Source organism: Amblyomma mixtum, chromosome 8 (genome assembly GCF_055824585.1).
Source record: "Amblyomma mixtum isolate Tamu chromosome 8, ASM5582458v1, whole genome shotgun sequence".
NCBI classification, from domain to species: domain Eukaryota; kingdom Metazoa; phylum Arthropoda; class Arachnida; order Ixodida; family Ixodidae; genus Amblyomma; species Amblyomma mixtum.
In genome coordinates, this window is record NC_143019.1 from 74,836,875 (window position 1) to 74,908,963 (window position 72,089).

The 72,089-nt window shown below is 44.2% G+C and overlaps 2 protein-coding genes and 3 long non-coding RNA genes across 5 annotated transcripts; all 5 read right to left on the reverse strand.

Moving 5' to 3' along the window:
* Nucleotides 1–5,301: 5,301 nt before the first annotated feature.
* On the reverse strand, nucleotides 5,302–10,476 carry LOC149333033 (uncharacterized). The gene is made up of 4 exons (XR_016285183.1): nucleotides 10,235–10,476; nucleotides 8,225–8,314; nucleotides 5,736–5,837; nucleotides 5,302–5,312 (listed from the first exon to the last, which is right to left on the reverse strand). It is a non-coding gene; the product is annotated as an uncharacterized LOC149333033 (long non-coding RNA).
* A 20,068-nt stretch (nucleotides 10,477–30,544) lies between these two features.
* LOC149333034 (uncharacterized) lies at nucleotides 30,545–33,455 on the reverse strand. Its single transcript, XR_016284924.1, has 3 exons — nucleotides 33,371–33,455; nucleotides 31,184–31,273; nucleotides 30,545–30,838 (listed from the first exon to the last, which is right to left on the reverse strand). It is a non-coding gene; the product is annotated as an uncharacterized LOC149333034 (long non-coding RNA).
* A 13,600-nt stretch (nucleotides 33,456–47,055) lies between these two features.
* On the reverse strand, nucleotides 47,056–48,955 carry LOC149333035 (uncharacterized). Its single transcript, XM_089557617.1, has 4 exons — nucleotides 48,899–48,955; nucleotides 48,331–48,420; nucleotides 47,699–47,800; nucleotides 47,056–47,255 (listed from the first exon to the last, which is right to left on the reverse strand). The coding sequence occupies exons 1-4, from the start codon at nucleotides 48,953–48,955 to the stop codon at nucleotides 47,130–47,132; spliced, it is 375 nt and encodes a 124-aa protein (XP_089413743.1). The 3' UTR covers nucleotides 47,056–47,129.
* A 2,392-nt stretch (nucleotides 48,956–51,347) lies between these two features.
* Nucleotides 51,348–59,471, reverse strand: LOC149333036 (uncharacterized). Its single transcript, XM_089555964.1, has 4 exons — nucleotides 59,167–59,471; nucleotides 56,956–57,021; nucleotides 52,654–52,797; nucleotides 51,348–51,991 (listed from the first exon to the last, which is right to left on the reverse strand). The coding sequence occupies exons 1-4, from the start codon at nucleotides 59,237–59,239 to the stop codon at nucleotides 51,477–51,479; spliced, it is 798 nt and encodes a 265-aa protein (XP_089412090.1). The 5' UTR covers nucleotides 59,240–59,471; the 3' UTR covers nucleotides 51,348–51,476.
* Nucleotides 59,472–66,817: 7,346 nt separating this feature from the next.
* Nucleotides 66,818–72,022, reverse strand: LOC149333037 (uncharacterized). The gene is made up of 5 exons (XR_016285285.1): nucleotides 71,866–72,022; nucleotides 69,865–69,934; nucleotides 68,117–68,206; nucleotides 67,675–67,776; nucleotides 66,818–66,963 (listed from the first exon to the last, which is right to left on the reverse strand). It is a non-coding gene; the product is annotated as an uncharacterized LOC149333037 (long non-coding RNA).
* Nucleotides 72,023–72,089: the final 67 nt, after the last annotated feature.

Consider the following 72,089-nt stretch of genomic DNA (forward strand, 5'->3'; position numbering starts at 1 on the left):
TATGTTGCTCGGGAAGAGCACTCTACATCGCAGCGCTGTCATGCATCAGCCGCTGCATCAGAGCGCCACGAGTGGTATGGTTACTCCCAGAGAACTATGAATACCAAGAGTGACCAACTATGCATATATGAACCTACTAACACTATCGCATCTTACCATAAAGATAGTGCTTAATTGTCCCCTTCAATTTCTTTGTATATCGAAATCTATAGTTAACACGCGGCTTGAAATTGCCAGCATTTAACTGAGACCATCACAGTCACGTATGTTCACCTAATGACTAGCTGTCAGACATAATGTACTGTCTCCGTCAGGGTGAACTCGTCAAAAGCCGACTCTGCGAAGTACAGTTCTGAGTCTTATTTTTGCTGATGGACTTCTGGGGGGTGAGGGAAGGCGGGATTATTACCCGTAACATTCGATCTTTCTTAACAAAAATTAAGTTTCTTCATTTGAGATAACGAAGCTTTGAACCACAGAAGGAAACCTTGTCACGGATTCCAAATAGGGACTACAGCAGAGCTGGTGATGTCAGAGTGCTATATGGCTTAAATGAATATTTTCAAACCACGTTACTGCGTGAATTCGGTGGCGCGTGCCAACGTTTCGTCACACACTTCAGTTTTGTGTTTTAAATTTCGTCACGACTGAAAAAAAAAGAGGAAATCCAATCTTCACCCCAAGATTCCCCGATGATTTATTTAGGCTAAACGCAAATTAAGCGGCTCAGAGAGCAGAAAATACCTTGCACATATGGATTTATGGGACTAAATGAAAAGCTATCAACAAAATTTACCAAGCTAGGAATACTTATGCTGTTTGAGGAAGACCTCACTGAATTCAGCACGTCGAATTCAGCCACATATTTTTTTACCTCTCTCATAGTAAAGCACAAAATTTGAAGATAAAAGTAAAAATTAAGAAAGGATTGAGTGGAACTGAGAGTGGTAGCCACTTGAAAAAATACTTCCAAAGCGCTTATTCTAAGGTTGGGGAGTGCCAAAATTCGGCATCAGCTCTTAATGACCCCAGCGAGTTATGAATAACACGGTAGGGAGTTCTGGCTATCCTAAAAACCAACGAGGAACACTTTCGACGCTAGGAAAACCAGTAAAATAAAAAAAAATATTCAGGACTGCCGTAAGGTGAGCTGCCCCTGTATTGATTGTTATAATGAAATATTCCGTTATATGAAAAAAAATTCGTTGGGTGCACTTTGATATTTCTTATGTGCGGGAAGGTGCAAGCCGTTTGCGACTGATTGCACTGATTTGAATTTGCCGCGCTTGAATTCATTTCACGCCAGAGGAGGAGAGCGTGGCGAGAGAAAGCGGTGACGTCACGCTGTGCATGCGCCGCTCGTCGGCAGTGGTTGTTTGGCGGCGGACCACACTGCTTCGACGTCATTTCGTTTGATTTGACTTGTACTTTTCCTCGTTTTTGATCAATTTTTTTCCGAATCTACAGACCTTTCGGTGATCTTAAGTACAAATTACGCTTAATTACACTATTTTCAATCTAATTTGACACAAAGAGGGTGTTTTTTACGTCCATTATGTGATAATTTTCACTATGCTGTGACGACTTCCGGTAGATACGACGTCACACCATTGCAGTCGCTATATCGATGTTGGCGCTATATGAACGCATTTCTTTGTTTCCTTTGTTTTTTATAGATCTTCCCGTGATCTTAAGTACAAATTGCGCCTAATTACAAATTGTTAATGAAATTTCACCCAAACCCGGCGTTTCTCCGCCCATTCTGTGATAATTTTCAATATGCTGTAATGATTTCCGGGGGATGTGACGTCGCACAGTTCCCGTAACTATATCAGCGCATTTCGTTGTTTTTGGGTTTTCGCTATATTTGGCTATAATTAATTAAATGATCAATCTACAGTCAACAAACTTGCCGTCGGGGTAACGTTTTGTCCCCTCTATGTGATGCTACCATTGGTTTTCGCCTATGCTGATTAGTTGCCGCGTTATTAATGGAAGACAGCGTTACACCGGACGTGACCTTGGCCACGAGCGTGAGCAATATACATACATACATACATCTTTATTAACTCTTACCAGGTTACATCAGCAACAGAGGAGAGAGGACGCAAGGCAAAAAGCTGCGTTGGTGCAGCTTGAGGGCCACCCTGCGCCCCCTGCCGGCGGTATCGCCTGGCAGCTAATCACAACAGCAGTGGAAGAGCGCACTCACAAGCACAAAAGAAAATACAGCCACAAAATATATACATCAACATTTGCATGACGTTATGCCTCTGTTATCACTCTGTGAAGAGCTTTCGCCTCAAAATTGTGTTCGTAAATAGTTTTTTACTAAGAAATGCTTTTTTCCAGAATTGATCGGTATGTACGTGTCATAAAAGCTGGACGCCTTATGCGCTCGCTGAGGGTAGGAATGAAGGAAAGAAGGGAGGGTAGAACGTTAAGTGTAAGTACGTGCTTGACAATTGGCAAATGATAGTGGACGAAGAGTTAGGGAGAAAAAAAGCTGACTGTTAAAGTTTATTGATTGGTCCTGACGCGCAGGGACCGTACAGAAGACCACAGCCGCCAGTCAGGATAAGTGATGACGTGAAAACCTTGGCGAATCCTCTGGAAAAGGCCGTCATCACTTGCGAACTTTCAAATAAAGAAAAAACGTAACATGACATAGTGAAATGAAGATCTTTGGCCGCAGATGCCCTTGCGGCATAAAAATTCACTATCATCATCATCATGACATGGTGAATGCAGAAAAGTTGGGACAGCCAGACAGCAAGATGTTTATGCAAGCATGGATATCAAATCAACAACAAAATGAGCAGTATATTTCCTATCCTTGAAATATAACAAAAAATGGCGTGAAATTCGCGAGCGAAACACCGCATCCTGGGATATATGTGACGCCGAGTACACAATAAACCTTAAAACATTTCGTTCTTGTACGGAGATGCGATCAGTCTAGCTCCAAAATGGTGATCCTATACAATAAATTTATTTTCCCAATATGCTCGCAGTCCATGCTTTATAAATCAGTGGACTTTGTGGCATTAAGTACAGACGTAGTGTTTTATAAGTGACTTTTGCCATAGGAGAATTAACAGTACGCACCGCATCGGCATCTGCATTCGGAGCCATTCCTGTTGCAGCTGAGAGATCGGCCAGGGGGGCATGAGCGGTGCAACAAGGACGTACAGGGGTCCCGGTATCCCACTGGAAAATAAAAGCAAATTAGAAAGAAAAGAACAAATATTCCATCGAAAAAACGATTTGTGTCAATATGCGCAGCATGCTTTTCAAGGAACGGCCTCTTTCTTTACCAATATGGCCTCGCTCTCCAACCTTCCCCTTCAGTCTATCAACAGTTAAGTGCTTGATGAATGAAATAGGTATAATGTTTCTTGGGAAATGGATTCTTAATAAAACTGTGCAGATTTCCAATACTCCGGTGCGGTCAAAAGCCGCGACAAGCGCGAATAGTGTCATATGCAAGTCGGCTAGCAAGAAACTTCCTACCGGACTCTTGATATTCAGGAACGTCGCAATGCTTACCGCATCTGCACTGACACCTCCGATCCCCGATGAAGCAAGCGACGTTAAGGTTCGGGGCAGCGCATCTCAGCTGGGGGCAAGCGGGCTCCGCTGAAAAAAAATAAATAAACTTGATATATCAAACTCTCGGAAGCAAAGACTCAACACGGCTCTCGCTGAGGCAAAGCTATTCAAAATATTATTTTATATTCTCATCTACTCAGGAAAACGCTTTATAATGCATAACTAAAAGAAAATCACATGACCGCTGTGCCCCATTCACATGCAGGGGAGAAGCACTTGGTTCAAGTAAAATTCTTGATCTGAGACAAAGGACAATGGGCCTAAATAGGAAGAGGGAAAATAAGTGGTCAAATTAAAAGAAAGAACAGCTATGATTAGAAACTGGAAGAAGATTTTATCAATGCTGAAATCGAAAAGTACTTGACAAGAAATCTTAATAAAAATGGCTGGTTTTTCTAAGGCTAAAAGAGTAGGCCCCAAGGAAGACAAAATATGAGGAAAGGTTGCAGAATATAAATCTGGAACGGGACATTGAGAAATTCTTGGGAATAATATATAGCCGCATCTGGCACCGAAGAAGGTCATAAAGAGAAGAGGCATTTGAGCGTCGGCGGATTTTATATAGCGGAGGCAGAATAATGAGGTAAAGATACCGTGAGAGTGAATTGAGATTCGTGCACGTGACACAATTTTTGGCAGCAGCTTAAGAAGGATAGAACGGCGTACCTTACCTTGCAGAGAGCAATGAGGAAGGTCTAGCTGCCAAAGGCCCGATTTCATGAGTTTCCTTATATTGCGCAAACAAGAAACGCGTCGGAATAAGGACAAAGACCCTTGAATGCGCTACTGAAGCATAGATAATGAGAAGGTGGGGCGGCGTTTTTTGCACCTATTTTTTATTTTCTATATTGATTTAATTCAGTTTCTTCGCCTCCCTACTGTCACAGTCGTTACCACCACTCTTCGGGGAGGAGGGAGGAAACCGAGGAATCTTTGTATTTTAGAGAAATAATTCTTTATCGGTTTCTCATTGCTAGTCTTTGTAAGTGCCCCAGCCGTCACATGCACTGAACACTGATTGCATCTATTAGCCGCGGCCATGCAAATACTTCCTTCTCGTTTTTAATCATGTAAAGAAGGTTCTCACTCTTTTTGTTTAATCAATGTAATTACAATTGGATGTTCTTTGCGGCAATCCAAACAGCAGAGGACACAAATATTTCTTCTTTCACTCCCACCTTCTTCCCTTCCCTTACGGCGCAGTTCAGGTATCCGCCGAGATATGTGAGACAGATACTGCGCCATTTCCTTTCCTCAAAAACCAATTTACCAATTTACCAATTTTTTGCACGAATCAGGACTAAGTGGTAAGATGTTTGATCTCGTAGTTTAGTAACACTGGAAACGAACTTTTTATTATTTTTTATTGATGGTATATCCAATGCCTTAGGAAGCCGACTTTTTGTTCTTTTCATACGCAGAGTTTACCTATTTAACATTCGGACGCGCACAAGAGATATTCCACGTGTTTCACCAATAGATGTTTTTCATTTAAAAAAAACAGGTTTTTCATAAATTCACTTCATAATTCGCTAGTAATAGAGAAGAAAGAATTAAGGAATAGAAAGTGTTGACGACTGAAGCTTTATTGATTTGTCTTGACGCGCAGAGAGGTCCAAAGACCACCACCGCCATCATCAAAAATGATGAAGTGAACGTCTTGATGAATCATTTCAAAACGTCTGCCGCTCACTTGCGAACTGTTGAATAAAAAAAGTAATATGAGACGCTAAATACGCAATCATTTGGATGATCACATAGCAACATATCCTTTACGAGCGAGAACAAGAAAACAGCCGAAAAATAAACAGCAGTTACAATCCTTCAGATACAAAAAAAAAAATGGCGCAAGAATCACACAGGCAAGCCAATTTCCTGCGGTATTTGCGACTGTGATCGAGTGCACCAGTGAACCTGTAAACACACCTCTCTCGTCAGAATGACTGCACCAAAAAGGGCAAAGTTGCAAGGATGTTTGAGGGGGTCTGCACGCTGCATTCATAGATTAGGTTTCCGTTGTGCTCCAAAAAATATGGCTTTCAAATCAGTTGCGATGCAGGCAGTACCTGTGGGGCCAGTAATCTGCGAGTGGCTTTTGTTACACGAGAACAGACAGTACGCACCGCATCGGCACCTGCATTGGTAGCCATTCCTGTGGCAGCTAAGAGCTTGACCTGGAGGGCAAGAGCGGTTCTGCAAGGAAGTACAGGGGTCCCGTGCGGCCACTGGAAGGTATAAACGTGTTAGAAATGAAACATCGAACAATTCGTCCCTCAAAACACATCTTCGCAAAATACGTGCAGCGTTCTTTCCCACAAACAGTCTTTCTCAAGAAAAATATAATCGTCCGAAACTTTTTCACTTGGTCCAGCAATAGTTCGCGCTTTAAAGAAACAATTATATCTCAGTGTTTTCAACTGAGGAGCGTTCAAAAAGCTATGTAGATGTACTGTTATAAGTAGAGGCCGGATTTTTAGGCACTAAAAAGCACGTTTTAGGCGTCATAAATAGGCGGCTAAAATTGCATTTTAGGCACCTAACGGAGAAAAAAAGGCACTATAAACTTTATCAAAAGTGCACACTTCGGCGCACAATATCTGCCGTAAAATAAAACAAAAACACAGCAGGAATGATTTGGGACCTTAAGCAAGGTGCAAACATGGAAACCGTTTTTTTTTTAAGCCTGTCGCGCAACTTTTCGTACCATACACATGCTTCAGCAGAGCAAAAGGGACGGTTACCAAACCTTTTAAAACACTTTGGTATACCTCGAAAGAAACAATTCGCTTGTCGTGTACAAAAGTAGAAACAATGAACACCTTAACAGGAGGACATGTATTTAGAAATTGATAGAAACATTGTCAATTCAATGCATCTGACAAATGAGTTCAGTCTTCGCTCACACAGGAATTTAACTTAATTATTGGAGGCATACACGAATGCCTTCAATAAATGCGAATAAATGCGAATAAAGTGTGTGCATACGAATGTGTTTTCGTATGCACGCACGACTGCCAGCTGTCTAGTGTGACCTTCTCCAAGAAGATTACCGCCAAATGCCATTTGATGAGGATGGCATGCAGCTGGGGCACAAGGAACGAAAATCAGGTAGGTTACCCAGGGGGAAATTTTAATCACTTAAACTGTTTCCAGCAGGTTTATGGAACATTTTACAGTTGGTTTTAATTGGAGCCAACAAGGAATAATTTGGACGAACCTATAACTAACTCCGTATACTTTCCGAAATGTGGTGCCATTTGGCCAACTACCACTCTAACAGCCAAAGTCATCAACAAGCTGCCACGATAAAATGGCAGAAAATAGGAAAAAGGTTGCTTCGATATTTTCGGCTGACGTGGTTGGTATTGTGTACACAGCCGGCGTAGGTGCACTGTTCACCACAGCCAACTGACGATTTCATCTAATGTTGTCACGTGTGTGTTCTACTCAAAACCGAAATGGATTCGAAAGCAAACAGAATCTGAAAGCAAAACCACAGCGTAATTCAGGCCTCTTTTCTGTAAAATAGGGCATTTTTAGGCACCGACGTCGGAAATAGGCACTTATAGGCACTGACACCCAAAATAGGCATTTATAGGCACTATAAAAAGAGTATTAAATATATTGTCAACACCTAATTAGTGCTCATATGTAAAAATGGTGCGCCTAAGAAGCGTTCAAAAAAATAGGCATTTGCCTAAAATCCGGTCTCTAGTTATAAGGATCGGATCGGCTTCTGCTCGAGGAGCGAAGGGCTACGCCCTCATATTAGATCCACTTCTTCCTCTCTCGGCAATTTGCTGCATCCTAGAGTACTTTTCAAAGCATATTCTGAAACCGTAAAGCTTTAATGGGTTATATTGAAAACGTAGCAGAACGAAAAAACGGGGACAAAATAGGCACAGGTACGACAGGACATATGCTGCACTTCCAACTGAATTTTATTTCGGAAACCAAAGCTTAGGTACAGCTCTACTATCGTCTCGTGGCAATCAACCGCAATGGTCCAAAAAAGCCAGTTCATTATCAAGAAGAGACAAAGAAGCGGTGCTAGCACAATGACCACCTGCTTTTCTAATGTGATATGCCTCAACAATCTCTCTTTCCATCCGATCCTTTCCATGCCCAAGAAACATAGTTTTCCGAAAATTGGGTTTACACTTGCAGTCAGGGATAAAAGTCTCCGGACCACGTGTTCCTCTAACGAAGCCGATAGCTCTGCTATTACTCGGCGGCTGGAGACCACACTTGTGGAGGTAAAAGTTAAATTTTTGTTCTTTCATCTCCACAAGTTCGGTTTGCAGCCGCTGTCTGATAGTAGAGCTATAAGCTTCGTTTGAGGAACACGTGGTCCGGAGACTTTTGTCCCCGACTGTACAGTCCCGGCAAGGTTAACATGGGTTAGCATGTTAATGTTAACCCATGTTAATGGGTTAGCATCGAGCTCTTGCGTAGAACACTATGGGCCGCGGGCACCATTGTTTGGGGCTCCATGTCAAAACTTATATCAGAAGCCGCTACAATAGTTAGATGATTAATCGGGACACAGCAGCAGTTCGCTAAGCAAGGAACTTCTTTCGGGTTCTTGATGCTGGACACTGGCAGTACTTACCGCATCCGCACTGACACTCCCTGACGCCAATGAAGCAAGCGACGTTAACGTGTGGTGGAATACATAACACCTGTGGGCATGGAGGCTCAGCTGAAAATAAAAAAAAAACGAACGAATGCAATATATACTTGGCTACAAACATTCGTCACTGCTATATGCCGCGACTGAAATGTTATAAAGATTATTTTAGGTTTTGGTCTTGCGAGGCGAAGGCTTTGAAACGCATCGCGTTAATAAAGGCAGCGTAGCTCGGAGAACACAGGAGCTTATGACCGCTGTGCCCCATTCACATACTGTAGAAAAACACCGCATCCAGGGAAAAGTATTGAAGGATGTCTGGAGAGAGTGTTGCTAAATTTTAAAAGGAGAATAAAAAGAGAGATTGAGAATAACAGAAAAAGCACCGATGATTAGAACATTAGCTTGAGGTAATTACATAGATATCGAAATGAGAATGAAAAGGCATTGGACGAAGATTTCTCCAGGCAAACTGATTTCCTACTGGAATAAAATAGTAGGCTCCAAGACAGAGTCGATGGAGCCAAGGGCGACAGAGAGTTAGATCATAAGAAGACCTTAAAAATTTTGCTGGAATGAGCAAACGTGAGGCTGGCGCCGAATAGCACTGGAAACAAATATGCGACGCCTTTACCCTGCAGTGTATTTCATCTAGCTCAGGAAACGCCAAACTGGCCGGGAATGATAGCACGGGATTCGCCCTTATAAAACAAGTCAATAGACAGTCTATAGACCTCATAGGCTCCATTGCTTTCCTATAGATATTTCTTTTGTCTATTCATAGTCTATAGAGAAAAGTATACTCAAAGTGTACTTCCATACATCTATAGATTGTCTATTGCATTTGTGTTGCCTTTAGGCTAGTACATAGGATTTGTCTATAGTCTATAGACTTCATAGACAGAAGTCTATGGACATTCTATAGACTGTCTAAAAATTTTTTTAGGGGTCAATCTTGTTGTGTACTCTGGAAGGAATTCTCAGCTGACGCTTAACTGAGCCGTCCATGCTGGCTGGCGTCATTCCAGCATAACCTTATCTGAGCCCGTTTTTCATGACAAATTGTACAGAGAACGTTCGTCAATGTGGAAACTATTGCTCGTTTGCCGCTGTGGCTATAGATTTCTGAGTGCAAAATACGATATGAATTGTGATCTTTCCTTAAAGAATGGACTAACAAGATACGCATTCGTTTGCTAAAACAATAATGATCGTATCTTGCTTCTCTAATATTGAAAACAACTGCGCAATTCGCTTTGTAACACATATTTTCATAAGCTCGATCATGCTTTTGGCGCCGTATGAAGTAAAAGAATAGTTTGCAAGACAAGTTTTTTTCCGAAACGTCGCAATTTTTTAAATCTTTTAGAAAGCAAGGGGAAAGAAAAATAAAAAAATGATTCGTCCACATTTGGAGCACACTGGCCAGGCTTGCAAGAGCTTATGACCACGAGTTTCACTCATTGAGGGAAAGAATCTTCAGCTTCTTTGTTATCGCCCAGGAGAGAATTATTGTTTGAAACGTTTGTGTGCTTACCGCGATAAATAAAAATATAATTTAAGCACGTGTCAAAAACTTGAAACAATTCTTCATTCAAGGTTTAAGGAACTTGCGCATTTTGGTAGCTTTATGATGGCATTCCTTCACACCTATTCCTAACTTCGAAGAGATGACCACGATCAGACTCTCAGCGCAGGGACCCATGAATTGAGCCATTTGGCGTCCAACAGCGCAGTGCGCAACGTTCGGCCAGTTGGTGAACGATCAGTACAGGAGAAATTTTTGCGAAAAACAGGCAGGATTTAGGAGTGTCAGCAACATTTTCAACGCAATATTTCGCCGTCACTTTTACTACTGTAGCAAGAATATTATAGCAAGAAAAAAATTGAATGAAAAGCAATGTTCAACATGCGGAAATTCTATACGGCTATTACATACTGAGGCTAACGGCCTCCCAAAAAAATGACATTTCTGAGAACATATGCGCTTACCTGAAACCGCAGGCGCTACGGCGACAAGCAGGAAAAAACACAGGGCGATGTACTCTCCTTTCATGGCTGGCTGAAATCAAGAACGTGCAGCATTAAAGGACATCTGGTTCTTTAGCGCCCACTGTGGCCTTAAAATGAACAATGTGTCGCTTAACAAAATATAATGTTCCAATTGTACACAATGCCGCAGCGCCAAACTATTCCGGAAGATATTAGGCGCTTGCATTCCACCCACGGGCCTCCGTCAGGTAACTCTATCCTTGCGGCTTTGTCGTCGTCGACGGTGGCGACGTTGTGAGCGAAAATCCCTGGAGCATCCTAGGTGGCCCCACCTAGGTCACCTGACCTTGTGGCGTCATCACAATCTGCCGATTAGATTGTGAGCAAACTGCGCACACCGGAAGGTGGCAGTTTCTATTATTTAAGGCTTGAACGCTAAGTCTTTAATCGCTGGACGGCGTGCTTCAACCTGCAGTTGACCTCAAAGCGGCCACCTCCGAAGTATCGCACACAGCCCAGCTCAGACTTGATAAAAAATTTCACGAGCTCTTTACAAATGTCTACATTGCACTCGCTTTGCGGCACGCAGCCAAAAAACGTGTGCGGCCGCAGTCGCTGCCCCTGAGGAGGCATGGCTTCATCGCCCACGCTCCACCAATGAGATAACAAAGGTGGTCGGCCTGGTTTTCCGTCGCGCTTGTTGTGTGGTTGGGCGCCGTCGTGCAACCCAAGGTAAGAGCTGTCCAGTCAAGGATGTGTCACGGTGATGCATCGCGCTGCTCTAAGGTGAGGGGCAGGGGAGACGAAAGGGGGGGGGGGGGGGGGGGGAGTCATTATCTTTTACACAGCTTTCGTCGTCGCTCGAAAAAGTTTCCAGCTGAAAGGTGGAGAAAGGGAGATCGTGGGAGTGACCAAGAGCGGCGAAGTGCGTAGCTCCGCGCGAAGAAAAACGGCTCCGAAAAAGTGATATAATCACAAAGAAAATTAGTGCTTCGTGGTGTAGGGAGAGGGGGGAGGGGTTAGCGCTCTAAATGGAAAGGGCTCAGCCGGGAGAAGAGGTCGGGAGATATGGGACTTAAGAGAGAGGGGACGAGGGCCGAACATTTGAAAGAGGTTTGAAATTCTTGAAGAATGAGTGACGGGTAGTGCAGATGCAACAGGTATAAACAGCAACCTTGAAACTTGGAAAAAAAACACCTAGGCGCAAATAATTTCACGGGGATAAAAAAAAAGGAGACGAGGAGACAACGGACAGGCGCCACAGGCGTCTCCTCGTCCCTTTTTTTGTCCTCGTGAAATTATTTGCGCCTAGGTGTTTTTTTTCCCAAGTTTCAAGATGCAAAACCAAGTAGCCGGTCAACATTCCTTACTAATAAACAACGAGGGGATGGAAACCCGGAAGCGTCAAAGTATCGTTGCAAAGCGGCAGGAAAAGCATCATGTTCGACGCCCTAAATATTTGAAGCTAAAAACGTGGAGCTTCCAGATGGGTTTCGCCACAACTACTTCAGACACTCGCGTACTTGTGGAGCAGTGTGATGTGGCTACTGTTAGTTCGAGATGGCTTAAGATGTTACCATAAAATAACAAAAAAAATGTAAAACAATGAATAAAGTATTATGCAAGGAGAATACGCTTTTGATACTTTCATATACGATACACGTGACAAACAAGCTCGGTTAGCCTGCGTCAAATGCCACCTGTTGTTAGTACATTTATACGCTGGTCGTCTAAGAATCTTGGATATTTTTTGTTGGTGGGAAATTCTGACGCAATAAAGTAAAAACTAACAAAAACGGGTTGAATTGTGATTCGCAACTGCTACCGATAATTTTAGTTATTAAAGATGGTGTTCGAAACGAAAAGAAAAATTTGCGAGTAAATAAGCAATGACGTGAGCAATAGCTACACAGCCCTAATGAAAATTGTGCAAGAGAGCAGAGAAATGCAAAAAAAAAAACAGCAGTGTGTAACATAACGATTTGCACAAAAGGAAGAAATTAGCGCAGCGGAAAATACGGGGAAAAGTGCGATCACGGGGCACGACGTACGGAAGCGTAAGAATCTCCTAGCGCGTGGCCACGTGCGTTTAATAAGCGCCGGCCTAATATTTCGCACGTGCTCAACATATAATTCCATATCACGAGGCCACTGCTTCTTTTCTGTACGTTGATAAAACTACGCAAAAATACGGTTTAGCGAATACACCTGCCCAAAGCTATTATGTTTGATTCGGAATCGCCATTAAGCCGACGTGGGCTGCGCAGTGTGGCAGTGAATTATGTAGACAGAAGGAAAGAAGTTTTCGTTTTAATTTAAAAATTCAATCAAATGAAATGTATTTGATGCTTTTAGAACGAAGTGCCTTTGGGCTAGTTTCCAGATACTCGCGCGATCATAGCGTGCAAAAAGGTTTTTAAATGTATTATGTTCCAGGACATATAGGCGGGTTATTATGCCCAAAAATCGGACTAAGGCCACCGCATGTGATCTGTGTGCGCACTTCTCAAACAAAGCATATATTTTGTAATTAGCGGCTTTGCTAAGCCATTTACAATTACATATATCACTACCACTACCATATATCACTACCAGCAAGCATTCGTTAATTATACTAAATTTTACGGGACACTTTAAAAGAAACTTTAACGGTAATTTTCAGCCGCTTCTAGTCACGAAGTATTAATAATCCAATTCTATACATCTGTGGTCGTTTCTCTGGATGGGGTCGTCGTCGGTCTTATGGGAATCACCGTTTCCTCTGTGGCAGAATAAGCACTGTCCACTGAACACCACCGAAGTGGTCGTCACGTCGTTGTGCCACTCAAAATCAGCGAGCGACAAAGGAAAAGCTGGGTGTCAGCAGCGCCATTGCTATACAGCGAGAAAATGCGTTTGGAATTGTTCGGACTGCGTTTGGAAGTTGTTGTGAAGCACCGAAGAACTCCGTTGCGTCCGAATGCCACTTGAAGTGGTATTCCACTTAAATTCCCGCGTCGCACTGGTATGATGATAGAATTTCAGTACTAGAGGTGCTATCGGGGACAAAAGTGGTATACTCCACGCGGCGGGAGCCGGAGCAACGGAAAACTGCGTTGCAACGCCATCTACAGGCACCATCTCGGACCCAGATAGCCAATCTGTGACCTTTATTATCAGCAGGCATGTCGCTTGGCTCATTTCAATGTTTCGAAAATGCGCTGCCTCCACGACTAGTTAGCCACGCGCGCGCGGGCATTTGATCGCATCATGACGGTGCGAGCGCCGGCTCTCATGCCATATCTCGAACGCGCGTTAAAAAAAAAGAAGACAAAATGAAAACAGGGCCACCAGATTGCTGCTGTTGCGGCGCCGCTCGGTATTTTGGCGAGCAAAAGAACGAAACATTGAAACGAGTCAAGCAACATGCCTACTGTTAATAAAGGTCACAGATTGGTTGTCTGGGTCAGAGATGCCGCCTGCAAATGGCGTTGAAATGCAGTTTTCCGTTGCTCCGGCTCCGGTCGTGTGGGGTATACCACTTTTGTCCCCGATAGTACAGTACCAGAGTAGTAGCACAGCGCTACAACCCTAATACTGCTCATATGTTATAATGTTGCCCCAGGAACATGTGCTTTGATGTCAAAGATCAACGTAAAACATCTACTTTGCAACGTATACATGCCAATTATAGTTAAACTGAGATTAAACAGGCCTATACAGACAGACAGGCCCCACTTCTCTTACAGAAAGCTGAAGTCAAGTTTTTACGAATTCGAAAAATTAACTTTCTGTCTCTGTTGTAGCAATATTGTACGTTGTCATGGCATTTTAACAGATGGCACTGGGTTGACCAGCGCTTGCCAGTATACTTTTAACGCACGATGAGTGATCGCAAAGCTACGCCAATATAGCCAGCTTTCTAGAATAGCATAGCCAATTCTGGCCAACTGGGGCGGACTCATGGCTGACATAACCCGTGATATATATTGTTCAAAGATTGCACAGCCAGCAATGGAAAAAATTGGGACAATTCTGGCTAACCTGGCCCGTGATGGCCAGGATTTTTCGCTGGCGCAGCCAGTACTGGGAATACGAGCAACCAGTGTTATCCCTGGATGTGTTAGTGTTCACATGTGTTAGTGTCCAGGTTCAGCCAGTATCAAATTCTCATTAGGAACTCTGGGCCAACTTATGGCCATGCTTTGCGAACGGATGTCTAATATTGGCACGCTGTTATGTGCTACCTGAGTTTGTGCAGGCAATTTCAGTATCGGTCAATGACAGCGCTGAAGTGAAACTTGACGCCATGGTCGCTGGTTAGCCTTGACAAACATATTGCGGACAGCGTCGGCGTCTCCGGCAAGCGCTGGTTGTTCACAGGTGAATTTGGTGACGTCACAATATTTGGGACATGCGTTCCTGGACGCCACTGGAGGCGGGCAGAAATGCGAATCGGTTGGTGGGAAAATATTCAGAATGACAATGAATTGTGTTCTGCTCAACATCTATCTCAACATCCGCTCAACATCATGTTATATGTAACAGAATATTTCTCCTAAAGACATTCTATCGATCGCATCGAACAGTTAAGACTGCCATAGAAAAACAATTCCCAACGCTTCTGACCACAGCAAAAAAAAGTTAACAGAAAAAAATTCAGAACTGCCTTCAGGTGAGCGGCCGATATATTGATTCTTTTAGAGAAATCTTACATTATATGAAAAAAATAGCGTTCGTGAACGGTTTCTCGCACAGAAACGCCTTTGACCAGAATTTTTGGGTATGTGTCACTCAAGGTGACACATACCTTATGAGCTTATACTTATACTTATGAACTTATACTTATGAGCTCACTATGGGAAGGAATAAAGGAAACAAGGAAGCATTGAGAGTTAATTGTAAGTGCATACCTTAAAATTGGCTAACGATAGCGGACAAAGAGTTAGAGAGAACAAATTGTTCTCTGTTAAAGTTTATTTGCTGGTCCTGACGCCCAGGGACTGTACAGAAGGCCACAGCCACCATTCAGCATAAACGATCAAGGAGAAACCTTGGGGAATCCTCTGGAATAGGCCGTCGGTCACTTGCGAACTGTGAAATAAAATAAACGTCACATCACATGGTGAATGCGAAAAAGTTCGGGTAGTATGACAGCAAGATAAGTCATGCAAGCATGAATGCAAAATCTACGCCAAAATGAGCAGTATATTTTCCATCGTTGAAATACAAAAAAACGGCACAAAATTCACGCGATAACCAGTAAACCCTAGATTCGGAGTGTTTGTGATATCGAGTGCACAGTAAACCTGCAATTATTTCGCTCTTGTGCGGAGATGCGAGAATCCTAGCTACAAAATGGTGACTGTACATGCGTTGCAAGGACTTGTGTGTGCGTGCGCAATTTGACTACAAAATCATTTCCCCCATATGCTCCCAGTCGATGCTTTTTCAACCAGTGGTCTTCGCGACGTTCAGCACTGCGGTAGTGTTTTCTGAGTGGGTTTTGCAATATGAGAATTAGCAGTACGCACCGCAGTGACACCAGCATCCATAGCCATTCCTGATGCAGCTGAGAGATCGGCCTGGGGGACATGAGCGGTGCAACAAGGACGTACAGGGGTCCCGATCACCAACTGGAAAATAAAAGCAAATTAAAAAGAAACTATCAAATATTTCATTGCTAGAAATAATCTGTGTAAAATATGCGCAGCATGCTTTCCAAACAACCGCGTCTTCCTTTACCAATATGGCCTCGCTTTCCAACCTTCCCCTTCAGTCTAGCAACAGTTGCGTGCTTGATTAGTGAAATAGGTGGAATGTTTTGGATTAATGTAGTCTTAATAACGCCGCGCAGATTTCCTATTCTATGGCACTATTTTGCTTAACCTACGTAATCGCATGCCCATACATCGATGGAATTTTGTTTTACCTCTTCAGACTCTACTGCACCGCGGAGTACTGCACGAATATTTTCAAAAATCACAATTTTTCAATGCACTCCACCGCAAGTTCTGTGACAGACAATATGTGAGAGGCAGCATTGTTTGAAGACGCAGGTTGCACCGATCATCGGTAGCCGCGACGAGTGCGAGTTGCGGGATTTCCAATTCGCCTAGCAAGACACTTACTTATTACCGGACTCGATGTTGAGGGAAAGTTGCAATGCTTACCGCATCTGCACTGACACCTCCGAACCCCAATGAAGCAAGCGACGTTAAGGTTTGGGGCCGCGCATTTCAGCTGGGGGCATTTGGCCTGCGCTGAAAAAAAATAGAAACTTTATATATCACCCTCTTGGCAGCAAAGACTTGGCACGACTGACGACGATGCAAAGGTAATCAAAACATTATTTTAGCGAGAGCTACACTACGCCAGCCGCTTCGCGCGGTCAGTGTTGCTTCGTGCTGAGCCATGGCACCACGCTCCGCCAGCTGTGCGCATGCGCGGAATAACGTCAGAGCACGTAGCTGAAGTGCGCGCCGCGCGCCTCGCCGCGTTGGTAGAGGTCATTTCCGAGGGTGATATGTCTTCTCCCTGTACTACAATGGACTCCATGCCGCTGTCGAGGCGCCGACGCGCCGGTGGGCCGAGCGCGAAGCTGCGTCTCTAGCGGCATTCGGTATCGGTGGCTGCTGAGTCGCGAGGCTTAGGCTCGTATTCTAAAACGCTCCTTAAATTACTAAGGGTGCGTCACGCACCGTAAGGCGGCCTGATGTCAATTATGAAACGTCCCTTACTAAGGGGCCCTGAGTTAGGGCCTCCTTGGTGCTTCCCCCCGCGAAGGGAGGCGGCATGCTGTCTACATGCTTCAGTAAAACACTCTCCGGGGCATGTTGGTTCACAGCTGTCAAGAATTAAAGCGCAACAAGACGGCACAAAGTAGAAGAAAAACGACAGGACAGGCGCTAACTTGCAACACTTTTAATGTCTTCATAAACCGCCGCGTATATATCACACACAAGGGGGGGGGTGTAAGCCAGATAGGGGTGAACACAGTTGAATGCACGTGCGTAGGAACTGGAATGCGGCACAACAAGAACAGCGGATTCCACAGATATTATGGCATATCTAAAAACTGATCTTCTTTTTTGTATACCATGATCGACGGGGTGCTAACACATGCGCTCCCACTTTTACATATTGGGTGCGCTTCTATCAATTCTCGTGCGATCGTGTCTTTACTCTTACAGATTAGACTTCTTTACACCTACATGCTTCACCTACATGCTACACCTGCATGCTACACCTACATGTTTACACCTACATGCTACATGCTACATGATTACACCTACATGCTTCCTAACCTCGCTCTTCTACCTGAACGCATGCTTCCCCGCATGGTTTTGTGCACGATACGCTCGGCTGTGGAACTAGTGCCGTGCGCAGCTAAGATGCCCGCAGTGCACTGACGGCTGGTATCGTTCTGTGGGCCGCAAAGATTTTTGGTGCTATTTTTACTAATATTGTGTGAAGCGGAAAGGGAAGAATGATGACCATGCGATGCCTATCTGGAGACCATAGCTTCGAAAGCTACGCTAGGTTTCCGCGACGCGCACACGACCTTCTCTACGGCAGTGTTTACAAGCCTCCGACATTGACTCCAGTCCGGCATCTGGCCGACAGGCAGAACCAACTCTCAGTATTATAGTGAAGAGTTTCTAGCCCGGTATCGTTTTTCAAAGCGAGCAGTTATCGCGATACTGGGAGACCTGAGATTGCATAAAAACACTGACAACAGAAGAGCGCCGCTACCTGCCCTGTTGAAGGTACTCATCACACTGCGTTTTTTATGGAACTGGTGCCATTCAAACTGTTGTAGGTCGCCTTGTGTGTGTGTCTCAACCCTCGGTCTGCCGAAACATCTTGGAGGTGATACAGCTTATCTGCTTGCGTCTTTATCTTAAGTACGCCCGGCTGCCAAACGCCGCCGAAACGAGGCCAGTCATGACAAGGTTTCATGTCATCGGAAGATTCCCCGGGGTTACTGGGTGCATCGATTGCACTCGTGTGCCAATGAAAAGCCCCGGTGGAGACGATGTCGAAGTGTTCAGAAACAGAAAAGGGGTCTTCTTTATAAATGTGCAGGTGAGTGGCCCTTTTTCTTGAAACTTGCAAAATTGACAAGAGCGCAATTCGCATTTTTTTGCCAACGTGCAAAAAAGTTCAGAAGAGCATCTGCTGGTTCGTGGCCGTTGCTGTGCAGTTCTGGCAGCGTAATTTACCTTTACCACCGTACATGCGCCACAGAGGTGGTGATACTGTAGCTTGTGCGCACGCACGCACGCACGCGCACGCACACGCACGCGCACGCACACGCATGTGCACGCACGCGCACGCGCGCACACACACACACGCACGCACACGCACGCGCACGCGCATGCAGGCGCACGCACAGGCACACACGCACGCACGCACGCACACACACACACACACACACACACACACACACACACACACACACACACACACACACACACACACACACACACATACACACACACGCACGCACGCAGGTTAAATTGCTGTTGGTAACTTTTGGCATTATATTTATATATATTTCGACGACATACTTATCCAGAGTGCATGCGCATTTCAATGGCAATGGGTAACAAATTGTGCCTCAGAAAGCTTTGTCAAGCGCATCAAGTAGTGACAAATGACACAAAATCAGAGAAGGCCGAGCCGTTTCAGTGCTCTAGACAAGTGTGTGGATGACTGTACATGGCAGCTGTACGCATGAAGTGTACGTCAATCCACAGGCCACTGTCTGAAATCATTCTTCTGCTTTTACAGGTTGTCTGAGGGCCCAAGCTGCAATTTTTCGGCGTCGTGACAAGCTGGCCAGGCTCTGTTCATGACAGTCAAACTTTTGATAACAGTAGAGTGTCAATCATGTACGAGCAGCTGGCAGTAAATGGCGTTCTCCTTGGCGACCAAGGTTAAGCTTGTATGCCCTTCTTGATGACTCCATTGAAAAATCCTCGAACAACTTCAGAGGAAAGGTAAGGAAGAATTGGCTTTGCTGAGGTGATGCAAAACATGCGCAAGCTCACATTTTGTCGTGTTCCTTGCAGTTACAACAGGCGTCATATTAAAACATGAAATTCAATTGAGCGGGCTTTTGGAATCTGGAAGAGACATTTTGCTTGCCTGAGGACAAAACTGGATACGCTGACGGAGCGACGAAGCGGTAAGCTGCAATAATAACGGCATGTGCAGCACTGCATAACGCTGCTTGCACCTAGCGGTATCCTATCCCTAATGGCAATGAGCCAGATCCTGAAGATGCAGGTGCGGATTTGCGTGAACCCGACTCACTTTCGGGCACTCAGCATCTGAGCCACCTTATTTAGCGTTGCTTTACTAGTAAAGGTGGCAGCTATATGGACACTCAGTAGAGGTAAGCTGCGAATAATGCTGCATGTTACAACCTAAGAGATCCCAGTAGGTCAGACAATGGCGATTCTATAAGACAGATAAAAATGACTGTATGAAAAGACTTTATTCGATATGTGGCATATGGACAGGTTCAACATTGCCTCCTACTTCTAGCAGTTCCAGCTTTATTAGCAGAATTTTTCGCTTCAAAATCAGGACCTGTTCCTCTGCTTTTAAAACTCGAACTTTCATTTTATGCAACGCATTGCGCTTCCGCCTTTCGTCAGCATACTGTTCTTCCTTGAAGGCATGCTCATCATTGATCAGCTTCAGCCTTCTCTCATGCTCCATGCGCCTCTGAATGCGCTCTTCTTCTGAAGCACGAAGGCATGCCTCCAGCTCCCTTAACAGTGCTGTGTCGACGGCAGTGAGTCGACTGCCTTGGCGACGGCCGGCCACTGCCTCAGCTACAGAGCCTTCCTGGGCTCCTCCGTCTTCTATATCATGGCTGCATGAAGCCCTTGTGGCCGTGTCATCTACTGATGGCCCGCTATGGCTAAGATGGGGTGCTGGACAGCTCAGCTCAGAACTGTTGAGGATCCCTCCCTGGTCACCTTTCCTTAGGCTCGTCACGAAGTCTGTGGAAAAGAGTGTTGATAAGACATTTCACTATGTTTGGCAGCAAAACCAATAAATGACACATAAGAAAAGCAGATTTCATGGCACCTTACTCATAAGTTCAGAAAAAATTAATGCATCAACTATGCCAGTGCATGTCTATACTATACCGCCTTAATGGCACATAATGCATGATGTACTCTACAGTGCTCTTTGAGCACAATAAGCTCACGCAGATGTGCTGCAATGGAACTTTATAATGTGCATTCAGAGCAGGCATACAGTGTTTGCCTTGTAACACAGTGGCACTAGTTCTCCATGAAAAAGGCAAGCTGAAGAAAGTGGCACAGGAAGAGGCTATTCTTTTTTACATAATTTGCTCATGTGTTAATTTTTCAGACTGTGCTCCACAAACGGGAAATGTACATAACATTTATAGCAGCAAAAAAAATGTAGATATTGATTCCTAAGAGAGTACATATGTGGTCAAGCCGTTAATATTGTAATGGTTGGGGATGGCAATATCGGGAAGCGAGGCCAGCAAGCCATTTGTTTGTCGGTCGCAATTGCACTGGCCGTTAGCAGCAATCGAGCACTCACTACGTAGCAGTCAAGCGCGCGAAGGTGGCCGCAGAACCACGGAAACGATTGTAGTCGTAGCAGAAACGGTGTTAAGCTTACCAATGACGCCGTCTTCAGGCTGCACGTTCCCTAGCACCATGCCGCCAATAATGTCGGTCTGTCTGGATGGCATGCTGGCTGGCGACTGCGACGACCTATTGCTGTCGAAGTGATTTGCCATTCGCACCGTCACACGCGGCACAAGCGCCTCGATTCGGGCAAGGCTGTCGTCCAATGGTTCAGACGGTGGTCCGCCGCCTGCAAAACGTTATAATATATACTTGCAACTTTCCGAGGGAAGAAAAGATTTCAGCTTTTCAGGGGAAAAAATAAGCGGAAACGTACCTGTGGCCACCACGCTCCTGGCCTGTTGCGCGTTCGCTTTCTTCAGTTTTTGAGATTATCCCATAATGTTTTTAGTTGTTTGGTTTCCCGTGGGAGCACGTGCGTCATGCTTTTATACAGAAGGCATAGCCGCTTCCATGCTTTTGCCTTCGTGTTAAGCGAAATATATTTCGAAGATATTTCGAAAAAATATATAAGCGAAGAAATTTCTTTTCTTCCCGGTAGGGCTCCAGATTTCTCTGCAGAATCTTGCGTGTACCGGATTTCTTGATGCGCTGTGATTTCGCATTCATTAGGTCATCAAACTGTCAAGCTTGATCCCTACTAAGTTGGTTGGTTTGGTTGGTTGGTTGCTTTATAGGGGCTTAACGGCCCAAAACAACTCAGGCTACGAGAGACGCCGTACTGAAAGGGTCCGGAAATTTCGATCACCAGAGGTTCTTTAACGTGCACTGACACCGCACAGCACACGGCCTCTAGAATTTCGCCTCCATCGAAATTCGGCTGCCGCGGCCGGGATCGAACTCACATCTTTCCGGTCAGCAGCCGAGCGCCGTAAGCACTGAGCCACCGCGGCGGGGCGATCCATACTACGTGTAACAGTGGGAACAACTTTTGTTATTCATTTGAGTTCAAATTGTTTTTCTTGCTCGATTTTGCGTTCCGCGTCACGTCCACTGAAATATTTGTTTCAGGCAATATATCCTCTTCGGGAACTCATTAGCCAAGAAAAAAAAAAGCACTTTGGCTTCTGTAGAATAGCCCCACTTTGCACAGGCTTGCAAGGGTTTGTTTCTCAACATTTTATTCAATCAGTGAAAAAACTGCATCTTTGTTGTGGTCGACCATGTCAAGTATAATTGTTTTAACTTTATGGGCACTTACAAGCAGAAATAAATAAAAATGTTCTATATACGTGAAAAAATTCAAACAGGTCTTCGTAGGAATTTGAAAGTACCTGTATTTTTCGCTACTTTGTTGAACTAGAGGCCACACGCCATCCCTAGTTCGATCAGACGGCTACCAACACACAGCAAAGACGGGAATACTAGAATTAGTACTATATTTAGGGTGAAATTTGAGATGACGACAGAGTTTTGAGATAATTTTTCGCAGGTAAAGTTCTATAAAACGCTGGGACATACTATACGAGAGAAGGAATATAGTGGGTGGCTGACTGCCGGTCTAAAGAAGACGTTTCAAGGAACATGTATACTTGCCTGAAACCACTGGACCTAGGGAGACAATGAGGAGGAAGCATAGGGCGATATACACTCTCTTCATGGCTGGCTGAAATGAGAAGATGCAACATTACAGGATATCTGTTTTGGCGGGAAAACAGCGTATCTTTACAAAACATGAGGTTTTAATGACACACTAGGCGATAGCGGTGGAGTGCTACGGAAGCTGCTTATGCGCATGCACATAGCCACGCGCCACCTTCATGTAACTCAAAAGCTTTCGCCCCTCATTATTACGTTGACAACTTCAGTTCCGCCACTTTCTGAATGACAGCATAAAACGGAAGGGGTCAGAGTGAGATCCAGGGACGAAAACAATAAGTCGCACTGACTGACCTACGGCCTGCACTTCCGGTTATAGCCTGACCATCCAAGTCTTCGCGCTACTCCTGGCAGGCAGGTTTTCCGAGCAAAACCGCTTATACCCACTTCCATCTTTCACTTGGACCTCATTCAGCGCTAGCAAATTTTCTGATGTATGTCGCCCTATTGATTATTCACCTCGGCATTTATTCGGTTCATAAGATACATAAATTTTCTCAAGCATTAAACACGATCTTGAAGACCCTATTCAAAACGAAGCTGTTTTCTTGGAGGCTTTATACGTATTAAAAGCTATTAATATGCAGCCGATTTTATCGAAGCGTACTTGTTGGCTTATGCACATTTTGCGCAATCTTTCAGAATACGAAAGGAGCACTACCGGAGCGCATAAATTATCGATCGACAGCCAGAAAGGTTTTGTTACAGCTGATGCGCGCATTTCAAGAATGTGTCTAGATGACTGGTACTTCTTACGCTCCCTACCTGCTGTATATCACAAAAATGCTCCTACACGGTGAGTTCTATATAGACTTGTGACAGCCGACAATATGTGGTCACGGAGCAAGAGGCCACACAAAACCCGAGCAGGATGTGGCTACCCGTAAACTATAAAAGCCGCAGCTCCGCTAGCTTTTGGTGTCGCTCCATGAATGTGAAAATGGTCGAAGCAACCGACAGCAAGACCAGTGAAAAAAGTTAAGCATAATGTTAGAAGCACGATGTTAGCAGGATAAGCAGGATGTTTTTGCGGCGCCGAAAGAGAGCATGAAACACTACACAGGACAGTGAAATCTCTAGAGGCAGTAAATGCAAGATTTTTGATGGCGCATAGCACAAGATCGGCGTAATTCCGGCAGCGCTATGAGGCGACAGAAAAATTTGAGCGCGCATCTTCAAAACGACTAATACATACATTTTGCAGCCATATCGACTAATACACAATGCGACTGCGGACTAGTTTCAACCACCTGTTGTTGCCAAATACGCATCATAGTCTAAGTCTGAGGGTTCTTTTGCATTTCGTGTCCCTCGAAAGAGTGCATGCCACGCCTCCGGTGATCGGACAGGGTTGAGCACCAGAGCCATTGTCAGTGAGCCACTACGGTCGAGGTGCAGTGTGTGCGACAGGTATTAGTTACACAGTCTCATGTGTTGCTTGAGGTAAAGCACCAAAAAGGTCATGCATGTTGCAAGAAATCGCAATTTTCAGGCTGAAATTGTCTGAAAAAACAGGTACGAAAATTACGCGGAGAGCAGGGCCGTGGCCCATTGAAGTCGTTTCGTGGAGTTGCTGATTGGAAAACGCATCAGCGAAATTATAGTATAATATTTCGGAACTTTGGGCAACTTGAAAAAACGCACGCAATGAAAGCACACAAAAAACAACGCTAACATCAACTGCTGTTACTGTTTTCTTGCTTCGCTTCTCTCGCCGCATTTTCCGTTTTCATTTTTCACTTGCACGTAAGTTCCGCTAAAGTCGTTGAATGCGCTTGCTCACGAAACAAATCGGAGAAGAAAATTTCCGCAGAAATTTCTCTTTACTGCTTCATCTGAAAAAATTTCTCCGCAATTTTGGAGTTTATTAGTTTGCCTTTCGCTGATCCTTTGATCCTATGAACTTAATATTTTTCAGAGTTACTGCCGTGATGCCTTAAGGATGCTTTTTAGGTTTTACAAATGCAAAATAAAATCAGCACACCGCAACACATTGCATGTGTTATTGTGACTAAACAAGATGCTGCTCTATCCCATACTCACCTTAACGCCGTACAGAAAATTAATCGGTAGTAAAAGGCGGATTTTCTACTTAGCCCTCAACTGTAAGCATGTTCATGCAACTCACCTGTCGCTGTTGTTGCGGAGAGACTGCTCGTAATTAAGGTACACATAGAGGTATACGAATGCCAACGCCTTTCCCATTCAAGCTGGACTCTGTTACTCGAAGCGCTCAGCAAACAGGTTTTGCGTCTTGCATCCAATTCACGTGGTTGGTGCGGAGGCACGCGGGAAGGAAAGAACACGTCTAATTTCGCACGACTGCTGCAATAGTTTCTGGATATAAAGCGGGCGTGGGTAGTTTCAGTTTAAGTCGTGAAGTTGTTCCTTTTTAAATGCGGCCGCGAGCTGATTGTTCAGGTATTCCATGAAAGAGTGACAAAACAATTCAAGGCATATTAAAGGTTACAAAATAATTCGAGGTGGAGCTTCTCTGGAAGAGGAATGATGTTTTTCATGTACATCGAGTGCACACATTGCGCACTGTTATTATGCCGCTTGTGCTGTCTACCCGATAGGAACGTGATACGTGCACTTGGATTCCACAACCATTCAACACTGGCAATTTCGCAGCCATCACAAGCGTCAGTGGCAACGACTGGCGATGCGTCTTCTTTTGACAATGCTTAAGGTGGCCCTGGCATTGCCTCCACTGTGTTCTTCATATCGAGTGTGCAGTGATGTTGAACACTATTCTATGTGCCCAGATTTCAACACGGGGAGGTGAGTCCTCATCGCTTCTTTTAACTCGTCAGAAGAGCCACACTGGTCACTTGAAAGCATTGATTACCGGCAATGAAACCAACCGTATAAGAAGCAGGCTTCCCGCTATATTATGACGTTTATTCTACACTCTGGCCGGTACTCCAGATGCTAACAAAAGCGCTGAATTAGTATTTGAAGGTATTGTCCGCATGGAGACAAAAAACAGCCAGATCACAGATCTGTGGGACAACATTGGCGATCGTGATTACCATCTAAGTATTGCTTCGGTGCCCCAAATGCTAGCAGAATACTCGCCGGCCTGATGGCACCGTTAGCTTACAACAACCCCAGCCAACGTGCTTCTAAGATAAAACAGTTCGATTGTTTTAATGACTGTTTGGAAGCGTTTAAATAGCGGCATTGTCAGGTGGATGGTTTTTTTCGTGGCCTTTCTTTTTTGACAGGCAAACAAGCTAGGTGAAGCCTGCCGTTCTATAAACACTTCAGAGTACTGCTACTTGAAGCGGTCTTGAACGTTTCGTCCGATATTTTCTTTCGAACGATAGCAGTTCAGGTGGTCGCTAATTAGACTTGAATAAAAATGGAGAATGAAAGTTAGTACCAGAGTCTTCAGGAAGCTGTTCCCCACCACACTTAGTTCAATTTGAGTCACACTGCCTGTCTTCATTTAAAACCTTGCTTGCTTTCGATCGGGAAATTTTCTATAGAGAAATAAAACCTATTGTATTAACAACAGTATCCTTGCTGCTTCTCTGCCTTCAAGGCAATCACACGTCCGATAAACAGCTATAACTCTATTATAAAGCGCCGAATTACTGATGCGTTAGACGCTACCACAAAAGAATAGTATCTGAAAATCCATTTGCGCTGCAAACTTATCTAAATACGTTTACTGTGTTACTAACAGCGCTGAGATAAAACGTTGACATAGCATTCCATGTAAAACCTTCTCCGCCCAAACTGTTCTGGCTGAGAACTCCTTCTGGTTTATTTTACAAGTAGCGATGAATGACTTCAAAGTTTTGCCGGGTTCATTGCTAATCGCCGCAAATGAGACCACGCTACCCTTACAAAAGATCACGAAAGCAAGAAAGACATATCCAACTAGCTGTGCCACAGAGCAATATACAAAAAAAATGGCTTTCCGGCTTTACGCTTGAACTAAACAGTAACAAGAATACCTTTAATGCCGGTACAGCCTTCACTTCCGCATAACTGAATCGAATGGAACGGTCACTTGATTCTTTAACAACGAATGGATGGACAGATTAAGAGATGCGAGAACGCCCCATATGAAGCGCTGTGGTAGCCGCTGCCACCACAAGGCAAAGTTCAATGAGCGTCCTTGTATTTTCATCCGAGGCCTGCCTGCGTGAGAGATCAACGCTGTACTGCAAACAAAACAAGGGCTGAAGAACATCTTAAACTTCCGGGGTGCTGGATGTCCAGTTGCCTGCCACTGTGCGCCATTCGCTTATAACATGGCGTTGAATTACTACCTTCCGTGTGGAAATCTCTATGTTGCCTTGTTTACACGATCCTCTTTGCATGCGCATGTACTGCGGCCTGTAGCATATAGGACAAAATAATAAACGGTCCAATGCGCGTAGCACTCAGTTTGTTGAACGCGTAAACTTTGTCACACACAATTATGGTAGCGTTTAACAATCATATCTGTTTAAAATTGCACTGCTTACCTTTAATTCACTTCTTAAAAGTATTCACCCGCCGTTAATGATTCATTCATTTTATGGGTAAACGGTGAAAAGGGATTTTCGAGAGTTTTGTGCACATATGTTCGTATGGACGGCGCTCTGGCCTCGTACGACGTATAGGGTGTGCGTAACCAAGGCACATAAGGGGGTGCTTTTAAATGTTGAAATACATCAATTTTAAAATGACATTCAATTTTTCCATAATCTGTTTAGGTTGTAGTCGGCTTTTGTTTGTTTTGTTGGTTGTTTGTAAGGCGGCGACCTCTTAGGGTGACAACTTTAATGACCCAAGAGCACCATTTTTAAGAAAGTGCTATTGGAGAGCTGTCTCTTTTACACAATGCGATTACATTGGCTACTCTACCGATCTGCACTGAGCTCTTGCAGTCTACTGCATTACCTCACATACCATGAATCAGAGTGAAAGCCGCCGTATAAATTCGACCACTCGGAGTTCTTTAACGGGTACTCACAACGCACTGTACGCCGGCTCAAGCATTTCGCCTCCATCGGTATGTCCCCTCCTCGGCCGGGATTTGAATCTCGTCTTTCGGGTCAGCAAGATATGGTGTCCCGGAATATGGTCTGCCACCCAGCTCAATGACCATCGCTACCTCCGTTTCCCAATTTAGTACAGTGTTGCAATAAATGTTTTCTCCTCCTCCTCCTAGGTGATGATAAGTTCCTCGGGAAGAGCACCCTGCATCACACAGCTGTCATGCATCAGCCGCTGCATCAGAGCGCCACGAGTGGTGTGATTACTCCCAGAGAACTATGAATACCAAGAGTGACCAACTATGCATTAATGAACCTATTGACGCCATCGCATCTTACCATAAAGATGGTGCCTAATTGTCCCCTTCAATTTCTTTGTATATCGAAATCTGTAGTTAACACGCGGCTTCAAATTGCCAGCATTTAAGTGAGACCATCACAGTCACGTATGTTCACCTAATGACTAGCTGTCAGACATAATGTGCTGTCTCCGTCAGGGTGAAATCGTAAAAAGCCGACTCTGCGAAGTACAGTTCTGAGTCTTATTTTTGCTGATGGACTTCTGGGGGGTGAGGGAAGGCGGGATTATTACCCGTAACATTCGATCTTTCTTAACAAAAATTAAGTTTCTTCATTTGAGATAACGAAGCTTTGAACCACAGAAGGAAACCTAGTCACGGATTCCAAATAGGGACTACAGCAGAGCTGGTGATGTCAGAGTGCTATATGGCTTAAATGAATATTTTCAAACCACGTTACTGCGTGAATTCGGTGGCGCGTGCCAACGTTTTGTCACACACTTCAGTTTTGTGTTTTAAATTTCGTCACGACTGAAAAAAAAATAAGGAAATCCAATCTTCACCCCAAGATTCCCCGATGATTTATTTAGGCTAAACGCAAATTAAGCGGCTCAGAGAGCAGACAATACCTTGCACATATGGATTTATGGGACTAAATGAAAAGCTATCAACAAAATTTACCAAGCTAGGAATACTTATGCTGTTTGAGGAAAACCTCACTGAATTCAGCACGTCGAATTCAGCCACATATTTTTTTACCTCTCTCATAGTAAAGCACAAAATTTGAAGATAAAAGTAAAAATTAAGAAAGGATTGAGTGGAACTGAGAGTGGTAGCCACTTGAAAAAATACTTCCAAAGCGCTTATTCTAAGGTTGGGGAGTGCCAAAATTCGGCATCAGCTCTTAATCACCCCAGAGAGTTATGAATAACACGGTAGGGAGTTCTGGCTATCCTAAAAACCAACGAGGAACACTTTCAACGCTAGGAAAACCAGTAAAATAAAAAAAATATTCAGGACTGCCGTAAGGTGAGCTGCCCCTGTATTGATTGTTATAATGAAATATTCCGTTATATGAAAAAAAAATTCGTTGGGGGCACTTTGATATTTCTTATGTGCGGGAAGGTGCAAGCCGTTTGCGACTGATTGCACTGATTTGAATTTGCCGCGCTTGAATTCATTTCACGCCAGAGGAGGAGAGGGTGGCGAGAGAAAGCGGTGACGTCACGCTGCGCGCATGCGCAGCTCGTCGGCAGTGGTTGTTTGGCGGCGTACCACACTGCTTCGACGTCATTTAGTTTGATTTGACTTGTACTTTTCCTCAATTTTGATCAATTTTTTCCGAAATTACAGACCTTTCGGTGATCTTAAGTACAAATTACGCTTAATTACACTATTTTCAAACTAATTTGACACAAGAACGGTGTTTTTACGCCCATTATGTGATAATTTTCACTATGCTGTGACGACTTCCGGTAGATACGACGTCACACCATTGCAGTCGCTATATCGATGTTGGCGCTATATGAACGCATTTCTTTGTTTTCTTTGTTTTTTATAGATCTTCCTGTGATCTTAAGTACAAATTGCGCCTAATTACAAATTGTTAATGAAATTTGACCAAAATCCGGCGTTTCTCCGCCCATTCTGTGATAATTTTCAATATGCTGTAATGATTTCCGGGGGATGTGACGTCGCACAGTTCCCGTAGCTATATCAGCGCATTTCGTTGTTTTTGGGTTTTCGCTATATTTGGCTATAATTAATTAAATGATCAATCTACAGTCAACAAACTTGCCGTCGGGGTTACGTTTTGTCCCCCCTATGTGATGCTACCATTCGTTTTCGCCTATGCTGATTAGTTGCCGCGTTATTAATGGAAGACAGCGTTACACCGGACGCGACCTTGGCCGCGAGCGTGAGCAATATGCATACATACATACATCTTTATTAACTCTCACAAGGTTACATCAGTAACAGAGGAGAGAGGACGCAAGGCAAAAAGCTGCGTTGGTGCAGCTTGAGGGCCACCCTGCGCCCCCTGCCGGCGGTATCGCCTGGCAGCTAATCACAACAGCACAACAGCACAAGCACAAAAGAAAATACAGCCACAAAATATATACATCAACATTTGCATGACGTTATGCCTCTGTTATCACTCTGTTAAGAGCTTTCGCCTCAAAATTGTGTTCGTAAATAGTTTTCTACTAAGAAATGCTTTTTTCCAGAATTGATCGGTATGTACGTGTCATACAAGCTGGACGCCTTATGCGCTCGCTGAGGGTAGGAATGAAGGAAAGAAGGGAGGGTAGAACGTTAAGTGTAAGTACGTGCTTTACAATTGGCAAATGATAGTGGACGAAGAGTTAGGGAGAAAAAAAGCTGACTGTTAAAGTTTATTGATTGGTCCTGACGCGCATGGACCGTACAGAAGACCACAGCCGCCAGTCAGGATAAGTGATGACGTGAAAACCTTGGCGAATCCTCTGGAAATGGCCGTCGGTCACTTGCGAACTGTCGAATAAAGAAAAAACGCAACATGACATAGTGAAATGGAGATCTTTGGCCGCAGATGCCCTTGCGGCATAAAAATTCACTATCATCATCATCATGACATGGTGAATGCAGAAAAGTTGGGACAGCCAGACAGCAAGATGTTTATGCAAGCATGGATATCAAATCAACAACAAAATGAGCAGTATATTTCCTATCCTTGAAATATAACAAAAAATGGCGTGAAATTCGCGAGCGAAACACCGCATCCTGGGATATATGTGACGCCGAGTACACAATAAACCTTAAAACATTTCGTTCTTGTACGGAGATGGGATCAGTCTAGCTCCAAAATGGTGATCGTATACAATAAATTTATTTTCCCAATATGCTCGCAGTCCATGCTTTATAAATCAGTGGACTTTGTGGCATTAAGTACAGACGTAGTGTTTTATAAGTGACTTTTGCCATTGGAGAATTAACAGTACGCACCGCATCGGCATCTGCATTCGTAGCCATTCCTGTTGCAGCTGAGAGATCGGCCAGGGGGGCATGAGCGGTGCAACAAGGACGTACAGGGGTCCCGGTCTCCCACTGGAAAATAAAAGCAAATTAGAAAGAAAAGAACAAATATTCCATCGAAAAAACGATTTGTGTCAATATGCGCAGCATGCTTTTCAAGGAACGGCCTCTTTCTTTACCAATATGGCCTCGCTCTCCAACCTTCCCCTTCAGTCTATCAACAGTTAAGTGCTTGATGAATGAAATAGGTGCAATGTTTCTTGGGAAATGGATTCTTAATAAAACTGTGCAGATTTCCAATACTCCGGTGCGTTCAAAAGCCGCGACAAGCGCGAATAGCGTCATATGCAAGTCGGCTAGCAAGAAACTTCCTACCGGACTCTTGATATTCAGGAACGGCGCAATGCTTACCGCATCTGCACTGACACCTCCGGTCCCCAATGAAGCAAGCGACGTTAAGGTTCGGGGCAGCGCATCTCAGCTGGGGGCAAGCGGGCTCCGCTGAAAAAAAATAAATAAACTTGATATATCAAACTCTCGGAAGCAAAGACTCAACACGGCTCTCGCTGAGGCAAAGCTATTCAAAATATTATTTTATATCCTCATCTACTCAGGAAAACGCTTTATAATGCATAACTAAAAGAAAATCACATGACCGCTGTGCCCCATTCGCATGCAGGGGAGAAGCACTTGGTTCAAGTAAAATTCTTGATCTGAGACAAAGGACAATGGGCCTAAACAGGAAGAGGGAAAATAAGTGTTCAAATTAAAAGAAAGAACAGCTATGATTAGAAACTGGAAGAAGATTTTATCAATGCTGAAATCGAAAAGTACTTGACAAGAAATCTTAATAAAAATAGCTGGTTTTTCTAAGGCTAAAAGAGTAGGCCCCAAGGAAGAGGAAATATGAGGAAAGGTTGCAGAATATAAATCTCGACATTGAGAAATTCTTGGGAATAATATATAGCCGCATCTGGCACCGAAGAAGGTCATAAAGAGAAGAGACATTTGAGCGTCGGCGGATTTCATATAGCGGAGGCTGAATAATGAGGTAAAGATACCGTGAGAGTAAACTGAGATTTGTGCACGTGACACAGTTTTTGGCAGCAGCTTAAGAAGGATAGAACGGCGTACCTTACCTTTCAGAGAGCAGTGAGGAAGGTCTAGCTGCCAAAGGCCCGATTTCATGAGTTTCCTTGTATTGCGCAAAGAAGAAACGCGTCGGAATAAGGACAAAGACCCTTCAATGCGCTACTGAAGCATAGATAATGAGAAGGTGGGGCGGCGTTTTTTGCACCTATTTTTTTTATTTTCTTTATTGATTTAATTCATTTTCTTCGCCTCCCTACTGTCACAGTCGTTACCACCACTCTTGGGGGAGGAGGGAGGAAACCGAGGAATCTTTGTATTTTAGAGAAATAATTCTTTATCGGTTTCTCATTGCTAGTCTTTGTAAGTGCCCCAGCCGTCACATGCACTGAACACTGATTGATTGCATCTATTAGCCGCGGCCATGCAAATACTTCCTTCTCGTTTTTAAACATGTAAAGAAGGTTCTCACTCTTTTTGTTTAATCAATGTAATTACAATTGGATGTTCTTTGCGGCAATCCAAACAGCAGAGGACACAAATATTTGTTCTTTCACTCCCACCTTCCTCCCTTCCCTTACGGCGCAGTTCAGGTATCCGCCGAGATATGTGAGACAGATACTGCGCCATTTCCTTTCCTCAAAAACCAATTTACCAATTTACCAATTTTTTGCACGAATCAGGACTAAGTGGTAAGATGTTTGATCTCGTAGTTTAGTAACACTGGAAACGAACTTTTTATTATTTTTTATTGATGGTATATCCAATGCCTCAGGAAGCCGACTTTTTGTTCTTTTCATACGCAGAGTTTACCTATTTAACATTCGGACGTGCACAAGAGATATTCCACGTGTTTCACCTATAGATGTTTTCATTTAAAAAAAAAACAGGTTTTTCAAAAATTCACTTTATAATTCGCTAGTAATAGAGAGGAAAGAGTTAAGGAATAGAAAGTGTTGACGATTGAATCTTTATTGACTTGTCTTGACGCGCAGAGAGGAGTCCAAAGACCACCGCCGCCATCTTCAAAAATGATGAAGTGGACGTCTTGATGAATCATTTCAAAACGTCTGCCGCTCACTTGCGAACTGTTAAATAAAAAAAGTAATATGAGACGCTAAATACGCAATCATTTGGATGATCACATAGCAACATATGCTTTACGAGCGAGAACACGAAAACAGCAGAAAAATAAAGAGCAGTTACAATCCTTGAGATACAAAAAAAAATGACGCAAGAATCACACAGGCAAGCCAATTTCCTGCGGTATTTGCGACTGTGATCGAGTGCACCAGTGAACCTGTAAACACACCTCTCTCGTCAGAATGACTGCACCAAAAAGGGCAAAGTTGCAAGGATGTTTGAGGGGGTCTGCACGCTGCATTCATAGATTAGGTTTCCGTTGTGCTCCAAAAAATATGGCTTTCAAATCAGTTGCGATGCAGGCAGTACCTGTGGGGCCAGTAATCTGCGAGTGGCTTTTGTTACACGAGAACAGACAGTACGCACCGCATCGGCACCTGCATTGGTAGCCATTCCTGTGGCAGCTAAGAGCTTGACCTGGAGGGCAAGAGCGGTTCTGCAAGGAAGTACACGGGTCCCGTGCGGCCACTGGAAGGTATAAACGTGTTAGAAATGAAACATCGAACAATTCGTCCCTCAAAACACATCTTCGCAAAATACGTGCAGCGTTCTTTCCCACAAACAGTCTTTCTCAAGAAAAATATAATCTTCCGAAACTTTTTCATTTGGTCCAGCAATAGTTCGCGCTTTAAAGAAACAATTATATCTCAGTGTTTTCAACTGAGGAGCGTTCAAAAAGCTATGTAGATGTACTGTTATAAGTAGAGGCCGGATTTTTAGGCACTAAAAAGCACGTTTTAGGCGCCATAAATAGGCGGCTAAAATTGCATTTTAGGTACCTAACGGAAAAAAATAGGCACTATAAACTTTATCAAAAGTGCACACTTCAGCGCGCAATATCTGCCGTAAAATAAAACAAAAACACAGCAGGAATGATTTGGGACCTTAAGCAAGGTGCAAACATGGAAACCGTTTTTTTTTTAAGCCTGTCGCGCAACTTTTCGTACCATACACATGCTTCAGCAGAGCAAAAGGGACGGTTACCAAACCTTTTAAAACACTTTGGTATACCTCGAAAGAAACAATTCGCTTGTCGTGTACAAAAGTAGAAACAATGAACACCTTAACAGGAGGACATGTATTTAGAAATTGATAGAAACATTGTCAATTCAATGCATCTGACAAATGAGTTCAGTCTTCGCTCACACAGGAATTTAACTTAATTATTGGAGGCATGCACGAATGCCTTCAATAAATGCGAATAAATGCGAATAAAGTGTGTGCATACGAATGTGTTTTCGTATGCACGCACGACTGCCAGCTGTCTAGTGTGACCTTCTCCAAGAAGATTACCGCCAAATGCCATTTGATGAGGATGGCATGCAGCTGGGGCACAAGGAACGAAAATCAGGTAGGTTACCCAGGGGGAAATTTTAATCACTTAAACTGTTTCCAGCAGGTTTATGGAACATTTTACAGTTGGTTTCAATTGGAGCCAACAAGGAATAATTTGGACGAACCTATAACTAACTCCGTATACTTTCCGAAATGTGGTGCCATTTGGCCAACTACCACTCTAACAGCCAAAGTCATCAACAAGCTGCCACGATAAAATGGCAGAAAATAGGAAAAAGGTTGCTTCGATATTTTCGGCTGACGTGGTTGGTATTGTGTACACAGCCGGCGTAGGTGCACTGTTCACCACATCCAACTGACGATTTCATCTAATGTTGTCACGTGTGTGTTCTACTCAAAACCGAAATGGATTCGAAAGCAAACAGAATCTGAAAGCAAAACCACAGCGTAATTCAGGCCTCTTTTCTGTAAAATAGGGCATTTTTAGGCACCGACGTCGGAAATAGGCACTTATAGGCACTGACACCCAAAATAGGCATTTATAGGCACTATAAAAAGAGTATTAAATATATTGTCAACACCTAATTAGTGCTCATATGTAAAAATGGTGCGCAAGCGTTGAAAAAAATAGGCATTTGCCTAAAATCCGGTCTCTAGTTATAAGGATCGGATCGGCTTCTGCTCGAGGAGCGAAGGGCTACGCCCTCATATTAGATCCATTTCTTCCTCTCTCGGCAATTTGCTGCATCCTAGAGTACTTTTCAAAGCATATTCTGAAACCGTAAAGCTTTAATGGGTTATATTGAAAACGTAGCAGAACGAAAAAACGGGGACAAAATAGGCACAGGTACGACAGGACATATGCTGCACTTCCAACTGAATTTTATTTCGGAAACCAAAGCTTAGGTACAGCTCTACTATCGTCTCGTGGCAATCAACCGCAATGGTCCAAAAACGCTAGTTCATTATCAAGAAGAGACAAAGAAGCGGCGCTAGCACAATGACCACCTGCTTTTCTAATGTGATATGCCTCAACAATCTCTCTTTCCATCCGATCCTTTCCATGCCCAAGAAACATAGTTTTCCGAAAATTGGGTTTACACTTGCAGTCAGGGATAAAAGTCTCCGGACCACGTGTTCCTCTAACGAAGCCGATAGCTCTGCTATTACTCGGCGGCTGGAGACCACACTTGTGGAGGTAAAAGTTAAATTTTTGTTCTTTCATCTCCACAAGTTCGGTTTGCAGCCGCTGTCTGATAGTAGAGCTATAAGCTTCGTTTGAGGAACACGTGGTCCGGAGACTTTTGTCCCCGACTGTACAGTCCCGGCAAGGTTAACATGGGTTAGCATGTTAATGTTAACCCATGTTAATGGGTTAGCATCGAGCTCTTGCGTAGAACACTATGGGCCGCGGGCACCATTGTTTGGGGCTCCATGTCAAAACTTATATCAGAAGCCGCTACAATAGTTAGATGATTAATCGGGACACAGCAGCAGTTCGCTAAGCAAGGAACTTCTTTCGGGTTCTTGATGCTGGACACTGGCAGTACTTACCGCATCCGCACTGACACTCCCTGACGCCAATGAAGCAAGCGACGTTAACGTGTGGTGGAATACATAACACCTGTGGGCATGGAGGCTCAGCTGAAAATAAAAAAAAAACGAACGAATGCAATATATTCTTGGCTACAAACATTCGTCACTGCTATATGCCGCGACAGAAATGTTATAAAGATTATTTTAGGTTTTGGTCTTGCGAGGCGAAGGCTTTGAAACGCATCGCGTTAATAAAGGCAGCGTAGCTCAGAGAACACAGGAGCTTATGACCGCTGTGCCCCATTCACATACTGTAGAAAAACACCGCATCCAGGGAAAAGTATTGAAGGATGTCTGGAGAGAGTGTTGCTAAATTTTAAAAGGAGAATAAAAAGAGAGATTGAGAATAACAGAAAAAGCACCGATGATTAGAACATTAGCTTGAGTTAATTACATAGATATCGAAATGAGAATGAAAAGGCATTGGACGAAGATTTCTCCAGGCAAACTGATTTCCTACTGGAATAAAATAGTAGGCTCCAAGACAGAGTCGATGGAGCCAAGGGCGGCAGAGAGTTAGATCATAAGAAGACCTTAAAAATTTTGCTGGAATGAGCAAACGTGAGGCTGGCGCCGAATAGCACTGGAAACAAATATGCGACGCCTTTACAATGCAGTGTATTTCATCTAGCTCAGGAAACGCCAAACTGGCCGGGGATGATAGCACTTGATTCGCCCTTATAAAACAAGTCTATAGACAGTCTATAGACCTCATAGGCTCCATTGCTTTCCTATAGATATTTCTTTTGTCTATTCATAGTCTATAGAGAAAAGTATACTCAAAGTGTACTTCCATACATCTATAGATTGTCTATAGCATTTGTGTTGCCTTTAGGCTAGTACATAGAATTTGTCTATAGTCTATAGACTTCATAGACAGAAGTCTATGGACATTCTATAGACTGTCTAAAAATTTTTTTAGGGGTCAATCTTGTTGTGTACTCTGGAAGGAATTCTCAGCTGACGCTTAACTGAGCCGTCCATGCTGGCTGGCGTCATTCCAGCATAACCTTATCTGAGCCCGTTTTTCATGACAAATTGTACAGAGAACGTTCGTCAATGTGGAAACTATTGCTCGTTTGCCGCTGTGGCTATAGATTTCTGAGTGCAAAATACGATATGAATTGTGATCTTTCCTTAAAGAATGGACTAACAAGATACGCATTCGTTTGCTAAAACAATAATGATCGTATCTTGCTTCTCTAATATTGAAAACAAGTGCGCAATTCGCTTTGTAACACATATTTTCAGAAGCTCGATCATGCTTTTGGCGCCGTATGAAGTAAAAGAATAGTTTGCAAGACAAGTTTTTTTTCCGAAACGTCGCAATTTTTTAAATCTTTTAGAAAGCAAGGGGAAAGAAAAATAAAAAAATGATTCGTCCACATTTGGAGCACACTGGCCAGGCTTGCAAGAGCTTATGACCACGAGTTTCACTCATTGAGGGAAAGAATCTTCAGCTTCTTTGTTATCGCCCAGGAGAGAATTATTGTTTGAAACGTTTGTGTGCTTACCGCGAGAAATAAAAAGATAATTTAAGCACGTGTCAAAAACTTGAAACAATTCTTCATTCAAAGTTTAAGGAACTTGCGCATTTTGGTAGCTTTATGATGGCATTCCTTCACACCTATTCCTAACTTCGAAGAGATGACCACGATCAGACTCTCAGCGCAGGAACCCATGAATTGAGCCATTTGGCGTCCAACAGCGCAGTGCGCAACGTTCGGCCAGTTGGTGAACGATCAGTACAGGAGAAATTTTTGCGAAAAACAGGCAGGATTTAGGAGTGTCAGCAACATTTTCAACGCAATATTTCGCCGTCACTTTTACTACTGTAGCAAGAATATTATAGCAAGAAAAAAATTGAATGAAAAGCAATGTTCAACATGCGGAAATTCTATACGGCTATTATATACTGAGGCTAACGGCCTCCCAAAAAAATGACATTTCTGAGAACATATGCGCTTACCTGAAACCGCAGGCGCTACGGCGACAAGCAGGAAAAAACACAGGGCGATGTGCTCTCCTTTCATGGCTGGCTGAAATCAAGAACGTGCAGCATTAAAGGACATCTGGTTCTTTAGCGCAGACTGTGGCCTTAAAATGAACAATGTGTCGCTTAACAAAATATAATGTTCCAATTGTACACAATGCCGCAGCGCCAAACTATTCCGGAAGATATTAGGCGCTTGCATTCCACCCACGGGCCTCCGTCAGGTAACTCTATCCTTGCGGCTTTGTCGTCGTCGACGGTGGCGACGTTGTGAGCGAAAATCCCTGGAGCATCCTAGGTGGCCCCACCTAGGTCACCTGACCTTGTGGCGTGATCACAATCTGCCGATTAGATTGTGAGCAAACTGCGCACACCGGAAGGTGGCAGTTTCTATTATTTAAGGCTTGAACGCTAAGTCTTTAATCACTGGATGGCGTGCTTCAACCTGCAGTTGACCTCAAAGCGGCCACCTCCGAAGTATCGCACACAGCCCAGCTCAGACTTGATAAAAAATTTCACGAGCTCTTTACAAATGTCTACATTGCACTCGCCTTGCGGCACGCAGCCAAAAAACGTGTGCGGCCGCAGTCGCTGCCCCTGAGGAGGCATGGCTTCATCGCCCACGCTCCACCAATGAGATAACAAAGGTGGTCGGCCTGCTTTTCCGTCGCGCTTGTTGTGTGGTTGGGCGCCGCCGTGCAACCCAAGGTAAGAGCTGTCCAGTCAAGGATGTGTCACGGTGATGCATCGCGCTGCTCTAAGGTGAGGGGCAGGGGAGACGAAAGGGGGGGGGGGGGGGGAGTCATTATCTTTTACACAGCTTTCGTTGTCGCTCGAAAAAGTTTCCAGCTGAAAGGTGGAGAAAGGGAGATCGTGGGAGTGACCAAGAGCGGCGAAGTGCGTAGCTCCGCGCGAAGAAAAACGGCTCCGAAAAAGTGATATAATCACAAAGAAAATTAGTGCTTCGTGGTGTAGGGAGAGGGGGGAGGGGTTAGCGCTCTAAATGGAAAGGGCTCAGCCGGGAGAAGAGGTCGGGAGATATGGGACTTAAGAGAGAGGGGACGAGGGCCGAACTTTTGAAAGAGGTTTGAAATTCTTGAAGAATGAGTGACGGGTAGTGCAGATGCAACAGGTATAAACAGCAACCTTGAAACTTGGAAAAAAAACACCTAGGCGCAAATAATTTCACGGGGATAAAAAAAAGGAGACGAGGAGACAACGGACAGGCGCCACAGGCGTCTCCTCGTCTCTTTTTTTTTGTCCTCGTGAAATTATATGCGGCTAGGTGGTTTTTTTTCCAGGTTTCAAGATGGAAAACCAACTAGCCCGTCAACATGCCTTACTGGTTTGGTTTGGTTTAAGGGGTTTAACGTCCCAAAGCTACTAAGGCTATGAGAGACGCCGTAGTGAAGGGCTCCGGAAATTTCGACCACCTGGGGTTCTTTAACGTGCACTGACATCGCACAGTACACGGGCCTCTAGAATTTCTCCTTCAAAGAAATTCTGGCCGCCGCGGCCGGGATCGAACCCGTGTCTTTCGGGTCAGTAGCCGAGCACCCTAACCACTGAGCCACCGCGGCGGCCAAACAACATGCCTTACTAATAAAGCGGAAGGGAATGGGAAACTCTGAAGCGCCAAAGTATCGTGACAAAGCCGCAAGAAAAGCATCATGTTCGACGCCCTAAATATTTGAAGCGAAAAACGTGGACCTTCCAGATGGGTTTCGCCACTACTTCAGACACTCGCGTACTTGTGGAGCCGTGTGATGTGGCTTCTGTTAGTTCAAGATGGCTTAAGATGTGACCATAAAATAACACAAAAATGTAAAACAATGAATAAAGTATTATGCAAGCAGAATATGTTTTTTCATAGTTTCATATACGATACACGTGTCAAACAAGCTCGGTTAGCATGCGTCAACTGCCACCTGTTGTTAGTACATTTATACGCTGGTCGTCTAAGAATCTTCGATATTTTATGCGAAGCATATTAACGTAGGTTTCGGGCCTTCGCGCGACGCCCGGCAGTGGCCACCATTGACCTTCAAGTGACCTTCAAGTAGGTCACGTGATGACGTCACACCGGCTGCAGATGGGGCCTCATATCGCGCCGTCGGGCGCCTCCCGGCGGTGGCCACCATTGACCTTCAAGTAGGTCACGTGATGACGTCACACCGGCTGCAGATGGGGCCTCATATCGCGCCGTCGGGCGCCTCCCGGCGGTGGCCACCATTGACCTTCAAGTAGGTCACGTGATGACGTCACACCGGCTGCAGGTGGGGCCTCATATCGCGCCGTCGGTCGCCTCCCGGCGGTGGCCACCATTGACCTTGAAGTGAGATCACATGATGTGACGTCACGTGATGACGTCACACCGGCTGCAGATGGGGCCTCATATCGCTCCGTCGGACGTCGCCCGGCGGAGGCCTCCTCGCTTCGGTGCGCGCCGTCGCGCGCGACGCGGCGGCGGCGCCACTATAGCTGCATCACGTGATATGTGACGTCACGCCAGGGATGAGGCGGCGCGCGCCCGCCGTCGCGTGAGTCTCTGGGCCCCCAACCGCGGCACCGTCTTTGCGCCGGGCGTGTATGCGGTCCTGATGCCTCCAAACGCTAAGGACATGATTCGCATCCACTGGGCTTAACCTTGATAAGCCTCCAATTTTTTTGTTGGTGGGAAATTCTGACGCAAAAACGCAAAAAATAACAAAAACGTGTTGAATTGTGATTCGCAACTGCTACCGATAATTTTAGTTATTAAAGATGGTGTTCGAAATGAAAAAAAAAATTTGCGAGTAAATAAGCAATGACGTGAGCAACAGCTACACAGCCCTAATGAAAATTGTGCAAGAGAGAAGTGAAATGCAAAAAAAAAACAGCAGTGTGTAACATAACGATTTGCACAAAAGGAAGGAATTAGCGCAGCGGAAAATAGGGGGAAAAGTGCGATCACGGGGCACGACGTACGGAAGCGTAAGAATCTCTTAGCGCGTGGCCACGTGCGTTTAATAAGCGCCGGCCTAACATTTCGCACGTGCTCAACGTATAATTCCATATTACGAGGCCACTGCTTCTTTTCTGTACGTTGATAAAATTACGCAAAAATACGGTTTAGCGAATACACCTGCCCAAAGCCATTAGTAGTAGTAGTAGTAGTAGTAGTAAAAGACTTTTAATCGACCATAATTTATAGGCCGAGCATGTCGACCGCCTGGGCGACCAGAAGCCGCTGTTCTTCCCCTTCAGCGCCAAGCCAGTCGAGCCAGGTGGTGATGGATAGAGAGGGTGGCGGGAAGGAACCCGACTGCTGAGCAGCCGGGCAATAGAAGAGGCCAGGCCCGCATAGATACAGGGGCAGTTGGGACAGGAAGGGTCCGATCGGTAGCGATAGAGGAAGAGGCGGGACGGGGTGATAACTGCATTCATCTGAATGTGCGAAGAAGGCGAGACTCCGGCACCGTGAGTGATGGATGAGGGGGAGGGTAAAGGCGTTTGTCGAGGCGGAGCTCAAGGTAGACCTCTTTTATGGTGCGGCGAAGGGTGAGTCTGATTCGGAATCTCCATTAAGCCGACGTGGGCTGCGCAGTGTGGCAGTGAATTCTGTAGACAGAAGGAAAGAAGTTTTCGTTTTAACTTAAAAATTCAATCAAATGAAATGTATTTGATGTTTTTAGAACGAAATGCCTTTGGGCTAGTTTCCAGATACTCGCGCGATCAGAGCGTGCAAAAAGGTTTTTAAATGTATTATGTTCCACGACAAATAGGCGGGTTATTATGCCCAAAAATCGGACTAAGGCCACCGCATGTGATCTGTGTGCGCACTTCTCAAACAAAGCATATATTTTGTAATTAGCGGCTTTGCTAAGCCATATATAATTACACATATCACTACGACTGGGTCATGCCAGCAAGCATTCGTTAATTATACCAAATTTATGGGATATTTTAAAAGAAACTTTAACGGTAATTTGCAGCCGCTTCTAGTCGCGAAGTATTAATGATCCAACTCTATACATCTGTGGTCGTTGCTCTGGATGGGGTCGTCATCCGTCTTATGCGAATTGCCGGTTCAACTGTGGTGGAATAAGCACAGTCCAATGACCACCACCGAAGTGGTCGTGACGTCGTTGTGCCACTCAAAATCAGCGAGCGACAAAAGAAAAGCTGGGTGTCAGCAGCGCCATGCTATACAGCGAGAGAATGCGTTTGGAATTGTTCGGACTGCGTTTGAAAGTTGTTGTGAAGCACCGAAGAACTCCGTTGCGTCCGAATGCCACTTGAAGTGGTATTCCGCTTAAATTCCCGCGTCGCACCGGTATCATGATAGAATTGCAGTACTAGAGGTACAGTACCAGAGTATTAGCACAGCGCTACAACCCTAATACTGCTCATATGTTATAATGTTGCTAGGAACATGCGCTTTGATGTCAAAGATCAACGTAAAACATCTACTTTGGCAACGTATACATGCCAATTATAGTTAAACTAAGATTAAACAGGCCTATACAGACAGACAGGCCCCACTTCTCTTACAGAAAGCTGAAGTCAAGTTTTTACGAATTCGAAAAATTAACTTTCTCTCTCTGTTGTAGCAATATTGTACGTTGTCATGGCATTTTAACAGATGGCACTGGGTTGACCAGCGTTTGCTAGTGTACTTTTAGCGCACGATGAGTGATCGCAAAGCTGGACCAATATAGCCAGCTTTCTAGAATAGCATAGCCAATTCTGGCCAACTGGGGCGGTCCCATGGCTAACATAACCCGTGATAGCCATGGTTCTAAGATTGCACAGCCAGCAATGGAAAAAATTGGGACAATTCTGGCTAACCTGGTCCGTGATGGCCAGGATTTTTCGCTGGCGCAGCCAGTACTGGGAATACGAGCAACCAGTGTTATCCCTGGATGTGTTAGTGAGTGGTTAAGCCAGTATCAGATACTCATTAGGAACTCTGGGCCAACTTAGGGCCATGCTTTGCAAACGGATTTCTAATATTGGTTCGCTGTTATGTGCTACCTGAGTTCGTGCAGGCAATTTCAGTCTCGGTATATGACAGTGCTGAAGTGAAACTTCACGGCATGGTTGCTGGCTAACCTTGACTAACATATTGCGGACAGCGTCGGCGTCGCCGGCAAGCGCTGGTTTTTCACAGGTGGGTTTGGTGACGTCACAATATTTGGGACATGTGTTCCTGGATGCCATTGGAGGCGGGCAGAAATGCGAACCGTTTGGTCGGAAAATGTTCAGAATGATAATGACATATGTTCTGCTCAACATCTACGATTGAAACTTGTTAGAAGGCATGTGCTTATATGCATGAAACAGATGATATTTATTGCAACCCGAAATTTTGTGTCTATGCCCGTCTCAAAGTACTCATCAGCTGTTAATGAAAGACAGCTCCCAGAGGTGGTATGTGATGTTATAAAACCATGTCGGGTAGTTTTAATGCGATATCGTTGGGCTTCCTTTGTCACCCAGACTTCGCGCACTTCTACGTGGGAAGCTCCCAGACACCCTTAGAGCGTGTGGGGGTAGCGGTCTCGGACACGAAGGAGATGCCCTCGACTCATCGTGGCAAACTCAGCGAAGACCAGCTACCAAGTGACAAGAGGTTTTTGGGCGTTCGGTGCCCAGCTTTCGCTGGTCGCAAGCCAGAGAATGGGTCGGAGCCAAAGGTTCACAAACAATAACAAAGTTTATACAGCAATTGAGACGATACAGAGGATTTCACAATCACTCGTACAAACACATACCAAGTGATTAACAAACAATGCAATTCGTGCAAAGTTAAACTCGAGAGAGAATGCAATACAGAGGCAATATTGCACCTAAAGTGCACTAACACAAGAGAGAGAGGTAAACAAACAAAACACAATTTGTTCACCGGGCACTGCGGCAGTCCGACGACCAGAGTTCCATGACGATGCAGTCCCGCAGACTGGCGACCGTTGCCTCGTTGGTCCGATGCTGGCCGAGTGGCGTTTTCCCGGGAGTCGAACGGGCGCGCTTCGATGAAGCTTAAACGGCGGTCCGGACTGACTGATAGCGGTCAGCGTCCTTCTTTTATAGGCTCGCTCTCACGTCTGTTCGTTGTATGCGCCAAAGTAGGCGCGCACATACACGCAGCATTTGCAGTGCTGTCTCCCTTCTCTCTTCTCACTGGCCGCGCGTCCCCATTGGTCAGAGTCAGGAGTCGTTTCGAGAAGGTTGCAGCGTGTTCTAGCGTGGCGCCGTCGTGGCGGCGTCGCCGACGCCCGAGTGCAGAGGAGGGGGACATGTCTTAGCGCACGCAAGGCTTCCCCCTCTTCCCCCCGTAAGCTGTAGAACCGACTCGCATGTTCGAGAATAATCGGCGGGGATGACTCATTTCCTCGGCGCACGCCGCGGCGGTGGAGAGAGAGGCACGCGCTCGGCGGGGGCTTTCCCTCTGCCCCATCGGGCTCGCGCCGGCGAGACGCCGTGCGCGCGGCGGTTTTTCTTTGTTTGTTCCTAAAATTCGCCGAATTTTGTGACATCCTTCTGCAAAAAATCCGGCATCGTCATATGCGGCTGCGTCGGTGTTGTAAAAGAAGAGTCCCCTGAGAAGCAACGTAGATAGACCACTTTAATCACGTGACTGTGTGGCTTCATCCCAACCTGCCCACAAAATTGTGAGCAAACTGTCAACCGTGGGAGATGAGAGTTAAAGTAATTATTGTTAGCGATAGATTACTCGGGAGGAGTACACTGCATCACAAGGCTGTGATGCATCAACCACTGCGCCACTGCGCCCGGAGTCGTATGAGGACTCCTAGAGACCTATGAATGTCAGGAATGAGCAACTCTGCATATATGGGTGTTATCCTATTAAAGCTATCGCGCCATACCATAAAGATGGCGCTTAATTGTCCCCTTCAATTGCATTTGCATATCCAGATCTAAAGGTAACAGGCGGCTTCAACTTGCCAGCATTTGAGTGAAACCATCCTAGTCACGTATGTTCAGCTAATGACTAACTAGTAGACATAATGTTCTGTCCCCGGCATGGCTAAATCTTCAAAAATCCGGATCGTTGAAGTTGAATTCTGGGTCTTTTTTTTTTGCTGATGGAATTCTAGGGGATGAGGGAAAAGGGGGGGTTAGTACCCGTAACATTTAACATTTCTGAGAAAAAAATGATAATCTTTATTCGGGATAATGAAGGATTGAAGCACCAAGGGAAACATAGTCTCAGAGACTACAGCAGAGCTCACGATGCCAGAGTAAGATACGACCTAAATGAACATTTTTCCACAATATTGCCTGAAGCCGGTGGTACGTGGCAACGTTTTGTCACACACTTCGGTTTTATTTTAAAAATTTGGTCACATGCGAAAAAAAAAAATAAGTCCCGTCTTAACCCCGGGATTCCCCGCGATGTTATATATAGACTAAAGACAAAATTAAGAAGCTGGAAAAGCAGAAAGAAATCCTGCACAAATCGATTATTGGAACTAAACCAAACGCTGTGAACAAAATTAACCAAGCTTGGAATATTTATGTTGTTAGAGGAAAACCTTACTTATCTAGGGTCGTCGAATTCAGGCCCGTTTTTTCTTTACGTCGGTCATAGTAAAGTACGAAGTTGGAAAATAAAAACTAAAATAAAGAAGAACGAGTGCAACGGCGGGTGCTAACCATTTGAATAAATACTTCCAAAGCACTTATTATAAGGTTGAGGAGTTCCAAAATTCAGTAACAGTTCTTAAGACCTCAGCGAGTCATAAATAATAGGACGCTTTGAATATCCTAGAAAGGCTACTGCTCTTGAAGTCATACCAAACATGTAGTTCAGATGCTACGTGGGACAAATTTACAAACAGTGATTACCAACAAGGAGCTCCGTTCAAGGTACCCATATTTTTATTTTTATTTATTTTATTTATTTCCAAATACTGTTAGCCCTTGCGGGCTGTTACAGGGTGGGAATGGTATAGTCAGTGAGTACAACACAGTTCCAGCTCTTTTACAAAAGTTTCAAGTGAACAAGTTTCGTTGAATACGTGTCGGTCAGGGTTATTCCATTCTATAATTGCTTTAGGCAGAAACGAAAACTTATACACATCAACTCTCGGCATGTATGACATAACTGCGAAGGGATGGTTAGTACGCGATGACAGTCTTCCTGGTGGTCGCAAGTACGAAGCACGACGAGAGTTCGCAAAGCTTTTGAGTGCCCCATACAAACATAAAAACTTGGATTTACAAAGATAACTGAATGTGACTTTGATGAGGATGGTAATAGTGATGACCTAAAATGCAGCTTTCGAAAGAGAGGGGCCGTTACAGAAGCCGTTTTTGTTTACCAAAGTAGACCCCCAGACAAAATTTCTAAACTTTTAATTCACTCCAGCGGAGGCGAGCACCTGGCCAGGGGAAAGCCGAACTTTTTCTGTAGTTGATTATTAAGCGCTGGGGAAACTTTATGTAAACCAAGGCTTCATCCTCGATATTATTTACTCTTTCTTAGTTGGCTGTGCAACTAAATTTAGGAGAATTCAAAGTACTATCACCGCAATGAAGCTGTCATTCTCAACTTGCACCGTCGTCTTAAAGCACTCGCAGGCAGGCGCGAAAGTGTAGTTGATTGTGTTTTGTGTTCCTGCACATTTGCAGCATAAACAAAAACAGTTCCCTCACTAATTTTAGTTTTTAGCACTGCGTGCGTCATGACCTCCAGGAAAGCACACAGAAGAAAACATCTAATGAACAACATTCTCATTAACAACATTAATGAAATTATGAACAACATTCTCGGAAAAAGTTTAGAAATTAAAAAAATGTAAGTTACTCTTATAGAAATATTGAAGGTAATAGTCTACCCTTCTTATATGTAGCAAAATATTTCTTCTAAAGTCTTTCCATCGATCGCATCAAACAGTTAAGGCTGCCATAGAAAACCAATTTCGAACGCTTCTGACAACAGCAAAAAAAGGTAATAGAAGAATATTCAGAACTGCCTTCAGGCGAGCTGCCGATATATTGAATGTATAGAGAAATGTTACATTATATGAGAAAATAGTGTTAATAAACGGTTTCTGGCACAGAAACGCTTCTGTCCAGAATTTTTGGCTATGTGTCACTCAAGGTAGACACTTTATGAGCTCACTATGGGAAGGCATAAAGGAAACAAGGGAGCGTAGAGAGTTAACTGTAAGTGCATGTCTCATAAGTGGTTAACAATAGCGGACAGAGTTATTGAGAACAGATTGTTGTCTGTTAAAGTTTATTTATTGGTCCTGACGCCCAGGGACTGTACAGATGGCCACAGACACAGTCAGCATAAACTATCAAGGAGAAACCTTGCCGAATCCTCTGGAAAAGGCCGTCGGTCACTTGCGAACTCTGAATTAAAATAAGCGTCACATCACATGGTAAATGCGAAAAAGTTCGAAGAGTCAGACAGCAAGATAAGTCATACAAGCATGAATGTGAAATAAACACCAAAATGAGCAGTATATTTTCCATCGTTGAACTACAAAAAAAAAACGGCACAAAATTCGCGCGATAAACAGTAAACCCCAAGATCCTGGGAAGTTTCTGATATCGAGTGCACAGTAAACCTGGAATGATTTCGTTCTTGCACGAAGATGGGAGTATCCTAGCTTCAAAATGGTGACTGTACATGCGTTGAAAGAACTTGTGTGTGCGTGCGCATTTTGACTATAAAATCATTTTTCCAATATGCTCCCAGTCCATGCTTTTTCAACCAGTTATCTTTGTGGCATTCAGCACTGACACAGTGTTTTCGAAGTGGCTTTTGCCATAGGAAAATTAATAGTACGCACCGCAGTGACACCAGCATCCATAGCCATTCCTGTTGCAGCTGAGAGATCGGCCTGGGGGACATCAGCGGTGCAACAAGGACGTACAGGGGTCCTGATCACCAACTGGAAAATAAAACCAAATTAGAAAGAGAAGATCAAACATTCCATCAATAGAAAGGATTTGTGTAAACATGGCAGCATTCGTTCCAAGGAACGGCGTCTTCCTTTACTAATATGGTCTCGCTCTCCAAGATTCCCTTCAATCTACCAAGAGTTGCGTGCTTGATGAGTGAGATAGGTCTAATCATTTGCATTAATGTAGTCTTAATAACGCAGTGCAGATTTCCAATTCTATGCCACTGTTTTGCTTAAACTACGTAATCGCATGCCCATACAACGGTGGAGTTTTGTTTTACCTCTTCAGAGTCTACTGCACCGCGGGGTATTGTATGAATATTTTCAAAAATCACAATTTTTCAATGCACTCCACCGCAAGTTCTGTACCAGACAATATGTGAGAGGCACCATTGTTTGAAGATGCAGGTTGCACCGATCATCGGTAGCCGAGACGAGTACGAGTTGCGTGATATGGAATTCGCCTAGCAAGAGACTTACTACCGGACTCTATGTTTAGGGAAAGTTGCAATGCTTACCGCATCTGCACTGACACCTCCGAACCCCAATGAAGCAAGCGACGTTAAGGTTTGGGGCAGCGCATTCCAGCTGAGGGCATTTGGCCTGCGCTGAAAAAAAAAAAGAAACTTTATATATGATCCTCTTGGCAGCAAAGACTTGGCACAATTGACGCGGATGCAAAGCTATTCAAAGCGTTATTTTAGCGAGAGCTAAACAACGCCTGCCGCTTCGCGACGTCAGCGTGGCTGCGCGCTGAGCCGTGGCACCACGCTCCGCCAGCTGTGCGCATGCGCGGAGTGACGTCAGAGCAGGCAGCTGATGTGCGCGCCGTGCGCCTCGCCGCGTTGGTAGAGGTCATTTCCGAGGGTGATATGTCTTCTCCCTGTACTACAATGGGTTCTATGCCGCCGTTGAGGCGCCGACGCTCTGGTGGTCTGAGCGCGAAGCTGCGTCTCTAGCCGCATTCGGTATCGGTGGCTGCTTAGTCGAGAGGCTCAGGCTCGTATTCTAAAACGCTCCTTAAATTACTAAGGGTGCGTCACCCACCGTAAGGCGGCCTGATGTCAATTATGAAACGTCCCTTACAAAGGGGCTCTGAGTCAGGGCCTCCTTGGTGCTTCCCCCCGCGAAGGGAGGCGGCATGCTGTCTACATGCTTCAGTAAAACACTCTCCGGGGCATGTTGGTTCACAGCTGTCAAGAATTAAAGCGCAACAAGACGGCACAAAGTAGGAGAAAAAACGACAGGACAGGCGCTAACTTGCAACACTTTTAATGTCTTCATAAACCGCCGCGTATATATCAAACACAAGGGGGGGGGGGGGGTAAGCCAGATAGGGGTGAACACTGTTGAATGCACGTGCGTAGAAACTCGAATGCGCACAACATGAACAGGGGATTCCACAGATATTATGGCATATCTAAAACTGATGTTCTTTTTTGTATAGCATGATCGACGGGGTGCTAACACATGCGCTCCCACTTTTACATATTCGGTGCGCTTCTATCAATTCTCGTGCGATCGTGTCTTTACTCTTACAGATTAGACTTGTTTACACCTACATGCTTCACCTACACGCTACACCTACATGCTACACCTACATGTTTACGCCTACATGCTACATGCTACATGATTACACCTACATGCTTCCCAACCTCGCTCTTCTACCTGAACGCATGCTTCCCCGCATGGCTTTGTGCACGATACGCTCGGCTGTGGAACTAGTGCCGTGCGCAGCTAAGATGCCCGCAGTGTACTGACGGCTGGTATCGTTCTGTGGGCCGCAAAGATTTTTGGTGCTATTTTTACTGACATTGTGAGAAGCGGAAAGGGAAGAATAATGACCATGTGATACCTATGTGGAGACCATAGCTTCGAAAGCTACGCTAGGTTTCCGCGACGCGCACACGACCTTCTCTACGGCAGTGTTTACAAGCCTCCGACATTGATTCCAGTTCGGCATCTGGCCGACAGGCAGAACCCACTGGAGTATTATAGTGAAGAGTTTCTAGCCCGGTATCGTTTTTTAAAGCGAGCATATATCGCAATACTGGGAGACCTGATATTGCATAAAAACAATGACAACAGAAGAACGCCGCTACCTGCCCTGTTGAAGGTACTCATCACACTGCGTTTTTTATGGAACTGATGCCATACAAACAGTTGTAGGTCGCCTTGTGTGTGTGTCTCAACCCTCTGTCTGCCGAAACATCTTGGAGGTGACACAGCTTATCTGCCTGAGTATTTATCTTAAGTACGCCCGGCTGCCAAACGCCGCCGAAACGAGGTCAGTCATGACAAGGTTTCATGTCATCGGAAGATTCCCCGGGGTTACTGGGTGCATCGATTGCACTCGTGTGCCAATGAAAAGCCCCGGTGGAGTTGATGTCGAAGTGTTCAGAAACAGAAAAGGGGTCTTCTTTATAAATGTGCAGGTGAGTGGCCCTTTTTCTCGAATTTGCAAAATTGACAAGAGCGCAATTCGCATTTCTTGCCAACGTGCAAAACAGTTCAGAAGAGCATCTGCTGCTTCGTGGCCGTTGCTGTGCAGTTCCGGCAGCGTAATTTACCTTTACCACCGTACATGCGCCACAGAGGTGGTGATACTGTAGCTCGTGCGCACGCACGCGCACGTGCGCACACACGCGCGCGCGCACACACGCACAGACACACAGACACACACACACACACACACACACACACACACACACACACACACACACACACACACACACGCATACACACACGCATACACACACACACACACACACACAAATCGTGCCTCAGAAAGCTTTGTCAACCCCATCAAGTAGTGACAAATGCCACAAATTCAGAGAAGGCCGAGCCTTTTCAGTGCTCTAGACAAGTATGTGGATGACTGTACATGGCAGCTCTACGCATGAAGTGTACGTCAATCCACAGGCCACTGTCTGAAATCATTCTTCTGCTTTTACAGGTTGTGTCAGGGCCCAAGCTTCAATTTTTCGGCGTCGTGACAAGCTGGCCAGGCTCTGTTCATGACAGTCAAACTTTTGATAACAGTAGGGTGTCAATCATGTACGAGCAGCTGACAGTAAATGGCGTTCTCCTTGGCGACCAAGGTTACGCTTGTATGCCCCTCTTGATGACTCCATTGAAAAATCCTCGAACAACTTCAGAGAAAAGGTAAGGAAGAATTGGCTTTGCTGAGGTGATGTAAAACATGCGCAAGCTCTCATTTTGTCGTGTTCCTTGCAGTTACAACAGGAGTCATATTAAAACATGAAATTCAATTGAGCGGGCTTTTGGAGTCTGGAAGAGACATTTTGCTTGCCTGAGGACAAAACTGGATACGCTGACGGAGCGACGAAGCGGTAAGCTGCAATAATAACGGCATGTGCAGCACTGCATAACGCTGCTTGCACCTAGCGGTATCCTATCCCTAATGGCAATGAGCCAGATCCTGAAGATGCAGGTGCGGATTTGCGTGAACCCGACTCACTTTCGGGCACTCAGCATCTGAGCCACCTTATTTAGCGTTGCTTTACTAGTAAAGGTGGCAGCTATATGGACACTCAGTAGAGGTAAGCTGCGAATAATGCTGCATGTTACAACCTAAGAGATCCCAGTAGGTCAGACAATGGCGATTCTATAAGACAGATAAAAATGACTGTATGAAAAGACTTTATTCGATATGTGGCATATGGACAGGTTCAACATTGCCTCCTACTTCTAGCAGTTCCAGCTTTATTAGCAGAATTTTTCGCTTCAAAATCAGGACCTGTTCCTCTGCTTTTAAAACTCGAACTTTCATTTTATGCAACGCATTGCGCTTCCGCCTTTCGTCAGCATACTGTTCTTCCTTGAAGGCATGCTCATCATTGATCAGCTTCAGCCTTCTCTCATGCTCCATGCGCCTCTGAATGCGCTCTTCTTCTGAAGCACGAAGGCGTGCCTCCAGCTCCCTTAACAGTGCTGTGTCGACGGCAGTGAGTCGACTGCTTTGGCGACGGCCGGCCACTGCCTCAGCTACAGAGCCTTGCTGGGCTCCTCCGTCTTCTATATCATGGCTGCATGAAGCCCTTGTGGCCCTGTCATCTACTGATGGCCCGCTATGGCTAAGATGGGGTGCTGGAGAGCTCAGCTCAGAACTGTTGAGGATCCCTCCCTGGTCACCTTTCCTTTCGCTCGTCACGAAGTCTGTGGAAAAGAGTGTTGATAAGACATTTCACTATGTTTGGCAGCAAAACCAGTAAATGACACATAAGAAAAGCAGATTTCATGGCACCTTACTCATAAGTTCAGAAAAAATTAATGCATCAACTATGCCAGTGCATGTCTATACTACCGCCTTAATGGCACATAATGCATGATGTACTCTACAGTGCTCTTTGAGCACAATAAGCTCACGCAGATGTGTTGCAATGGAACTTTATAATGTGCGTGCATTCAGAGCAGGCATACAGTGTTTGCCTTGTCACACAGTGGCACTAGTTCTCCATGAAAAAGGCAAGCTGAAGAAAGTGGCACAGGAAGAGGCTATTCTTTTTTACATAATTTGCTCATGTGTTAATTTTTCAGACTGTGCTCCACAAACGGGAAATGTATATAACATTTATAGCAGCAAAAAAATGTAGATATTGATTCCTAAGAGAGTACATATGTGGTCAAGCCGTTAATATTGTAATGGTTTGTGATGCCAATATCGGGAAGCGAGGCCAGCAAGCCATTTGTTTGTCGATCGCAATTGCACGGGCCGTTAGCAGCAATCGAGCACTCACTACGTAGCAGTCAAGCGCGCGAAGGTGGCCGCAGAACCACGGAAACGATTGTAGTCGTAGCAGAAACGGTGTTACGCTTACCAATGACGCTGGGATCAGGCTGCACGTTCCCTAGCACCATGCCGCCAATAATGTCGGTCTGTCTGGATGGCATGCTGGCTGGCGACTGCGACGCCTCGATTCGGGCAAGGCTGTCGTCCAATGGTTCAGACGGTGGTCCGCCGCCTGCAAAACATAATATGTACTTGCAACTTTCCGAGGGAAGAAAAGATTTCAGCTTTTCAGGGGAAAAAATAAGCGCAAACGTAGCTGTGGCCACCACGCTCCTGGCCTGTTGCGCGTTCGCTTTCTTCAGTTTTTGAGATTATCCCATAATGTTTTTAGTTGTTTGGTTTCCCGTGGGAGCACGTGCGTCATGCTTTTATACTGAAGGCATAGCCGCTTCCATGCTTTTGCCTTCGTGTTCAGCGAAATATATTTCGAAGATATTTCGAAAAAATATATAAGCGAAGAAATTTCTTTTCTTCCCGGTAGGGCTCCAGATTTCTCAGCAGAATCTTGCGTGTACCGGATTTCTTGATGCGCTGTGATTTCGCATTCATTAGGTCATCAAACTATCAAGCTTGATCCCTACTACGTTGGTTGGTTTGGTTGGTTGGTTGCTTTATAGGGGCTTAACGGCCCAAAACAACCCTTAGCAAAAACTAATACGTTTGGAATATACGGTGGGCTATTTAAATTGTATTTTAAACATATTTTGTATTCATGAATGCACTAAAAATATGCAGGAAATATGTTCCTGAAATTTCATGCTTGGTATTCGAAATATATTTTTAAAATGTGCCAAAAATACCTTACTTAAAGCATACTTCGAGCACTTTTCAAATACGTGAAAAAATATGTATGCAGTTTTAGCATCTTGTCAGTGTATTAAAAGTGTATTTTCGGAAATATGAAATTAATTCATCGAAAGTATACTTCAATTCTAGAAAACGGGCAGCCCTTGTAAACGTATATGTATGTAGTTTTAGCATCTTGTCAATGTATTAAAAGTGAACTTTCGTAAATATGAAATTAATTCATCCGAAATATACTTCAATTCTAACAAACGGGCAGTACTTTTAAACGTCTTTGCACACTTCTAGCTGCCGTTGAACAGTCGAGTGCTCGAAATCGCGTTTCGGGAAATGGCATTTGCGTGTCGTCAATGTATTTGAAGTGTACTTCCGTAAATACGCAATTAATTCGTCCAAAGAACACTGAAATTGGCAGTCCTCATTAGCATGTTTGCAGCGCACTACAAGCTGTCGTTGAACAATCTAATGCTCAAAATCGAGTTTCGGGATCGCATTTTGGTGCTTGCCATCTATTTAAAGTGTACTTTCGTAAATACGCAGTTAATCCGTCTGAAGTATACTTAAATTCTAACAAATGGGTTGTCCGCGTAAACATATTTGCATTACACTTCAAGCTACCGTGAAACAATCTAGGGCTCGAAACGACGTTTCAGCGAGGAGTGAAAACTTTCCCTTTTGTGTCATGCTTTCGTTTGTGGTAACTTCTAGCAGGAAGGTGACCACCACTTATACCCCTGCTACACGGGCGCTTCGAATGCCTTCCAACCGAATGTCATCTAACGATGCTACACGTGTTCTGTCTAAGGGAGTGCTTGAAGATAATATTACGCCAATGAATATTAACCGCGTCAGCATGAAATTTCCCCGGGAGTGCGCCGATGAGGACGACTGCACTCATACTGTTGTTTACATCGCTTGTTTACATAACATAAAACGCAATCTGCGCTTTCGTTCTATTAAACAATCTGTTTTCTTTTTTACTGGTTGTACTCGTGCTTGTTTACGCAGTGCGACAATGTGTGGGAAGCGATGATGCGATCGCACGCCTGAGAAAGCCGGGTTGTTGGCATCGCGCAGGACTGGCGCTTCTCGCTTCTTGTCCCGGCTTTCTCCGACGTGACCAGTGCTTTTTTTTAAACTACTTTATCCAGAAGTATGTCTGGCGACTGTTATCCACAAGCTAGCGACGGCGACGACTGCTGCTGGCCGTAAAGCACGGCTCGGCAGTCTGGGTCACACCGGCGATTCCCGTTCATCGTACGCGTGCCCTGCGATGTAAGCAATAGTTGATTTCAGCTAGGTCACTGTTGCCAAAACTACACCTGGTGACTATTTGCATTCGCTAAAGCTTGTGATTCGCTCTTCACAACCGCCGAAATCACAGATCCAACCCTGCGAACTCGCTGGGCCTAGTCGTCGCGGAAGGGAACAGAGCCGTCGTCGACTGAAATTGATTTGGCAAGCGCTTATCGCTGGTGAGTGTTCAGGTGTGCACACGTGAAATATAGCCGTTCGTTTCGCTCATTTAGAAGCGCGAGCATATACACACCGCCGCCTCATCGCCGTGCTCTCGCTCAGCCGCCGACAAGGCTGACCGTCCGCCGACCGGATTCGTCGGTGTCGTTGGCCGGAAAAACGTGTCCCTCTAGAATTATAGTAAGCTATATATTTCACTATAATTACATGCTGTTGTTCAGCGTGATATATACTGTCGTTGGCGGACTAGTGTGACCGCCGTCGTCGTCGTCGCTGTACACTGAAAACGAGCTGAGGCTTTCGAATGCGTTTCGAAAGTGTCGTGCAGCACCGCGGCAGTCATTCGAATCCGAATGTCATTCCTATTCTCGAATGTCATTCCAATCAATGTCATTCGAACATTTCCGTGTGAGAACGTGATAGCATTATACCAGCAAAAGCGCCTTGGGTACTTCTGGGTCTGAATAAGCCAGCGGGGAGGACCCCGTCTGGCAGGGCAGACCGGCTCCCTTACACGCCCATGTATCTGTTGGTTGACAGTTCGACTACTGACCTGTGCCTGACGCAAGTTTCAACTAGCAATTCCGTTCTCAATTAGCCCCAGATTCGAACGCGACCAGTAGGGTACTTCTGCGATAATTTGGCAGCCCACAGTATTTGCGCAAAAAAAGGCCTCACCGCGCAAAATAGTGCGTCGCTTTCGCAGGGTATATATACGGCAAGCCAAGTAAAGCGCTTGCCGTAGGATTTGTGGTTTGCTGTGTCGCTGTCGTCTTGGTATGCTGTGTGTAGGTATCTGCCGTTCCCATTCAATCACGTGACCTTATAATATCAGACTCCTGTTGATTAATGATAAATACCCGTGTACGATTTGTTCTCCAGTTGAAGAATTAACCAGTGTCATTCCATGGAGCCGCCCAGTAGACTTTTTTTAAGCCCGAGTAAACACATTTTTAATGTATTAAATGTATATTTTTAGTATATTTCTAATGTATATTTTTATTATATTTTTAATGCATTATAAATATGCTAAGCGGGCAAAAATGTACTTTTCACGTATTTTTAAGAACGTTTAAAATATTATTCCTTGTATACTTAGAAAGCATTCGTATTGCAGTTTAAGCATAGGGACAAAAAAATGCGAAATAAATATGAAATTAATACAATACGTTTGAAATGCATTTTTAGCACATCCTCTTTTTCGCTAAGGGAACTCAGGCTACGAGAGACGCCGTACTGAAAGGGTCCGGAAATTTCGATCACCAGAGGTTCTTTAACGTGCACTGACACCGCACATCACACGGCCTCTAGAATTTCGCCTCCATCGAAATTCGGCTGCCGCGGCCGGGATCGAACTCGCATCTTTCCGGTCAGCAGCCGAGCGCCGTAAGCACTGAGCCACCGCGGCGGGGCGATCCATGCTACGTGTAACAGTGGGAACAACTTTTGTTATTCATTTGAGTTCAAATTGTTTTTCTTGCTCGATTTTGCGTTCCGCGTCACGTCCACTGAAATATTTGTTTCAGGCAATATATCCTCTTCGGGAACTCATTAGCCAAGAAAAAAAAAGCACTTTGGCTTCTGTAGAATAGCCCCACTTTGCACAGGCTTGCAAGGGTTTGTTTCTCAACATTTTATTCAATCAGTGAAAAAACTGCATCTTTGTTGTGGTCGACCATGTCAAGTTTAATTTTTTTAACTTTATGGGCACTTACAAGCAGAAATAAATAAAAATGTTCTATATACGTGAAAAAATTCAAACAGGTCTTCGTAGGAATTTGAAAGTACCTGTATTTTTCGCTACTTTGTAGAACTAGATGCCACACGCCATCCCTAGTTCGATCAGACGGCTACCAACACACAGCAAAGACGGGAATACTAGAATAAGTACTATATTTAGGGTGCAATTTGAGATGACGACAGAGTTTTGAGATAATTTTTCGCAGGTAAAGTTCTATAAAACGCTGGGACATACTAGACGAGAGAAGGAATATAGTGGGTGGCTGACTGCCGGTCTAAAGAAGACGTTTCAAGGAACATGTATACTTGCCTGAAACCACTTTACCTAGGGAGACAAGGAGGAGGAAGCATAGGGCGATATACACTCTCTTCATGGCTGGCTGAAATGAGAAGATGCAACATTACAGGATATCTGTTTTGGCGGGAAAACAGCGTATCTTTACAAAACATGAGGTTTTAATGACACACTAGGCGATAGCGGTGGACTGCTACGGAAGCTGCTTATGCGCATGCACACAGCCACGCGCCACCTTCATGTAACTCAAAAGCTTTCGCCCCTCATTATCACGATGACAACTTCAGTTCCGCCACTTTCTGAATGACAGCATAAAACTGAAGGGGTCAGAGTGAGATCCAGGGACGAAAACAATAAGTCGCACTGACTGACCTACTGACTGACCTACGGCCTGCACTTCCGGTTATAGCCTGACCATCCAAGTCTTCGCGCTACTCCTGGCAGGCAGGTTTTCCGAGCAAAACCGCTTATACCCACTTCCATCTTTCACTTGGACCTCATTCAGCGCTAGCAAATTTTCTGATGTATGTCGCCCTATTGATTATTCACCTCGGCATGCAATCGGTTCATAAGATACATAAATTTTCGCAAGCATTAAACACGATCTTGAAGACCCTATTCAAAACGAAGCTGTTTTCTTGGAAGCTTTATACGTATTAAAAGCTATTAATATGCAGCCGATTTTATCGAAGCGTACTTGTTGGCTTATGCCCATTTTGCGCAATCTTTCATAATACGAAAGGAGCACTACCGGAGCGCATAAATTATCGATCGACAGCCAGAAAGGTTTTGTTACAGCTGATGCGCGCATTTCAAGAATGTGTCTAGATGACTGGTACTTCTTACGCTCCCTACCTGCTGTAAATCACAAAAATGCTCCTACACGGTGAGTTCTATATAGACTTGTGACAGCCGACAATATGCGGTCACGGAGCAAGAAGGCACACAAAACCCGAGCAGGATGTGGCTACCCGTAAACTATAAAAGCCGCAGCTCCGCTAGCTTTTGGTGTCGCTCCATGAATGTGAAAATGGTCGAAGCAACCGACAGCAAGACCAGCGAAAAAAGTTAAGCATAATGTTAGAAGCACGATGTTAGCAGGATAAGCAGGATGTTGTTGCGGCGCCGAAAGAGAACATGAAACACTACACAGGACAGTGAAATCTCTAGAGGCAGTAAATGCAAGATTTTTGATGGCGGATAGCACAAGATCGGCGTAATTCCGGCAGCGCTATGAGGCGACAGAAAAGTTTGAGCGCGCATCTTCAAAACGACTAATACATACATTTTGCAGCCATATCGACTAATACACAATGCGACTGCGGACTAGTTTCAACCACCTGTTGTTGCCAAATACGCATCATAGTCTAAGTCTGAGGGTTCTTTTGCATTTCGTGTCCCTCGAAAGAGTGCATGCCACGCCTCCGGTGATCGGACAGGGTTGAGCACCAGAGCCATTGTCAGTGAGCCACTACGGTCGAGGTGCAGTGTGTGCGACAGGTATTAGTTACACAGTCTCATGTGTTGCTTGAGGTAAAGCACCAAAAAGGTCATGCATGTTGCAAGAAATCGCAATTTTCAGGCTGAAATTGTCTGAAAAAACAGGTACGAAAATTACGCGGAGAGCAGGGCCGTGGCCCATTGAAGTCGTTTCGTGGAGTTGCTGACTGGAAAACGCATCAGCGAAATTATAGTATAATATTTCGGAACTTTGGGCAACTTGAAAAAACGCACGCAATGAAAGCACACAAAAAACAACGCTAACATCAACTGCTGTTACTGTTTTCTTGCTTCGCATCTCTCGCTGCATTTTCTGTTTTCATTTTTCACTTGCACGTAAGTTCCGCTAAAGTCGTTGAATGCGCTTGCTCACGAAACAAATCGGAGAAGAAACTTTCCGCAGAAATTTCTCTTTACTGCAACATTGCTTCATCTGAAAACATTTCTCCGCAATTTTGGAGTTTATTAGTTTGCCTTTCGCTGATCCTTTGATCCTATGAACTTAATATTTTTCAGAGTTACTGCCGTGATGCCTTAAGTATGCTTTTTAGGTTTTACCAATGCAAAATGAAATCAGCACACCGCAACACGTTGCATGTGTTATTCTGACTAAACAAGATGCTCCTCTATCCCATACTCACCTTAACGCCGTACAGAAAATTAATCGGTAGTAAAAGGCGGATTTTCTACTTAGCCCTCAACTGTAAGCATGTTCATGCAACTCACCTGTCGCTGTTGTTGCGGAGAGACTGCTCGTAAGGTACACACAGAGGTATACGAATGCCAACGCCTTTCCCATTCTAGCTGGACTCTGTTACTCGAAGCGCTCAGCAAACAGGTTTTGCGTCTTGCAGCCAATTCACGTGGTTGGTGAGGAGGCACGCGAGAAGGAAAGAACACGTCTAATTTCGCACGACTGCTGCAATAGTTTCTGGATATAAAGCGGGCGTGGGTAATTTCAGTTTAAGTCGTGAAGTTGTTCCTTTTTAAATGCGGCCGCGAGCTGATTGTTCAGGTATTCCATGAAAGAGTGACAAAACAATTCAAGACATATTAAATGTGACATAATAATTAGAGGTGGAGCTTCTCTGGAAGAGGAATGATGTTTTTCATGTACATCGAGTGCACACATTGCGCACTGTTATTATGCCGCTTGTGCTGTCTACCCGATAGGAACGTGATACGTGCACTTGGATTCCACAACCATTCAACACTGGCAATTTCGCAGCCATCACAAGCGTCAGTGGCAACGACAGGCGATGCGTCTTCTTCTGACAATGCTTAAGGTGGCCCTGGCATTGCCTCCACTGTGTTCTTCATATCGAGTGTGCAGTGATGTTGAACACTATTCTATGTGCCCAGATTTCAACACGGGGAGGTGAGTCCTCATCGCTTCTTTTACCTCGTCAGAAGAGCCACACTGGTCACTTGAAAGCATTGATTACCGGCAATGAAACCAACCGTATAAGAAGCAGGCTTCCAGCTATATTATGGCGTTTATTCTACACTCTGGCCGGTACTCCAGATGCTAACAAAAGCGCTGAATTAGTATTTGAAGGTATTGTCCGCATGGAGACAAAAAACAGCCAGATCACAGATCTGTGGGACAACATTGGCGATCGTGATTACCATCTAAGTATTGCTTCGGTGCCCCAAATGCTAGCAGAATACTCGCCGGCCTAATGGCACCGTTAGCTTACAACAACCCCAGCCAACGTGCTTCTAAGATAAAACAGTTCGATTGTTTTAATGACTGTTTGGAAGCGTTTAAATAGCGGCGTTGTCAGGTGGATGGTTTTTTTCGTGGCCTTTCTTTTTTGACAGGCAAACAAGCTAGGTGAAGCCTGCCGTTCTATAAACACTTCAGAGTACTGCTACTTGAAGCGGTCTTGAACGTTTCGTCCGATATTTTCTTTCCAACGATAGCAGTTCAGGTGTTCGCTAATTAGACTTGAATAAAAATGGAGAATGAAAGTTAGTACCAGAGTCTTCAGGAAGCTGTTCCCCACCACACTTAGTTCAATTTGAGTCACACTGCCTGTCTTCATTTAAAACCTTGCTTGCTTTCGATCGGGAAATTTTCTATAGAGAAATAAAACCTATTGTATTAACAACAGTATCCTTGCTGCTTCTCTGCCTTCAAGGCAATCACACGTCCCATAAACAGCTATAACTCTATTATAAAGCGCCGAATTACTGATGCGTTAGACGCTACCACAAATGAATAGTATCTGAAAATTCATTTGCGCTGCAAACTTATCTAAATACGTTTACTGTGTTGCTAACAGCGCTGAGATAAAACGTTGACATAGCATTCCATGTAAAACCTTCTCCGCCCAAACTGTTCTGGCTGAGAACTCCTTCTGGTTTATTTTACAAGTAGCGATGAATGACTTCAAAGTTTTGCCGGGTTCATTGCTAATCGCCGCAAATGAGACGACGCTACCCTTACAAAAGATCACGAAAGCAAGAAAGACATATCCAACTAGCTGTGCCACAGAGCAATATACAAAAAAATGGCTTTCCGGCTTTACGCTTGAACTAAACAGTAACAAGAATACCTTTAATGCCGGTACAGCCTTCACTTCCGCATAACTGAATCCAATGGAACGGTCACTTGATCCTTTAACAACGAATGGATGGACAGATTAAGAGATGCGAGAACGCCCCATATGAAGCGCTGTGGTAGCCGCTGCCACCACAAGGCAAAGTTCAATGAGCGTCCTTGTATTTTCATCCGAGGCCTGCCTGCGTGAGAGATCAACGCTGTACTGCAAACAAAACAAGGGCTGAAGGACATCTTAAACTTCCGGGGTGCTGGATGTCCAGTTGCCTGCCACTGTGCGCCATTCGCTAATAACATGGCGTTGAATTACTACCTTCCGTGTGGAAATCTCTATGTTGCCTTGTTTACACGATCCTCTTTGCATGCGCATGTACTGCGGACTGTAGCATATAGGACAAAATAATAAATGGTCCAATGCGCGTAGCACTCAGTTTGTTGAACGCGTAAACTTTGTCACACACAGTTATGGTAGCGTTTAACAATCATATCTGTTTCAAATTGCACTGCTTACCTTTAATGCACTTCTTAAAAGTATTCACCCGCCGTTAATGATTCATTCATTTCATGGGTAAACGGTGAAAAGGGATTTTCGAGAGTTTTGTGCACATATGTTCGTATGGACGGCGCTCTGGCCTCGTACGACGTATAGGGTGTGCGTAACCAAGGCACATAAGGGGGTGCTTTTAAATGTTGAAATACATCAATTTTAAAATGACATTCAATTTTTTCATAATCTGTTTAGGTTGTAGTCGGCTTTTGTTTGTTTTGTTGGTTGTTTGTAAGGCGGCGACCTCTTAGGGTGACAACTTTAATGACCCAAGAGCACCATTTTTAAGAAAGTGCCATTGGAGAGCTCTTTCTGTTACACATTGCGATTACATTGGCTACTGTACAGATTTGCATTGAACTCTTTCGTTAACTCACATAGAATGAATCGCAGTGAAAGCTTCCGTATAAATTCGACCACTCGAGGTTCTTTAACGGGTACTGACGTCGCACTGTACGCGGACTCAAGCATTTCGCCTCCATTTCATATGTCCCCGCCTCGGCCGCGATTTGAACCTCGTCTTTTGGGTCAGCAAGATAGCATCATAACCACTGAGCCACTGCGGCGGCTAAATACTGGAAGAGGGGGAGAGCGTTTACGTCTGTATAAATTTCGTTGCGCAGAAGCTTCAAGATTACGTCAGCTGCCAATTGATATCATCCGCTCCTACTATGCACTACTGTGTCTTTTGAAACAGAATTCCGTCCCCTTATTTTTTAGATTACGTGGCAACTGCCGGCAACGAAGTGGCAAAAACTAGACACCTAAGAGTATTTCGGCTCCCTATCTGCCCGTAGATTTTTCGTTTTCCAGCGCACGGATCATCGGTTGTTGTAGAAGCTTTCAAGTGGTATAAATTTCGAGTGAAAAATACTGAAGTGACTATAACTTCACTTCCAAAATGGGTGACGAGCAGGACCCTAGCAGCGGAGACATAGATAGCCTTGCAGAATCTTCAAACAATCTGCAATTAGGGCCCCTAATACAGCATATTACTGCTTGCTGCAGGTCCTGGTCACGAGAGTACGAGCAGCGGCGGCGGCCAATGGTGTCCCGGAATAGGGTCTGCCACCCAGCTCAATGACCATCGCTACCTCCGTTTCCCAATTCAGTACAGTGTTGCAATAAATGTTTTTCCTCCTCCTCCTAGGTGATGATATGTTGCTCGGGAAGAGCACTCTACATCGCAGTGCTGTGATGCATCAACCGCTGCATCAGAGCGTCAGGAGTGGTATGATTACTCCCAGAGGACAATGAATATCAAGAGTGACCAACTATGCATATATGAACCTACTAACACTATCGCATCTTACCATAAAGATGGTGCTTAATTGTCCCCTTCAATTTCTTTGTTATCGAAATCTGTAGTTAACAAGCGGCTTCAAATTGCCAGCATTTAAGTGAGACCATCACAGTCACGTATGTTCACCTAATGACTAGCTATCAGACATAATGTATTGTCTCCGTCATGGTGAAATCGTCAAAAGCCGACTCTGCGAAGTACAGTTCTGAGTCTTTTATTTTTGCTGATGGACTTCTGGGGGGTGAGGGAAGGCGGGATTATTCCCCGTAACATTCGATCTTTCTTGAGAAAAATTAAGTTTCTTCATTTTAGATAACGAAGCTTTGAACCACATAAGGAAACGTAGTCACAGATTCCAAATAGGGACTACAGCAGAGCTCATGATGTTAGAGTAATATATGGCTTAAATGAATATTTTCCCACGATATTGCGTGAAGTCAGTGGCGCGTGGCAACGTTTTGCCACAGAATTCAGTTTTGTGTTTTAATTTTTGTCACGTATAAAAAAAACTAAGGAAATGCCATCTTCACCCTAGGATTTCCTGATGATATATATATAGACTAAACACAAATTAAGCGGCTCAGAGAGCAGAAAATATTTTGCACATATCGATTTATGGCACTAAACGAAAAGCTATCAACAAAATAAACCAAACTAGGAATACTTATGCTGTTTGAGGAAAAGCTCACTGAATTCAGCACGTCGAATTCAGCCACGTTTTTTTTACCTCTGTCATAGTAAAGCACGAAATTTGAAAATAAAAGTAAAAATAAATGAAGGAATGAGTGGAACTGAGAGTGGTAGCCACTTGAAAAAATACTTCCAAGGCGGTTATTCTTAGGTTCGGGAGTTCCAAAATTCGGCATCAGCTCTTAGTAACCACAGCGGGTTGTAAAGAACACGGTAGGGTGTTCTGGCTATCTTAAAAAACCAACGAGGAACACATTTTACGAGAGAAAAACCTGTAATATAAAAAAATATTCAGGACTGCCGTAGGGTGAGCTTCCCCTGTAAATCCTTGTGACTATCCTCCAGATACAACTCGAATCTCCTCTAGTACAATGAAAACAATATACCTTCAGCCTACTGATGAGCAGGAGATTTATAACACTTACATGTTGCTCCGAAACAGTAAGGCGCTTGATATTGAAAACATTCAAATAATGCCGATAAAGTATGTATTGACCTTACTTACATCCGTACGTGCTTGCATATTTAATTTAATACTGGATTCGGGCGTCTTTCCTGAAAAAAATAAATGTGCCAGGGTTTCTGTAATCTTCAAGGGCGGCGACCCAAACTTGGCAACAAACTATCGCCCAATTTCAGTCCTCCCTGTATTTTTAAAGGCACTAGAAAAGATCATTTTTGCTCGTATAACTAAGTTCTTTGACAAAGAAAACATAATATCAAATGCACAGTTCGGTTTTAGGAAGGACAGATCGACGGAAACTGCTTTACTAACGTTAAAAGAAAATATTTTACGAAACATAGAAAGTAATTTGTTCTCGTTGGCTGTTTTCATAGACTTCAGCAAGGCTTTTGACTGCCTGGACCATAGCATTCTTCTATCCAAAATACAAGCTTACGGGATCCGCGGCACGTGTCTAGCTTTGCTGAAGTCCTACCTCAGCAACAGGTTTCAGAGAGTGTTTGTCAGAAACTGCAGCTCATCCCTTTTTCCGATAAAGAGTGGCGTACCCCAAGGAAGTGTGTTAGGTCCGCTGTTGTTCAATACATACATTAATGACTTGGTGAATATTGATAATACAGTAAAACTAGTGATATATGCTGATGATAGTACTATTCTTATTTCGGGCCCTAATGCTGATGGTTTAATTATGCAATGTAATGAATTTTTAGCTTCTTCATGGTCCAAGTTAAACAGACTTCAAATCAATTGCACTAAAACTAAAACTATTATATTCCGCGCTAAAAACAAATTGGTTGAAATAAATCACACTATAATCTATGAGCACCAAGAAATTGAAATCGTTGACAACCATAAAATATTAGGTGTACATTTTTCCCCGCATCTAACCTGGGATGCTCACATCGATCACCTTTGTAAAAAACTTTCCTCGATTACAGGAGTTATATCGCGCTGTCGTACAGTACTTCCACCCAAGATAAAACTTCAAGTATATCATGCTTTGGTTAACTCCCATTTAAGATACTGTAGTCTAGTTTGGTGCAGAACCACAAAAACCAATTTAAATAAACACCTGGTTTTACAGAAAAAAAAATCATCCATTACATAGCAAATATTGAGGCCATGGAAACTACAAAGGGTGCATTTGAATCATTCAATATCATAAGTTTAGACAAGCTGTATGAATTTCGCCTATTACAGTTAATCTACTTTTCCTCCCCGGAAGTTACTAACCTTCTACGTCCTTGGCATCCGTAGAGCGACGAAATATTAGCGTGCAAACAACAAATGTCGATGCGTGGGCAGTTCCTCATTTTCGTACATTTTATAAATAACAGTCACTTACCCTTAACCTCCCTACAATACTAAACAAATATGGACACACAAAGGGCTTGAACAAAAAACAATTACATTCCTATTTCGTGCAGTTGTGATCCATTAATTTTTGTTTTTGTTGTTTCCGAGTATATGCTTTTCAGTTCTTTTATTTTGGTTTCAGTTTCATTACTGGCTGCTTTATTGATTGACATCATTATTACTTGTCACAGTAACTGTTTTATTATTTCCTTATTACTGTCACTTAGTACTATTCATCTATTATGCATCTATTAATTACGCTGCTGCCTTCTAATGGTCTCTTGGGCCTCGCCAAGCTTTTGTGTAGCTTTTAGCCCAAGAGACCATCCAGTTGTTTTCTGGAAAATAAAAATGTATTGTAATGTAATGTATTGCATTTATTGCTATAGTGAAACGTTCCATTATGTGAAAAAAAATTCTTTCGGGGCACTTTGATATTTCTTAAGTGCGGGAAGGTGCAAGCCATTTGCGACTCACTGCACTGATTTGAATTTGCCGTGCTGAATTCATTTCACGACACGCGCGGCGAAAGGAAGCGGTGACGTCACGCTGAGCATGCGCAGAACGTCTGCCGTTATTGCTTGGCGGCGGATCACACTACTCCGACGTCCATTGGTGTTATGTGACGTCATCTTCTAATTTTTTCGTCTTTGAGGAAACCGTCACCGAAAATATAGACCTTTTGGTGATCCTAAGTACCAATTACGCTTAACTACACATTCTCCAATCTAATTTTACAGAGATGCGGCGTTTTTACGCCCATCCTGTGATTATTTTCACTATGCTGTGACGACTTCCGGTGGTTGTGACGTCACACCGTTCCAGTCGTTATATCATGTTAGCGCTATATCGACGCATTTCTTTGTTTCCTTTGTTTTTTATTGTTCTTCCGGTGATCTGAAGTATTAATTGTGCTTAATTACAAATTTTTAATCTAATTCGACATAAATCCGGTGTTTTCCCGTCCATTCTGTGATAATTTTCACTATGCTGTGACGACTTCCGGGGGATGTGACGTCGCACCGTTCCCTTAGGTATAACGACGCATTTCGTTGTTTTTGCTTTTTTCGCTATATTTGGCTATATTTAATTAAGTAATCATTCTACAGTCACCAAACCTCCTGTCTGGGTTACATTTTGACCCCGTTATTTGATGTTACCATTCGTTTTCTCCTATCGTGATTACTTGCCACGTTATTCGTGGAAGACAGCGTTACACCGGACGTGACCTTGGCCGATAGTATGAGCCATAAAAGGATTTCGCCTTAAAATTGTGTTCATAAACGCTGTTTTAGTGAGAAATGCGTTGTTCACAATTGTTCGGTATGTACGTGTCACACAACGAGGACGCCTTATGCGCTCGCTGAGGGTAGGAATGAAGGAAACAAGGGAGGGTAGAGAGTTAAGTATAAGTGCATGCCCCACAATTGCCAAATGATAGTGGACAAAGAGTTAGGGAGAAAAAAAGGTGACTTAATATTTATTGCTTGGTCCTGACGCCCGGGGACTGTGCAGAAGACCACAGCCGCCAGTCAGCATAAATGATCAAGGGAAAACCTTGGCGAATCCTCTGGAAATGGCCGCCGGTCACTTGCGAACTGCCAAATAAAGAAACGTAACAAGGCAAGGTGAAATGGCGATCTTTGGCCGCACCGGCTGAAAAAAACTTCTATGATGCAATAACTTCACCGTGGCTTCATTATAGAATATCAAACAATTTGTATGATATATAAAATTTCTATGATATTCTATGACATCTCTGTGATGACTGTATGATTTTACAGATATGTATGACAACTGTATGATAATTTTCTATGATTTGTATGGTGAGTCTATGATATTTATATTATACACTGTTGAGTTTATTGCCCCATACAACTTTATTCAGCAGGGATATAGCCTTGCGCCATAAAAATTCACTATCATCATCATCATGACATGGTGAATGCGGAAAAGTTGGGACAGTCAGACAGCAAGATGCGTCATGCAAGCATGGATATCAAATCAGCAACAAAATGAGCAATAACTTTTCTATCCTTGAAATACAACAAAAAATGGCATGAAACTCGTGCGGGAGACCCCACATCTTGGGATATATGTGACGACGAGTTCGCAATAAACTTTAAAACATTTCGTGCATGTACGGAGATGCGATCAGTCTAGCTCCAAAATGGTGATCGTATACAAAAAATTTATTTTCGTAATACCCTCGCACTCCATGCTTTTTAAATCAGTGGGCTTTGTGGCATTAAGTACAGACGTAGTGTTTTCTAAGTGACTTTTGCCATACGAGAATTAACAGTACGCACCGCATCGGCACCTGCATTCGTAGCCGTTCCTGTTGCAGCTGAGAGATCGGCGAGGGGGGCATGAGCGGTGCAACAAGGACGTACAGGGGTCCCGATCACCCACTGGAAAATAAAAGCAAATTAAAAGAAAAAAAACCACTATTCCATCACTAGAAATTATTTGTGTAAAATATTCCCAGCATGCTTTCCAAGGAACCGCGTCTTTCTTTACCAATATGGCTTGCTCTCCAACCTTCCCCTTCAGTCTATCAACAGTTAAGTGCTTGATGAATGAAATAGGTACAATGTTTCTTGGGAAATGGATTCTTAATAAAACTGTGCAGATTTCCAATACTCCGGTGCGGTCAAAAACCGCGACAAGCGCGAATAGTGTCATATGCAAGTCGGCTAGCAAGAAACTTCCTACCGGACTCTTGATATTCAGGAACGTCGCAATGCTTACCGCATCTGCACTGACACCTCCGATCCCCGATGAAGCAAGCGACGTTGAGGTTCGGGGCAGCGCATCTCAGCTGGGGGCACGCGGGCTCCGCTGAAAAAAAAATATAAACTTTGTATGTCATACTCTCGGAAGCAAAGACTCAACACGGCTCCCGCTGAGGCAAAGCTATTCAAAATATTATTTTATATTCTCATCTACTGAGGAAAACGCCTTATTAAGCATTACTAAAAGAAAATCACATGACCGCTGTGTCCCATTCACATGCAGGGGTGAAGCACTGGGTCCAGATAAAATGCTTGATCTCAGACAAAGGACAGTGGGCCCAAATGGAAAAAGGGAAAATAAGTGGTGACATTAAGAGAAAAAACAGCTACGATTAGAGACCGAAAGAAGGTGGTGATATAAATGCAGAAATCGAAAAATCGAAAATTACTTGACAAGAAATCTTAATAAATATAGCTGGTTTTTCTAAGACTAAAATAGTAGGCACCAAGGAAGAGAAATCGTGAGGAAAGGTGGCAGAACATAAACCTGGAACGGGACATAAAGAAATTTTCGGGAATAATATATAGCCGCGGCTGGCGCCGCACAAGGCAACTGGTCATAAAGAGAAGAGGCATTTGAGCTGCGGCGTATTTCATATAGCGGAGGCTTAATAATGAGGTAAAAAGACCGTGAGAGTGAATTGAGATTCGTGCACGTGACACAATTTTCGGCAGCAGCTTAAGAAGGGTAGATGGAAAACACGCATATAAATGTTTCCGCCCATAGCCGAAGATTCTTGAAAGTCTAACCTGTGTCCTGTCTTATCCGTATTGTCCATGGGTTTTTTTTTTCGTTAGTTAATATGTCCCTATCCACAAACAACTAGCCCAATTAAGTGCAATAACCGACAAAACCATCTACTGCCCCTAGTGTCGTTTCTGCGTGGATCTTTGAGAACCCACTGCTGATTATGAATTATGCAGAAAAGTGTTGTTACAGCATCAGAGAAGACTTTTTTTTTTCTTCCCGATGGGGCTACAAATTTCTCAGTACAATGTTGCGTATACCGCCTTTCTTACTGCGCAGTCAATCCGCATTCATTGGGTGAAAAGACTGTCAAGCTTCATCCGTACTATGTATACCATTGGGAACAATTCTTGTTACCTATTTGAGTTTAAACTGTGTTACTCACTGGATCGTGCATTCCGCATCGCGTCCAGTAAAACAATTGTTTGGGCAATATGTGCTATTGGGGAACTCATTGGCCAAGAAAAAAGAAGCACTTTGCCTTCTCTAGAATAGCTCACCTTTGCACATGCTGGCAAGGGTTTGTTTCTAAACATTTTACTCAATCAGTGAAACAAACTGCATCTTTGTTGCGGTTGACCAGGTCAAGCATAAGTTTGTTAATGTTATGTGCACTTACGAGCCGAAATAAATAAAATGTTCTATACACATGTGAAAAAAGGCAAACACGTCTTCATAGCAGATTTAAAGAATGTGATTTTTTTGCTGCTTCGTTGAACAAGAAGCTTTACCCCATCCTAAGTTCGATTATACGGCTACGAACAGATAGAAAAGACAGAAATACTGGAATTAGTACTGCGTTTGGCGGCAGTTTTGAGAGGGCATTAGAGTTATGTGATTTTTTCTTTTCAGTATAAGTTCTATAAAACATTCGGATATACTAAACGACTGAGCTGATGTAGTGGGTGGCTGACGGCCGGAGGAAAGAAGACGTTTCTAGGAATATGTACACTTGCCTGAAACCACAGGACCTAGGGAGACAAGGACGAGAAAGCATAGGGCGATGTACATTCTCTTCATGGCTGACTGAAATGAGAAGATGAAACATTACAGGATATCTGGTTTGTTTTACGCCCGCTGTCATTTTGGCGTGAACACAGCGTATCTTTACAAGACATGAGTTTCTAATGTCACACTAGGCCGTACCGGTGGCACTGGGCACTTCCAGTAAAACCTGACCAGCCAAGCTTTCACGCTGCTCCTGGCACACAGGTGCTGCGATCAAAACCGCTTATATCCACTTTCATATTTCTATTCGAGCTCAATCAGGCCAAACAAATTTTCTGATGAACTTCGCCCTCTTGGTTATTCAGCTCGGCTTGCATTTCTCTGGTCCGTAACATACTTAAACTCTCGCACGCATTAAACACAATCCGGAAGGCCCTATTCAAATCGATACAGTTTTCTTGGGGGCTTTATACGTTTGAAAAGAAATTAATACGTAGCCGATTTGTATCGAAACGTACTAGTTGGCTTATGTCCGTTTGCTATCTTTCAAAATATGAGAGCAGCACTACGGAAGCGAATACATTATCGAGCGACGGCGAGAAAGGTTTCGATAACGCCGACATGCGCATTCCAAGAATGTGTATTGGCTGGTACTTCTAATGCTCCCTACATACTGTACATGAACTAGCACGCTTTAGAAAAATGCTTCCACCTGGTGAGTTCTCTATAGACTTGTGACAGTCGACGATATGCGGTCATGGTGCAAGCATCCTCAAAAACACCCAAACAGTATGTGGCTACATGTAACCTTAAAGGGCCACCGCTCGGCAAGCTCCATGAATAGGAAAATATTCGGAGCATTCCTTAGCAAGACCAGAGAAAAAAGTTGAGCATAACATTGGAAGCCTAAGCGCGATGTTTCTGCGGCGGCCAAACAAAACGTGAAACAGTACGCATGGGCCTAAAGTGTCTATAGGCAGTAAGTGCCAGATCTTAATAGCTCATATAACATCTCAGTAATTCCACCAGTGCTATGAGGGGACAGAAAACTTTTAGCGACTAATTTTGCTGGCATCTTGAATAATATAGAAAGTTGGCTGATACAGGAAGCGACCGCGGATTAGTTTTAACCACCTTTAGTTGCCAAATACGCATCATAATCTCAGTCTGAGGGTTCTTTTGCGTTTCGTGTCCCTCTGACGGTTCTTTTGCGTTTCGCGTCGCCGGTGACCGGACAGTGTTTAGCACCAGAGCCATTATCACTCAGCCTGTACGGAGGAGGCGCGGAGTGTGCGACGGATGTTAGTTACAGCCTCGTGTGTTGCTTGTGGTAAAGCGCCAGAAAGGTCCTGTATGTTATAAGAAAACGTAATTTTGAGGTTGAAACTGTCTGAAAAAACATGTACAAAAATTACGAGGACAAAGGAGCCGTATCCTATTGAAGCCCCTTCTTGGAGTTGCAAATTGGAAAACGCATCAGCGAAATCCTAATACGCCATTCCGGAACATTTGTGAAATTGAAAAAACACCCACGCGGTGGTACCCCACGCAGAGCACCGCTAACATGTTAGCTTTTTCCTGCTTACCTTGTCCTGCTGCATTTTTTGTTTTCATTTTTCACTCTCACAGAAGTTTTGCAAAGGTTGTTGGATGCGTTTACTCAGGAGAAAAATCGGGGCAGAGAATTTCCCCAGAAATTCCCGCTACTGCAAAAGCGCTTCATCTGAACAAATTTGCCCTCAATTTTAAAATTTATCGGATACCTTTTGTGATCCTTTGATCTTAATATTTTTCAGAATTACTGCCGTAATGACTTTAGCGTATGCTTTTTGAGGTTTCACCGATGCAAAAAGAAATGAACACAACACAACACGTTGCATCAGTTATCGCAACTAAACAGGATAACGCTCCTACCCACAAGGGCATTACCGCCCTACAGAAATTATTTCGGTAGTGAAAAAAGCATTTTCTACTTCGCCCTGAACTGCAAGCATGTTCATACAACTCACCTGTGGCTCTTGTTTTCGAGAGACTGTTCGTTAGGTACAGACAGAGGTATACGAATGTCAACGTCCTTGCAGTTCAAGCTGGACGCTGCTGCTCGAAGCCCTCAGCAAACAGGTTTGACGTCCTGCAGCCAATTTATGTGCTTGGTGTGTAGGTACGCGGGGAGGGAAAAACGTCTACACGTGGCATTTCGCACGACTACTGCAATGGTTTCCGGACATATAGT

Coding starts and splice junctions, on each gene's coding strand:
- LOC149333036 (XM_089555964.1), bottom strand. CDS start 59,239: ATGGGAAAGGCGTTGGCATTCGTATACCTCTGTGTGTACCTTACGAGC. Junction 52,798..56,955: donor CCTAGGTAAAGTGGTTTCAG/GCAAGTATACAT, acceptor TATGTTTTGCAG/GCGGCGGACCACCGTCTGAA. Junction 51,992..52,653: donor GCCTGATCCCAGCGTCATTG/GTAAGCGTAACA, acceptor TCTTTTCCACAG/ACTTCGTGACGAGCGAAAGG.
- LOC149333035 (XM_089557617.1), bottom strand. CDS start 48,955: ATGCCGCCTCCCTTCGCGGGGGGAAGCACCAAGGAGGCCCTGACTCAG. Junction 47,801..48,330: donor GAGGTGTCAGTGCAGATGCG/GTAAGCATTGCA, acceptor TTTATTTTCCAG/TTGGTGATCAGGACCCCTGT. Junction 47,256..47,698: donor TGGATGCTGGTGTCACTGCG/GTGCGTACTATT, acceptor ATTTTAATTCAG/AGTTCGCAAGTGACCGACGG.